At 36.2% G+C, this 72,089-nt stretch overlaps 2 protein-coding genes and 2 long non-coding RNA genes across 4 annotated transcripts; all 4 read left to right on the forward strand.

The window, feature by feature from the left end:
* The first annotated feature begins 11,004 nt into the window (after nucleotides 1-11,004).
* Nucleotides 11,005-12,603, forward strand: LOC139120602 (uncharacterized). Its single transcript, XR_011549122.1, has 3 exons — nucleotides 11,005-11,104; nucleotides 11,665-11,849; nucleotides 12,454-12,603. It is a non-coding gene; the product is annotated as an uncharacterized lncRNA (long non-coding RNA).
* A 4,309-nt stretch (nucleotides 12,604-16,912) lies between these two features.
* Nucleotides 16,913-53,505, forward strand: LOC139148493 (uncharacterized protein PF3D7_1120000-like). Its single transcript, XM_070719972.1, has 7 exons — nucleotides 16,913-17,082; nucleotides 32,470-32,629; nucleotides 47,358-47,502; nucleotides 49,398-49,556; nucleotides 50,832-50,978; nucleotides 51,542-51,712; nucleotides 52,702-53,505. The coding sequence occupies exons 2-7, from the start codon at nucleotides 32,492-32,494 to the stop codon at nucleotides 52,965-52,967; spliced, it is 1,026 nt and encodes a 341-aa protein (XP_070576073.1). The 5' UTR covers nucleotides 16,913-17,082; nucleotides 32,470-32,491; the 3' UTR covers nucleotides 52,968-53,505.
* Nucleotides 53,506-62,529: 9,024 nt separating this feature from the next.
* On the forward strand, nucleotides 62,530-64,710 carry LOC139148500 (uncharacterized). The gene is made up of 3 exons (XR_011555948.1): nucleotides 62,530-62,709; nucleotides 63,141-63,303; nucleotides 64,659-64,710. It is a non-coding gene; the product is annotated as an uncharacterized lncRNA (long non-coding RNA).
* A 1,276-nt stretch (nucleotides 64,711-65,986) lies between these two features.
* On the forward strand, nucleotides 65,987-70,180 carry LOC139150284 (M protein, serotype 6-like). The gene is made up of 5 exons (XM_070722558.1): nucleotides 65,987-66,020; nucleotides 67,186-67,470; nucleotides 68,469-68,600; nucleotides 69,285-69,460; nucleotides 69,983-70,180. The coding sequence occupies exons 1-5, from the start codon at nucleotides 65,987-65,989 to the stop codon at nucleotides 70,178-70,180; spliced, it is 825 nt and encodes a 274-aa protein (XP_070578659.1).
* Nucleotides 70,181-72,089: the final 1,909 nt, after the last annotated feature.

Below are 72,089 nucleotides of genomic sequence, written 5' to 3' on the forward strand. Positions count from 1 at the left end.
ACTTACCGTGGCAAAAACCCTGTTGCGAGTCAATAATAAGATTATGTTTTTCCAAGTGCGTAACTATCCGATCCCTGATGATGGACTCCAAGATCTTTCCGCATACCGGAAGGCTGGTTAGGCTGATTGGTCGATAGTTTCCTGGCTCACATTTTAGACCTTTTTTGAAGATAGGAGTAACGTTTGCTATCCTCCAATCGTCCGGGACATTACCTGAGTTCAGAGATTCGTTGAAAAGCAAAGTCAAAGGTAAAGCAAGCTGCGCAGCACAATTTTTCAGAACACATGATAGAATACTGTCAGGCCCAGGTGCTTTGAAGGAACAAAGACTGCTAAGTTTCTTGACCACATCTTCTCTATTTATTTGTATGCTGTGTAACTCCTCTTCTTTGGATAGACTGCTTGTCATGACCAAATGTGGTAAGTTCCGCATATCTTTTTTCGTGAAAACAGACACAAAGAAGTGGTTTAGAATGTCAGCCATGTCAGCGTTATCACCAATAAGTGCTCCATTTCTGTCGGTCAGAGGTCCTATCGAGTCTTTTGTTTTCTGTTTAGAACGAGCATATGCAAAAAATGCCTTAGGATTATCCTTTATGTGTTTTGGTAGGTTAGTTTCATACATTTTCTTGGCCTTCCTAATCTCTGAGATGACGTAGCTCTGTTGCAGTTTATATCGCTGATAGTCTTGTAGACTTCTGCTCTGGGTATAAATACGCCAAAGCTTCCTTTTCTTCCTCACCTGATGCAGCACATGACTCGTCATCGACTTAGGTTTGGATCTGGGTGTGCGCCGCTTCATTGGGATACACTGAGAAGAAACAGCATTTACAGTGTTTCTGAAAAATTTCCACATGTCGTTTGCTGTTTTTCCGTCAAGATTATTATGCCAGTCAATATCAGCTAAACTTGAAGACAATTTGGGAAAATCAGCTTTGCGTAGATCTGTGCAAACAATTATCGTAAGTTACTGATGAAGTCGGTTTTTCATTAACATCATGACCTTTTTAGGTTGTTAGACATCCGCACCCATTTTTTCTTGTAACAAAAACAATTGGAAAGATTTTTAAAATGTTCAGATGAATAATAGTTTTACGACGTCGACATTTTTGTATGAACAATTTTGTAATTTTCTTCATAGCAGTTTGTCAGACATTATTTCCTGTATAGTCTTATATTGGGTCTCTCAGTCAGTTGAAGGAGCGTTGACTCATTTTGTATCTATACTTTATGTGAAGCATGTACAAACGCTAATCACCTTTGTCAAGCAGACCTTTGACACTGCAACGTGCGTCGACACAACTGACACCAGTCGTAGTCAATTGTTTACCAGCCACACCACAGTGGAATATATGGTAAGTTACTGTTTGATATCAAACGACCGTGTAATTGCTTGAAACATGACCTTTTGTTTGCCTGACTGATGTTGATTACAAACACAGAAGATTTGTAATTCTCCAAAAGGTAAGTGTTGAAAGAGATTTCCAATATTTTCGCGTGTTTATGTCGTGTGAAGAATGTCGAGCGGAATGTCTCTTGTGGAGAGAAAGTTAGGCGTTGTACAAGTCTACAGTTACCTATAACATGTTGAAGGGATCTGTCATTATCTACCGCCTGGGGGCGGAAGAATTGCAGCATAAACTCCGAAGTTTTTAGTACCCCCTCCCCTGCCAACCATGATGGATTTGAGTACCCTTTCTCCTCTAACACAGAAATAAGTACTAACTCTACTCCACTTAGAAAAGTTAAAAATCAATACAACTATTTGTAAAATTTAAAAAAATACAGCAATACTAAAGACCTGTCGAACCTGGTGTCGGCATACCCTGCTTGATTATCATCCATGACGGTTGAAAAAAGTGAAACCAACGAAATGATATTCAAATCAAAACAAATACAGATTGAAAAGTTCACTCTATAACCAGTATCAAACTAATGTACGGTATTGTTTAATTTGGATAGGTATCATGACAGGGTTTTTATAGGAACTACTAGAGCAGTAGTGCTATGAGTGTAATATGAGAGGTGTCTTCAATTTGTTCCCTTACTGGTAAAACTACTACAACACCCAAAGGGGGAGAGCACGAGGCGGGGTGTCCCCCTCTCGCATCGAAATTTTGAGAAATTGATGTGTTCAATGGCACAATCTGAAAGGTGTTTCAATTTATTTCGCACTTAAATTTTGCGTACCCCCTTTTTTCCCTGCACATTTTGAACACCCCCTTCTAGCTTTCAATGTTCTGAGTGACTCCCACTCCAATTCTTTCGACCCGCAGGCTGTAATGTCACCCTATTCCTTGTAAAAACGCCCCTTGACATATTCTGCAATAATTCACTTGTGAAATGTTTTGCCAAAATTGGAGCCTAAAATCCAATAAGATGAAAGGCACTTCTTTGTTATGACATACTAAGGCTGCTTAATCTTATACAGTAATTGCAATCATTCGTTTCACAACTATTTTATATTCTAAGTGATTGAATACAACGGAATGATAAGAGCGCTATTCTTGTTCAGCTAGTTGAACTTTAATTATGCGAGTCAAAGTTAAAATGAAAACCAATCATTTTTGCAGCCTTGTCCTTCAAATCCGGTAAAATAAATACCGAATTCGATGGCGTTCTGGTACAGTTGCGCCATACATACGGACAAAATGACATGATTAACAGGATGGCATAGTTTTTCATTGGATTTTCACAGTGTTCAAATAAAAGCTTTTGCAAACATCAGTAGGCAATGCAAGTGTTTACCTTTTATGTACTGCCATATAACAAAAGGGTGACCCAGGTTTACAATACCAGTTAGGCAAATCAATGGAAACCCTGTTTTTTTTCAATGTGATTGATTGCCGTATCCCTGTAGTGAGTTTTGAACCCCTGTGACATATAGCATTTAAACTTTTGCTTAAAACGTTGAGACGAAAGCGTCTTCTGGCTTAATGCCAGTGTCTTTGTCACTTGAAGACGGAACTGAAGTAACTATAAATAGAGACCTGATTTTTCCGATTGAAATGTTGTTTTAACAAGAACATCGATAGAGAAAAAACAGCCCCCAAAACCCAAGTACACACACCATATCAAGAATTATGTTTTTATGTATACCCCTTTTATTAAGTAAAAGCCATCGTACACGCTTTTACGTTTCCCGTCTGTACAATGAGGTCATCGGGTCGTTATCACGGTTGATTGTGCTTGCCTGCTTGAAGACAAACATAGTACAGCATCAACACGTCAGTCTTCTCGGCGTATCAAGGATGTTTAAGAGAGAAATGAATACTCCTAGAAACTATACAGTCATCAGGAAACAATCTAAAATATTGAAAGTGTTCGTTGAAATGCTGACAAGTGCTTCTCTTTGTTTTAAACCTTCCGTACAAAACTCGTGATCAGCGTGTTGAACATGTCCGATGTTTTGAAACCGTCTAGTACGTTTGCGACAGGGATACTTAAACCACCACATTATCCAGTTGTTGAATCTGGCAACCTCTGCAGATTATTTAAAATATCCCATGAATTTCTCACAAAAAGTTAAAATACATGGGAAACGCAACATCTTTGGTTCCTCAAAATACCTCTTGGGTAAAACTTATTATTTTTGTGACTTAAGTTGCGCACAAAATATTACCTGACTTTAGGACTTTTACGACTGCATGCGCCTGTCATCGAGAAGTGCTTACCAACTTTGTTCTGAAAAAGCCATTTTCTCAAAACATTTTTGTAATATGCAAGTGTGGATAATGCTTTAATCATGAGTAAACCAGGCACTTATCGTGTCGGATATGATTTCTCTGAAGGCACGTGGCATGAAATCGAAGATGATGTTGGATCTACCTTCCTTTTATTTCACACATTTGCCAAAATACTAGTCCTTATTTTTTAATTGAGAGCGTCACTGAATTTGGTTGGCTCTTTGTTTCAGCACAGGGAGCAGCGTCGGGAGTTGGGCTGTCGGCATACTATCTTATTTATTGTGTGTCAATAAATTTGAGAGTGGTATTCCTAATAAACAATTATAATATCAACTTTTGGTGTCTTGGTGTTACCACTTGTTTTTTAAACATTTCTTCTTTCAAGGTCAACTAATCCACTTATTTCGTTGCTGGAGCGTTCCTTGTTGCCTTAGCCAAAATCCCGTAATAATGTAGTGACAGCGTCCACAGACCAGTCACTTACACTTCCTTGCTGACGCCTGAGATAATCAAACTCATCAGATTATTGAAGCAGTATAGTGATAAAACTTCGCTCACCATTATAACAGGACGAATATTGATACGATGAGGAAGAAAAAGAATAAATCTTTACAAAAGAAGTGCTAAGACAAAGGCTGCTAAGGCTGGTAGTAAAAATCTTTATTAGGAATATCAAAATTATAATTATTAAAATAAAATACACAGTAAAGAAATCCGTGCTTACACCCCATCCCCTGGGGATCTGTTCGCTGTTCCCTGTGGTTTCAGCGCTCATATCAGAACACAGCCAATGTGAACGACCGTTTACTCTTGACAAATTCTAGATCTACTTTGCTCCGCAGCAGTTGTTTTAGAATTACGCATACTCATGATTCGGTCGCGATGATTAGTGTTCTTAGTGACTGATTTGTTGTTTAATGAATTTTACCTGACAACAATCACGACGAACTAACAAAAGCACTTACATCTGAAAAGTTGTCACTTTTGGCAAAGTGAGTATACGTTTTGTTGTAAATCTTCACCATATTTTATGTCATTACGTATGTATGATGTCTATGATGTAAATTTCGTTAAAGAAACAAGACAAAAGACTGCCAACATAATTTTCCTATAGTGTCTTTTTAATAATTAAGCCTAGACGTCATCCGTACAGCCGTACCAAATGTGTGCTTTTCATTAGCGCAAAGTTATTAACGAAGTTTTTTAAATACCATGATGATTTTGATGGTTTGGCGTCAGAAACCCTTTTTATAGTACAGTGATAATGACATGGCTAAATGATAATGACTATGATAATGAATACAGATAATGACAATGGTTTTATAATAAATTACTCGGTTTGATTACAAATTAAACATCAAATAGTTTTGTAAGGTTTTCAGATAATTATGTTGAGTAATATTGCCTAAAACACGATTGGAACTAATTTGGGATAATTGGAGTTTTATATCTTTTAAATGTCTTAAAAGTATTTGGTGCAAGCTAGTTGAATGTTGGAATAATACAAATTACTCACAAAACAACTGTGTAATGTAAAAAGAAAAGCAGGTGAGATTACATTTGTAGATTTATTCGGCTTTACTTCATCATCAAATTATCCAAAATTTGTTTCAATCGTGTTCTAATCAAATTTATGCATACCATCAATACAAAGGTTTTAGGATAATGTAATATTTTCGTTTTGAGACACAAAAGCCGTTTTATCTGATTCTAGTCATACATGAAAGTTTTTTTCTGAAAATTTTCTCTACTGAATTAAAATCATGACAACATCAACGGTTTCGTCGGATTTTAGAAAAGGTAAGTTTTCAAGGTGTTTTGGTTCAAGCTGTTTGTAAGACATTTTACTGACCTGCCAGTACCTTGAAGTAGCATGGACTCGTTTGATTTCTACTTTCTATGTGAAGCTCGTTTGATTTCTACTTTCTATGTGAAGCACGTACAAGTGTCTGACGACCTAGGGCAGCAGACCTTTGACACGACAACGTGCGTACGCATGCAAACAACAGCGACGCGGTAAATCATTTGCCGAACTTCGCTGTAGGGTATGGGAGTGTGGTATCTGACTCTTTGATTGCCAATCTATAGCAGCGTAATTGTTAAGACATAATTTATTTACCAGACACATTTTGATTTTGATTTTGGTTCTGTAATTCTCGACAAACTAATCGTTGAAACAATTTCTTTTTATCTTATCGCGTCAAAAAAAGTCGGGCGTCTTATAGCCAAAAGTTTATATTCAGTTCGCTATACGATTTGGATAAAATTCACTATTGAAATATTCGGCTAAATTTCAGCATCAGAAGGGTTTTACAAATATCCGTCCTTCTAGGATGAAATTCCAGTAGATGCGACAGTTGTGACAGCTATCCTGGCGATGAAATATTTTGTTTTGCTTCCAAAAGACTATATTTTATACGATAATGAGACAGTTGTTCGTGATCGGGTAGTTTAATCTTAACAACATCTGTAAAACTCAAATGACAAAATAGCAATGATCGTAAGCCTGACCAATTCAATTTTGTTACGGAGCAAAAAGGCTGAAAGAAAGAATCCCATGTAATGATGTAAGGCCTAAAGTCTTCGTAACGACTTTGAGCTTTTTACTTGGGCAAATGAATACGTTTTCAAATAAATAATAAACAAGTCGGCAGCTGCATTCTTCAAGCTCTGGAAGTAGTTTAATGTGCTACATAACAAAAGGATAGGACTAGGTCTTTAAATGCAAACTGAACAGATGAAAGAGCCATAAGAAGAAAACCCTACAATCTCGATATGATTGATAATGGCGTTTGTTTGCTAAGGTTGCCCTTTGTGCCTTGGCGACATTTGAGGTTTATTTCAATACCTGGAGAATATAGGTCCCACTTGGCTCAATGCCGATCTCTCTGTTATAAACAGTTGGGATTGTGATGAAAGCTCTAGTGTCGTATATTTAAAGTCTGCTTTCTCAACGAAGAAAGACAATTTAACAAACAAACAAACAAGACCAGTTAGCATACGAAAACTAATTCAATACTACGTGTGTACCCTTATTACTGATAGATATTTATAATTTACGTTCCCGGGACGTGATCTTCATTCAGTGTCAGTTCGTATGGTTGAGATTGTTGCTGGTTATGACTAGTAATTGTCCTTCTTCTTTCCACAACCCAGAAAACAGCAACACCGTCACAAAAGAGTCTATACAAGACATGGATTTCGGACAGAAGAAATACTTACAGAAAACTTACAGTATTTTACAAATAATTTAAAAGCAAGAGAAATAATCAAATACACAAGAAAAATATATCCTAATATCATATCAGAAGGCGATGTGATTGGCTTTAATGTAAGTATCGTTGAATTTTGTAATAGGCCCCAGACTTGTTAATTGTTATATCTTTTAGTCTGTCTTATCCTAGGTGACCTTATGAAACTTTTAAATATAACCTAATCCAATTGGCCTTCAAGCTGAATCATGACGGTAATATTACCATGATGTCAAACTTTCAGACTAGCGACGGTACTGACTGATTTTATAAATAACATTTACGTTGAATCGAACAAAAATGTTTCAATTAAGGTCATGATCGCAGGTTGATAAGAGAATATTACATAGTTATAGCGAATACCTGCTCTAATTAAAGACTCAGATAGGCAGACTCGGCTTTAGAAAGACTCAATCAGAGATAATTTTAAAGTTACTCGTTTCTTCGTTGTTTTGTTTCTATTTGTTTGGTGTTGTTGTTTCATTTCAGCTATGAAATAATTATGAGCGCAATGTAAATTCAAGTTACCAAGATTACGTTCTATCTTAATGTGTGTAAGAAACCTGAGTTTCGGTTAACAGCTCCGTATTCGCGCTCCAATCAACTTTATGCATGAAATGTTTTATACATTGATAACCATCAACTGCCTTTAAATTTACAGATGCGAAAAATAGATGCCCGGGTAGCCTATTTGCTAAACTTATTTCAGGGCGCCGAGAACGGGTTTAACATACTCTATGAGGCACTTGAGGCGACGAATCATTCCAATACAGTGTTGAGAACGTTGGATCCGAATAGACCGGTTAGAGGAGAGAATGTCAAAGGTGAGAGATTAGTTTATTTTATCGTATAATGATGCCGAAATATATTACAGTGCATAGGAGGGTAGAATCCATTAACATGAAACCTGAAGTACTACCAATTCTGAATATAACAACACACAAACATGTCTGGCAGTCATTGTCTATCGAATATTAAAGAAAACGTTAATCGTACACACGCATGAATCTACATGTTATTCTAATAAAGAGTCTATGTTGCTTATTTTGTACATATTTGTAGGCGCAGAAGGACAGATTTTGAGTCAACCAGGATCAGGGGAAGTTACTGGTCAGTCTACTTAACTAATATTAGTACACATACTCAGCGGGCGTAGATTGTCAGTAATGTGTCCTAATATTCCTTTCTACAAGCTCTAATTTCTTATTGGGAGAGATGACATCCTTGTACTTACCTTGCTACCTTTTCAAGGGAATACTCTTCCCCAATCAGCTGACAAATAATGACCACATAAACTAAGCACGAGTAAAATCCAAACACAAAGTGCATTCTTCAAATGTTCTAGTATGTATATACTTATTCTATCTTTTCGATAATTGTTCCTATGTTTAGAAACACACATCAAATATGTCTGGCAGTCACTGTCTAATCGAATAAGAAAACTTTAATCGTACACACGCATGAATCTACATGTTATTCTAATAAAGAAACTATGTTGCTTATTTTTTACATATTTTGTAGGCGCAGAAAGACAGAGTTTGAGTCAACCAGGATCAGGGGAGTTACCGGTCAGTCTACTTAACTAATGTTACTATACATACTAAGCGGGCGTAGCTTGTCAGTAATGTGTCCTAATATTCCTTTCTACAAGCTCTAATTTCTTTATTGGGAGAGATGACATCCTTGTACTGACCTTGCTACCTTTTCAAGGTAATAAACTTCCGCAATCATCTGACAAAATAATGACCACATAAACATTGCACGATCTAAATCCAAACACGAAGTGCATTCTTCAAAATGTTCTTTATCTATGTATACAACTTATTCTATCTTTTCGCTTGTTCCTATATTGAGTAACTCCATGTTTTTTTTTAATTTCGATATATGCATATGTTTTGACTTTCATTGTTATTGTACTGGATTGGTCGCCGACGTTTTTATCACGTACTCCTGGTTTATAAAGAAGCTGTAATAAGTTATCAATTTTATGGCATTATACAGATTTGATAAATTGTTCCAAAATTGTTAGAAAGTATAGGGAGCACCGGTGAGGCAGTGATTAGGGTACATGCATGGATCTACATGTTTCTCTAATAAAGAAATTATGTTGCTTATTTTTTACATATTTTGTAGGTGCAGAAGGACAGAGTTTGAGTCAACCAGGATCAGGGGAAGTTACCGGTCAGTCTACTTAACTAATATTACTATACATACTAAGCGGGCGTAGATTGTCAGTAATGTGTCCTAATATTCCTTTCTACAGGCTCTAATTTCTTTAGTGGGAGAGATGACATCCTTGTACTGACATTGCTACCTTTTCAAGTTAAGGGAATAACCTTCCCCAATCAGCTGGCAAAATAATGACCACATAAACATTGCACGATCTAAATGCAAACACGAAGTGTATTCTTCACATGTTCTTTATCTTTGTTGAGTAACTAGTTAACTCCATGCTTTTTTAATTTCGATATATGCACATGTTTTGACTTTCATTATTATTGTACTGGATTGGTCCCCAACGTTTTTATCACTCACTTCTCGTTTATATAGAAGCTGTAATAAGTTATTATTGAACCACTCTATTCTATGGCAGTATACAGATTCGATTAATTGTTCCAAAATTATTAGAAAGTATAGGGGGCAGTGATTAGGGTACCGGTGGCACTAGCAGAGGACGTTAGTTCGAGACCCATTAAGTCCAGATTAAGTGATTGATCACAGTCAGAGGACGGTGAGTTCGAGACTCCAGCACGGTGTTGTGCCCTTGAACAAGGCACTTTACTCCTCATTGCTCCATTGGTTGGGTCATGGGTACATCATATACCTCAATCCATCTATCAATGCAAAATGGAGCACACCGGAGCACACCGAGTGTCACAAAAGACGAATTGCCAAATCACGTAAGCGATTTATGCTGTTTTGTTTTCTGTTATGTCAACATTGCGTTTTACAGCCATTGTAGCAGCCATCGGAAGTCAGATGAACAACCTCATGCTGGCCCAGGAACAAAGACTAGCGGCAAAAATCGATGACGTCAAGTTTGGTATGGAGGAAGCCATGCAAACTATGAGAAGCGATCTCAGAGACCTGGGCAGTAAAATCAACAAACTAGATGATCTGGAAAAATCTCTGCGAAAGTAGAGGAAGGTACAAATGTCTAGATTATATCTCTCAAGATAGTGGGGTATAGCTTATGCAATTTTCTCTTCAAGAGTCAAACTGAATTCATAAAATATTTGAATCGGATTTGGACGAATTTAGGTCATTTTGAGTCAACATTAGTCGAATCATGGAGGGATAATAGACGAATAATGATGACTAATGTCAGGCATGTCTGAGAACACATATCGTATACTTTGGTGCGTAGATGTTGGAAAAATAGTTATTTACCGACTCAAAGGTATATGAAAATATCATTATTAGGTTTCGCGTTTGAATTTGTAGCTGCTTGCCATTGTTTGATGAAAACAGTTTGTCACAGTAAACATTTTAAACTCTTCATTTGTTTTCATTTACGTCGTAATTATCTCTAACATATATGTTTATTACCCTGCCTCTTAATTGGCGTTGTACAAATTTCAGATGTCCCGTCCATGTCAACGCGCGTACGTTCTTAAAGTACCTGCATAAAATGTTTGACTTTATGACTTACATAATGCTCGTGCATATATCCACCTCGAGTAAGAATAAGCAGAAATAAAGTGTGTTTCATAGAATCGTCGATCCTACTTATGAATTTGCCTATTCCGATGAATTAGAAATCAAAAACGGTGCTGAATCTGCCGCAAAAGTTTTCATAATACAGTTTACGTAATATCGTTGGCTGCGTTCTTGTTGTTTATTAAAAGTCAAGCTATAGTTTTTTTCTATCCTGTGATATACATCAGGAACAACTGGGTCTCATGGTAGGAGCTTTTAACGGTTAGAAATACACTATTTTCTGAAGAGTGAACATAATAAAGTCTTTTAATTTCTGCGTATGTTGTCTTTGCCATGAAAAGTAGAAGCGTATTGCTTCGTCTGCCTCACTTGATATATTTCTCCATTTTCTCTAAGGTCTGACCTCGGAGACAAAGTCCAAAGAACAATTGCAGAAGATTGTGTTACAACTCGTCTCACAGATCACTGAACTGAAAAATAAAATTACGGATATTGAAAAGCGAGATGGTAAGGCAATTGATTTACTTCAAAAATGCAAATTTGACCAAATAATTAATGACATCTTCCAATATGTCCACAAATGAACAATGAATCAATAAAGTAACCCAGGCTAATTTAATCGATGTCTACAAATTTGTATACATATATTTACAATGATGATGATAGATGCAAGACTAATGTTGAATACGGGTCTTGGCTAGATCCACGTGGTTGCTTGCGTACAGAAGAGTGAAATGTGTGCCTAAATATTAAAAAGGCAAAAAGAGCGCATAACCATATAAACACAAAACTTAAACGCTTTTGAAATCCAACCCGTACAATAATAAGACGACAAATCAAACATACAAATCGTTAGAAGAGATAATGAAAAAAAATATGAAAGCTTTCTTAGAATGACCTGATCATCTGGCGATTAACGTATGATGAGTGTGAAATTCCTGAGCTAAAAGTTTATCCAGCTGAAATCATTGTCTGTATTCTCAAGTCTTACCAGTGGGAATCGTCCATAATTGTGAACGTAAACATTTAGAGGTACACGTCTACTATTTTAATCATGTTTGTCCCAGATACTTTAGACACACGGGTCGTTGACAAAGTAGTAGAAAAACTGAATAGGATGGAAAAGAGCTTGGGATAAGTGAAATCGACGAAATACGAAAGGAGTTACGAGAAGTAAGGGACTGGACAAATCAACAATGTGGTGATATCAGAGAACGAATGAACCAGTTTGAGAGACGATCGAGTGAAACAGGTAGGACAAAAATGTATGATGCTCGATAAAAAGAGTTTGGTAAATGAGATAAGAGATCTTGAAGCCAATATAACGCACTGTGATTATTTAGCATTCATTAAGATTTCGAAGTTAAGAACACTAACAGTGGTTTTATTTTTTTATTGTCGAAGAATCAAATTTCGATAGATACGAAACAATTTCAGCTTTACATTTATCTTGCAGAGAATAAAATAAGTACACTGACATAAGTATATGTGGGCTTGTCGACTTGAGTCAGCATGAATTAAGCAATTTCGAGTACTACAAATTCAAGTACCTTCTTAGGGTTGGGAATTCTGGCTAAAATTAAGGATCAGTTCAAGTGCAGTAAATATGCACTGACAGTACAGACTCGAAGAAAATTGCACTTGTTTATGCTAATAATCACAACTAAGTCAGATAAAATAGGTCTTTGGTGAAAGGTTTGACTTATTGATGAAACTTTTTATCAAGACTCATTTTTATGACCAAACGACCACAACTTGATAAAGTTACCGACCAAAACGCTTTAATTAATTACGCAGAAGTTATTGCAACTGTTTTCGGTCATTTAACGGCTAACTCGTTTTCTATCACGCGCTAGGAGTAAGTCAAGGTAGTGTGGCTATAGCGGAAAGCGATGCAAAGAAATAGCCTTGAAGATCAAAACAACCTGGGAAGTCATCGCCCGAGATGTTGGCATAGAAGGGGAGAAAATCAAACATTCCAGAGGAAGCCACGAGTTGACAGGAGAAGCCGCGGCTGAAGCTTCATCACGCAGTGGATACAAATGAGTGCTGACGAGAGCAAAACGCCCTCAAGGCCACCAACATGGGACTCATTGTACAATATCGCTAGGAGACACAATGAAGCAGTGGCCAAAGAAATACAGGATCTGAGAAAAATATCAAAGTAGTTTATCATTGATCAATCAGAGATATATACTTGAATATGAACTTCCAAATCTGTCAAGTCTGCCAAAATAGTTCAATTCTACACCTTAGAAATGATCTTCACGTTGAACTCGTTTGATGTAGAAAAATCGCATGCCTACAATTTCAGTTCTCCATTTTGATTAAGTGTCTTCTCATAGACTCATATTTTAAAATAATAATTAATAATATTTTTAAAAAATTGCGAAATTTACAGATGATTTGCAGGGTCAAACCGAATCGCTAATGATCGACAACAGAAATCCATGAATAAAGTTGTACATACAAAGTTACCTGAAAGTATAAAAAATACAAGGGTACTCGTAGCTGTTTTGAGTAGAATTGTTTTATCTTTGAATGTTTTCACTGGATCTGATCCGCCAATATGAGATTACGCCAACTGGCATACTTACTTTATTTTGCTTAAAAGGAAAACTAATAAAATTGACGAAAAGCATCAAGAAATGTTTTATATCCCGTAAACGTTCTCTAGGTGTAGAAAAAATATGTTTATTTTTATGTCTCTTTCTGCATTTCGACAAAGGCAGCCCGCTTCAGTGCCAGGCAACGAGAGAAATGAAAAAATTAAACGAATCGTTAGGTCAATGGCCAACAATTGGCATGGTAGTGAGTATGCGTTCTGACATTACAGAGAAGGCGACTGGGTATATTTGCACGAGTGTTTAACTGTAAAGACAAAGATCCGGATGTGTTGTATAGTAATGTGAAGTTTTTCAAAATTTATCTGAAAGACAGCACAAAATTCACATCACACCGCGTTTGATAAATTTAGAGGCTTTGCAACATATATTTTCATACTATCACATTAAGTGGTATGCTTTTGAAGCACGAGCAATTTTATTTTCAAAACCGCCAACACATCTACATCACGATCAACGCTGTCGTCGTTCATGTGGTAATCCGTTGTCTTCAACACCACTTCCACAGACAATGCGAATAATATTGTCATTGGAGAAATGGAGGTTATTAATATTGACGTGCAAAACCATAGACAGTAGAGCGGAAGACTCCGCTGTCTTTTGCAGAAGCAAGCATTTTTAGTGTGACATTAGACACAGTAATAAGGAATTCGTCCGTAAAGCAAAATTACATTTCACAAAGATAGCATACGTTTCTCAATTCGTGTGCGGATCTTCCCCAGACAGCCAGGTATTCAAAGGGCATTAAGACATAATAAAGGAACAATAAGGGTAAGTTGACAAACAAGACATTGGTTCTTTGTTGTCATATATGAACACATTACTGTCTTTAGAACACAATCTGAAAGGAATGTGCCTGTTTGCAATAGGGTTATCTAAGGCTTTTGTGACGAACAAAGCGACGTTCTGTTTATTAGTAGCACTGTTGACGTCGTGTTTTATACGCGTATACACAATAACAGCTAAGCGTTTTATAGTACAGTCATGTTTACGGGCCCCGGTATCTTTTCACAAAAGAATGTCGTATAAAGAGGAACCAATCCAGCTTGTTTTTCTTTACGAAAACAATTTCGTATTAGACTTGGTTCAAGACGATGAATTTTCTAAAAAAACTTTTGTAAAAGTGTTTTTCTTGTGTCTCTCCTATTTCACACAAACCCATTTGGAATTTAGCAGCCCAGGCCTCGGGCCAGTTTTTCCTTGCGATTAATTGAACGCGTTACCTTTGAGTCGGCGCAGTAGTGAGTTAGTTCCGCCGGATTGCGATTCACCCCACTCACGCGTTTCACATGAAACAGAACACAAATCATCGCGTTCACCCCACTCAACATTCACAAATCACAGACTTGAACCAACGATATTTTCGTATGTGTAATACACAATTTGTAGACAACGACGTCTGCACGTGTCGAAAGATTTCAAATCTCTCTCTCTCTCTCTCTCTCTCTCTCTCTCTCTCTCTCTCTCTCTCTCTCTCTCTCTCTCTCTCTCTCTCTCTCTCTCTCTCTCTCTCCTTTTTACCTTACTATGGAAAATTGACAAAGGCAACAGCAGAAGATTATTACTCAAACTCTCACAAGTTTCTGTTTCAAAGCAGGTTGCACAATCGGTTAAGAGCATTATGGGAAAATATCTCAATGCTTTTGACTAAAAGAATATTTCAAGAAAATAAACGTTATTATACCGAACGTTCTCGTTAGATTCTGACCGGCTCTATACACATCAATTTTGTAGTGAAGCAACATTAGCATGTCATAATGCAGACCTATTACCACCTTGATCTTAGTCTTCTCTAAGCAACTGTATAGTATTGTTCTTCTCGGTAGAAATTGACCGCTTTTAGAAAGTCTACGCAGCAGCACGGTCCATCTGTCACAGTGAGACCGTGGCTGCAGCACGGTTGTGACTGGAGTTAACATAAGTTAACATAACGATGCCAGGTATTTGTTGTATAGCGACAGGAGACAAGACGATTGGTCGGAGAAGACACTAATCAAACTCTTAATTGGTGTGCATAATAGCATGCTAATGAACGCTAACTTCATAATCTTAAGTCTTAGCCTTATGACATGACTCTTGGCATAATTTTACCTCCACGTAAATTGAGGTTGTACACTTCTACAGATGAAATAGAAAGAGGCTTGCATACTTTACATTTCAATAAGGTTTTTTTTCACATTACAATTATTTTTAATAACTCGTTGACTTTTTTAATCATTAGAATACGCAAAACTGTTCTGTGAATGTCTTGAGGCCAGACCTGATTCTTTTTGTGCAGCATATTTAAAATTAAACGACGAGGAATTGTCGGATGTCTACGGTAGCGACAGTAACCCCCCTCCACACAATGCATTCAAATATCTGCGTTCAATTCCAAATAAGCATTTGCTCTGTCCTTTGTATTATGATCAAGCAAGTTGATATATGTCTTTGATTGCATTTGACACTTTTATAAACTGTCGCTTGTTCTTTTTATGCCTTACAACGAAATAAAATTCGTCAATGTCCTTCGCCTTAACATGTTTTGTTTGAAGAGATGAGAATTAATTGTAATATTTGTCACAATTCTAGAAAATTGTCTAAATTAAGGATTTTGCAAATTTTAAGGATAAATTAAGACTGATTAATGTACCGTTAGTGACAATTCCGCTTTTTTTATTGACCGTCATGATGAAAGTGGCGAAAAGCCAAAAAATATGAGGACCACCTCTGATTCCAAACTTATTTCTGGTGTGCGGTTTATTATTTATTGTATCTTTAGTTGCGTCAAAATTGCCTTCGGCACGTTTGATGACTATATCCTATTGTAAGTTAGAAGTGTTAACTACATTCTTGTTGTGAGCTGCTAGATGTATAAATGTTTTGCTAAATATCCTAGTCTGCTCAAAGTAGAACCATGAGTAATGATCACATCTGTACAACAATCAGGTAGTCACCTTGTCGATGTGTTAAGGCATGTGGCAATGAACAATGTGAGTAACCCTGCCTCCCACATACCAAATGCATTGGCATTTTCTAATGTGGTCTCGGGTCAAAGGTGCAAACGCACTTACAAAGTGGTTCTTGCTGTTTTTGATGCAAGGCCCATATGAGGATCCCCGATGAACTTAGTGGGAGTGCATGGCAAATTCATCAAGTACCACAGACAAGAGCTGTCTCTTCTGAAAAAAAAGTAATGATTTCAGGATAATATATCGGCACCTCATATGAATATAGTTTCTCAGTATGATGCAAGGGTACATTGTGTAAAATTTTCATGGAACAAATGTGCCTGGAGTAATTTCGAGAACTACGTAGACATTTCAATAAAATTTGAACTTTAAACTCGAATCTGCGAAAATAAATATCACTAACTTACTAATGAAGTCGGTTTTTCATGAACATCAATACATTTTTGGTGGTTAAACTTCATAACCCATTTTAATTGTAACAAAATTTAAAACAATTTGAATGAAAATGTTTTGATAATGCATGGATGAATTAAGAGTTATACGATACAGATTTTTTTGTAAGAACAATTTTGTTATTTTGCTTCAAGCAGTTTGTATGACAGTGCTCCCTGTATTGCCTTACACCAGGTCTCTTAGTCAGTCGAAGGAGCTTTGACTCGTTTTGTTTCTACTTTATATGTGAAGCACGTACAAGTGCTGATCATCTGTGACCAGCAGACCTTTGACACTGCAACATGCGTGGGCACAACTAACACCGGTCGTTGTAATTGTTTACCAGCAGTGAAAGTGCGAAATACGTGGTACATTACACTGTTTGATATCGAACGTCCGTGTAATTGCTGGTGACACTACCTTTGTTTACCCTATTCATGTTGATTACAAATACGGAAGATTTGTAACTCTCAATAAGGTAAGTGTTTCAACAGATTTCAAATATCTTCGCCTGCTTGGTACTTGAAGAATGACGTCTTGTGAAGAGAAAGTTGGGCGTTTTACAAGTCTATAGTTACCTTAACATGTTTAGTGCTTGTAAAGCGTTTCTAGGTATGTTCTTCAATAATTTACTCGCGAGATACTTTGCCGAAAGCATAGAGCCAACAAAGATGAAAGGCATTTCTTTGTCATTACATGCCCAGGCTGCATAACTTAACTCGATTCACATTTATTTATCTTCTAAGTGATTGAATACTACAAGATGACAAGAGCCCAATTCTTGTTGGGGTTGTCAAGCTTTAACCATACGTGTCGAAGTAATGAAAACTCGGTCATTTTTGCAGCCTTATCTCTGAAATGCGATGGAATAATTTTCGAATTCGAAGACATTTCTGTACAAATTGCCATTTGAGACATTGCGAAAGCTTTTCATTTGTTTTTACTTTAAAAGTAAATCCTTACGCCAACATCAGTACACAGTAAAAGTGTTTAGCTTTTATGTGCGCTGTCACAAAAGAGTGACATTTGGTCCACAATACCAGTCAGGTCAAATCAATGGAAACCCTGGATTCTCAATGTGATTGATTGCAGTATCTGTGTAGTGAGTTTTGGCCTCCGTGACCTATAGCATTTGAATTCTTGCTGAAAAACGTTGAGACTAAAGCTTCTGCTTGGCTTAATGCCAGTGTCTCTGTCACTTGAAGAAGGAACTATGGTAACAGTAAATAGAGACCTTGTGACGCAGAACATCTGAGGTAGTTCCTTCTGCATTGATTACAAAAACGTATCATTTGTAATCCTTTAGAGGTTATGTAGTTAAATATTTTAGTGTTGATTCCTGAGTGCTACATACCTTATAGACAACTTTCAGATTTTTATTTTTCTCACTTGAAGAAGTTTTCACCTAATAAAGTATATTTCTGAAAGCCCTGATATAGAGAAATCCCACCGTGCGCTGTACACTGTCTTTTTTTTATAAGAGTCACGTGACAAGCGTTTTGCTGAACCTTCAGAAAATCGGGTTTTCCTCACTTCAGCGAATGTGCTGTAAGATTTCCGGTTGAAATTTGTCCATTGACCAGCCTTGACAATATCCTTCAAATGCGTGTCTACGACTTTTTCTCGGTGTCTCCATTTAAATTATATGATGTGACATTACAATTCCTTGAAAAGCACCTTAGTCTATCACCTTCAAGAGCGCTTAACAAAACAACAAAGGCATATAAAGGAAAATCCAGACACGCATTTTGAGTCAATTATGTTTCCAATGGAAAGCGTGAATTTCAAGCAGCTGGTGTGTGTGAGCACAAATTGACGAGGTGCCAAAGAAGGCTACCTCATTCACACATAGAATTCGAGAAAAATGCAAAAAAAAACTGTTTTTTTTTCTTCGAAACTACGGCATTTGATAGTTAAACATGCATTATCCTAAACATGAACATACTTTTGTTACCTAGTGATAATGTCGACCGGGAATGACAGTTGTTCAAACAAAACATCGGCAGAAAATAAATAAATCGCGGAGAACTACCAATTTTTTGAGCCTTCGTCGGCAAGTTGCTGCAGCGAATGCCTTCACCTGGCAAAAACAATGACGTCAGCAGTCATTTCTGATAGGGGTGTGTCCTAAATTCATATGTATATAAGCTTGCCTGCGTTCCCTAGATAACACTGTAAAGCGACGTTCACAAGTTGTGAGAACATAATCTAATAAAAAGACGTCAAGCATCGCAAAGCGGCGAATGCCGTCCCGACCAACCATAACTATAAGAGTGATAAAACGTTGATATTTTGACCAAAGTTGTGATGATGGAAATACAGAAAGTCGGGAAATATTATACTTCCACTCGTAACCTGTTGGTATTTCGGTGATATACAATAATTAGAGGTCATTATACGAAGTTTGGTGAGTAGCGACTGGTGTTTCCGTATTTTGATGAGTATGGCAGCAACTTTATCGTTCCTAACATGTATATTTAAATTATGTAGCGATAACTATTCCAGCTACACTGTGGTTACACTAAGCATGTGTCGACCTAACTTTTTAGCCATGTAATTTCCAGGCTGTAGACTGGCCACAAATTTGTCGCACTAGAGGTCATGCATGTAATCTACGCACCTTCGCATCAAAGGAAAGCTTGTGACCTACTTTGTTGAAGGGTCACATCTCTGTACCACTTTGTAGCGAACAGTCTGAACTTCACGGTCCCGTAAAAACGAGTTAGTAATTACCCTTCGATTTTTCTGGCTGTGTAAGTGTGTTCGCCGTAAATTTCGAGCCAGACAAGGATCACTGACCGTGGCCTTGTCTGGAAGGCAGGAAAGCCATCTTGTTGTGTGGCTCTCGTAAATTATTTTATCTTTCTGTTTTTAGCTCGTAAAATGTATTCGCCGACAATTCACATTCGGTCAAACAACAATTTGATCGCGGGTCTCGGGGAGTTACGAAGGCAGCGTGTTCTGAAGGGTGATTGCAAATCCGTGACCACGTTGATAACAGAATGCGTGTTTCTTAAAACCTACAACGTTAGTTCTTGTATAAGTAATGACATACGGGTCGTGAACTTCGGTTTAACACTAAAATATCGTCTTCCTTGACATGTTGAAACCAGAACTGACTTCGGTCGTTCGTGACTGCTGCCCCTTGCGTTGAGGTACTGTATAATGAGAGCAGTGGACAGGCCAGCAGCACTTCTCAGCGTAGTGAGCTCATCTACGCGATAAACAAGTTGTCGATTCGAAATGGCAAGTTCGACTATGATGTAATTTTTCAAGTGAACGGGATTATTTATGTATTTTTGCTGTGGTTTATGTTCCTACAAAAGTCTTTCCAAAGTTCAAAATTGCGTCAAACACAAATTTGAAATATTTAAAAAAGATCATATGGACACGAATTTGGACTGTAAATTATTGCATACTTTACAATCGATATGACCTTTGACCCACCATCTGTTCAGTGCTGTGCATGCATATGCCGCCAATGAACGAAGAACAATAAATCATCAATGTCTGCTCAAAGAGGGACCGTGGTCTGTTTTTGAATTGCTCTGAGCTCCGGTCAGTGGGTGGAGATTCCACACTAAGGCAAGGTCATTCAAATGTAATGTAGAAAAAGTCGACGTGTGTTACCCGAGACACGTTTCCCGATTGAGTCACAGGAGAGGTCGGCGTATTTTTTCGCACAGAATTTTGGGGGAATAAAAGTTCGTTGGGGGGAATGTCGCCCGATCGACAGCTAAAATTGTATGACATCGTAACCATTTTCAAAATTAACGACACTGAAACCCTTGGTAAGTACTGGGACGAAATCTTTATGTACCGAGGGCGGTGCATAATACCACACAGACTTTACTGAGTTCAACCGAAGTGAAAACACCATCACTGCATCAGAAGAAGAAGTTTCGGTTTTTTAGGCCCCAATTAGTTCGGAGCAGGAATAATTTTGAATGTCGGACGTTATCAGGTATGCAAAATATAATCAGAAACTTACTTGATGCTCTTTTGCATTTTGCAGTAAGTTTGATGTTTCCTAGCTAAAATATTTTCACGGTTACACCTCTTGGAGAATATCCGTCCAGTATAAAACTTAAAAGTGGAGTACTTGAAAGTCATGACAAGCCAAAAGTTTGAAGGAGCCCTGGTGGAGAACTAACTAGGATTATCAAGAAATCGAAATAATGAACCGTAAATTAATAGAATGTATTTTTATTTTTAAGAGATTTAAAAGTACACGATAGTAACAAGAAAACCGAAAATAGCACATATTATTAGTTTTTGCTGTTGATACCGAAGCTAGGCAAGGACACCTTTCGAGAGTAGGTTAATGAGTGAGAAATTTTACTAAAAGTGTAAACATTGGGCTTGGGGAAACAGGTATGGACAAATCATTAAATTTAACAAGACCTTCGAGAAAGTGTGGTATAACAGATATCGATTTTTCTTTCATAATATGTCCCATAAACTCATATTTGAGAACATACGATATCTTTTGATGAAATTTCAATATCATATCTATTGCACACCCAAGCACTTTTTCAAAAAGATTCAAACATGAATGTAAAAAAATAGAGGGATTAACTCCTTTGAGCTTTTGTTCGAGGGATAGTTGCCGCTGGTTTGTAATTTCTTCATGCCTTGACAAAATTAGCGTGTTATTTTGTTCATAGCGTGCCTTAGGTTAAAGGCACTGTTCGCGATCCCTGGGATCGCCTTTGTTCTAGTCTGTAAGAGGATTATGGAGGTGTGATAGCCTTTTGTTTTCCATTGAAATTGTAATCTTGTGGGTAAATTTTTCGATTAGACAATCTGGTGCCAACACAGGGCTCGAGTCTTTCCGTGCATTGCCATTCGTGATCAGTAATGTTATTGTCATCAATGCTATTTTTCTCTCTTAACGATGATATGCGGCTCATCGAGGAGGAAACGATCGTTTAAACTAGCGGCTTGCCAATTTTCTGTCTCACATGAACACAGTAACACAAGAACTGCGCATGTGTAGTAACCCTTTCTTTTGAATAATGACCTCTCGCAGGGGATTTTACCTCAACTTGGATCGAACTTCAGCGAAAATCGCCAGGGAATTTTCGGCCAGGCACTCAGATCGCCAAATATGACCGGAAAGGAAAGGCTAAATATACGACTATGTTTTGTGCGTAACAGTTCTGTCAGCGGTGTCTCTGAATGTCTGAAAACTTGACTTCAACGGGTTGAACCATGGCATGAACGACAAACGCATTTGTATGCAATCCTATAAGGACAAACTACCGACGTACAGCAAATATAGCCCAACTTTAGAACACGATAAATTATATTACCATGCCCTGTCCATCGCATTTTAATTGGTCGAGCTGAACTACGTGGACTGCCCACAAATACACAGTAATGGTTTGTTTACATGCCCGTTAATATGAAGAATATTGTCAACATAGTAACTTTACGGCTAAAACGAAAATTGTGATTTTTACAAAGATCATAATCAATAACAAATAAAATGAAGTAATTGTGGGCCTAGTTTAGACACGTTTTTTTCAAAAATCTCTGCATTTGCAAAATTTTTGCATCGCGCGCTACTTACTGACAAGTTCTGAGGCCCAGTTGTCGTTCGCACGGGAAATTTTCGTAAATTTTGACGATTTTGGGGGGTTTGTTGATAAGATAAGGGAAATAACAGACTCCGCGCTGACAATTAACGTTTATTTATGGGCGCATGCTCGAGAAAAGCGGAATTAACGGGCGAGGCTTAATTTTTGGCTTTCCTCTCGCCCTTGCCCACAAATAAACGTTAATGGTCAGCGCGTCGCCCGTTATTTCTATACTAAACGGCCAGGCGAACAAGCATTTAGGACAAATATATTTTTAAGAGTTCACACCTTAAACTTCTAATAAAGAAACAATCAGACTCCGAGGTCTGTTACTTTGCAAGTGAGAGTCATTTTACAACGGGGGACTTGATCCGGTCACCCCAACAGTCATAAATTGGTCAAATATGCGTCGATTTTCTCAGTCTTTGCTTCAACATAAGCAATTTCAAACGTTTGAAGGTTTTTTTTATGAATTTTGTGACAATATTTCGATGTTCACAATATTATGAATGCAGTGGGTGTGTCTGAGCCGTCTATACCGCGGCAACCATGCCATAGCTTGAAAGGCCAACGTAGACAAAGAGATAATAATAGCCTGGTGTAAATGGGATTATCGGGCCTTCCTGAATTATTCAATTGTTGAACATGTACAGATACGCTATGTAAGCAATTTTTTTTACAGTTTGTTACATACACAATCATGTACAGTTGAATGATACTTTAGGGTGACATTTAAAAAGTCCGATTTTTTACTCCAATGCCCTTCTAATTATCATATTCTAGTGAAGTTCCTACATATCAAAAGTCAAAGAAGTACCAAGGCACACATTATAGCCAGTTTTGTATTGGAAGAAAAAATATTGTTAATAGGTACGTCATAATCAATAATGTCGAGTCAAAGACACTTTACGCTGAAATTCAAAATAAATTTTTCTCTTGCGCATATGCCGTTCTTATTACAACATTCTAGTGGAGTAATTACATATTAATTGTCCAACATGTATAAAAGTGCATATATACCAATTTTCTAAAAGAACCACGTCGCATTTTTACAATATACAAACATGTATATTGAAAAGACACTGTCGGTTCTAATTTCAATATCAACTTTCGAGTACACAATTGTTGTACTTACAATTGTAATAAATAACATGAATGCACAGAGGTTGAAAAATTTCAAGTAGCATACTATCAGAGCTTGGAACAGAGCTAGCAAAATTAATTTCCAGTGTTTTTTAAACATAGATGGCCTAAAGATGGATGATTTTTAGTTGGTAAGTATAATTTCAAGAATTTGCTTAAATTAGACAAAAGAAGTTGTATATAGCAGTGGAGGCATACTAGTATAATAATAATCAGAATAATCCAGGGACCCTTTGAGGTCATGGGATACTTTTTGAGTGAAAGATATAGTAATTCAATACTTCATGATGGACATAGCTAAGTAAGTAAGTGTAAAATAATGCTATTAGTAATGACACTTCAAAGATCACCTGGCACATTTTTAGGTCAAAACCATCCCTGTAATGCATAAAAGTATTGAATATAGCAGTGGGAGAATATAACCACCATTATTTTCATGGAACTTTTGAGGTCATGGGACACTTGAAATTGAAACTGTTAGTAATTTATACATTACATGTCACTTGGATATTTTTAGATCAAACAAATCCCTTCAATTGCTTAAAAGTAATGGGATATAGTAATGTGACCATAAACCATCGACATTAACTAGGGAGACTTTAGCGGCTGAGGAACACTTTTAGAGTCAATTCTTTTCTATTCAATACTAAACGTAGGGCAGGCAGACTTATTGTTTAAATTCAATACCAGTAGTTAAGATATCAATGGCAGCATATATCAATCAGATAATCATGTTATATTGTTGGACTTATTAGGTATCAAAATGCAATTATTATATTACGAGAGCTACTCAACGGGCCACAGCAAGACTGGTGTGGGATGAGTCTTCTCAGTGGCCTCGAAAAAGTCAAAAATTAGACTAAAGTTGACACCATGTGCAAAAAGGAATGAATATGAAATATTGTATGGTAGAGTAAATAACGAAAATATAAAGGTATTTATACAAACTTGTTAATTCTATATACACTTACTGCATATTATCATGCTTCTGATATTTTCGGGAAATAGAAGTCATCCATTAATGTTGTACTTCTTCAAATTAAGGTGGAACTGCATGTTACCAACACAGTTTTTACAAAGCAATATTTCTCATCAAAGATGACAAGGAAATCCCCCTCAAACTATATATTTTCAAAAAGTTGAGTTTAGTAGTAGTACTTTACTCGAAGTAATAAGGGGGTATATATTTTAGGTAGAAAATCTCACTTTTGGTATTAAAGATAAAAACTAATGTAGGTAAAAAATCGATACTATTTTCTATTAATTTAATATTTCACTTGAAACAAGAGTGTATATAAAATCCGACTATTTTGGTTTGCATTATCTATCCTCATTCTAAAATGGCAAGAGTTAAAACACTGGCAATCTAAAAAGTGATTCAAATTTTAATAAGCAACTTAAAATGCCTGTTATACAAAATGTAAGAATTTCCTTGCCAAACAAAATAATATTTTGTTAAATGTTACAGCAAGAACATAATATGAAAATTTTAGAAAATGTCACTCAGCCAGAGTCAATTCTTTAGAAATCAAATATTTAGAAATCTTAAAATTTGAAGAAAAGAAAATACAGGAAATCGAATGATTTACATACACTTGCATACATTTACACTTCTTTACCTACCAACTTATGACTGCTTGACAAACATAAAGGTGAATCCAACCGATATTATAATCTTAGGTCAACAAAGCACTTAAATTGAATGAATTTTTGCAAATAAACTGATTCGAGCAAAATACGCGTGAAATGCGCAGTGCCCAGCTTTGATATTTGGGCTACGTACAGTGGCTTATTTACAAACACGCAATGAATCCATATTATATGTTACACTCATCAAACTTAAGGCATGACGAAATGTAAGTATAATATAGATATGTCATGCTCATCAAATATTCCGCGGAAGTAAACGTTTGTATGTCGAATGTACTTTTGAAGTCTGATCAAATCCACTGATGTCATTCCAATCAACTTCCAATACATGACGTAATATTTGTATAACTTTGTATCGTAGAAGTCTGATCAAAGTCACTCGATCGATAGCTTTGACATATAGCCGAATTACACATATTCATTTGATATGTAAATGTGGTTACTATGAAATATCAGACTAACCAAGCTTTGACCACAACAGAACATTGATTAGGACTGATGTGTGAATAGTAGAGGTCAAAAACGAAATCAGTATATTCAATATTGGTGTACAGCCTCGGTGGAGAAATTTGGTAAATGCGCAAATAGTCAGTAATACGAATAGCACGCTATAAAATGTTTATCATAAATAATAATCCTTATCCAATAATAAGAAGAGGTATGTCACAATATGTGCGCTCCATACTCATATATCCTAAATCCAGAAATGATATAATTATTCAAATAAGCTTGTAATTAGTATCACTTGCTGATTCAAATCAACCGAAGAAGACCTACGTGTAATCAATATAGGTCAGAGGTCGAGTCAAAAACGATGGTCTCAGTATAGTTCATGACATATCTACGTTCAAAAAGCTATTAAATATGTACTTGAGCTAGTAATTAAAACGACTAACTCATAAAAATTTTATTCCTTCATAGAGAGATCTACGAATCTACGAAGTGTCTTGCCAAATCTGTGAAATCGGTGTTGAGACACCGGGTTAACAAGGTCCCGACCAGCTACACGGGACACAGTAGTTCAAAAACCGTGTGTCCCTCGGATTATCCTTCGGGATGTTACTAAGACATCATATGTGCATTCAGAGGGCAATTTTTATCACAGAAATGGAGAAAGCTACCAGACAATTAAACCATGCAAATTGCTACTGACGGACTGTTTAAAGTCATCTCCTGCTTGTCATTATACAGGTTCTATTACAAAGTGTGGCATTAAAAACTGCAAAACTTGTAGTATGCTCATCACTACAGAACAGTTCAGTAGTAGTTTGACAGGGAAGACCTATTATACCAAATGTCTGGAACCTCTGAATTGCACTAGCAAAAACGTAATCTATGAATTGAGTGTTCATTGTGTGGGCTCATTTATGTTGGTGAAACAGGAAACAGCTTACGATCTAGAATTAACGGACATCGCAGTGGAGTGAATCGATCTTTGGGTGTGCAACTTTATAAGCATTTTAACCAGGACGATCACTCCACTTTATCTATGCGTGTCCGTATTCTTGAAAAAATATACCATCCAACCAACAGCCCCACACTTAGTTCACCATTCCGTAGACAGAGAGAATACCACTGGATTAGACAGTTAGGTACCGCAATGCCTTATGGTTGTAATCACAACATCAAAGATATAGGCAATCTCTCAAGCCCTGGTTGTTCAGAAGTGAATGTGATGGCCTATTTGAGTCTTCTGTCCGTAGAAGACGTAGTCATGGACATAGGCGTTACCATCGGCCTAAATTGGATACATCTACCTCAAACTGCCATGACACATTTCATGAACTGCTTCTTTTATTGCAGAGGTCTTTAGGTCTCCATCACATTCGTACTTCATTATTTGCTCTTTCCATCAAGACTTGAGAAGGTTGCATGCCTATGCATTGGGGTTGTCTTTGACAGATCCGAACAAACAACCGTACAGACTGGTCAGTATTATTGCTGATATTGCACTATACAGACTATACAAGCCTGTTCGTGCTGAACCTATGACTGATGATCATCGTCATTTCATACATCTTCCATTTAATAACAAAGGAATTGATGCCATTGATATCAGCAATATACTTCACAACAAAAAGGTTACATCAACTATACCTGTATACTTTAAGAACCAGTCTGTACCTATTCTGTCATATCAATGCACCAAGACGATCTCCAATAAAATATTCAATTACAATAAGGCATTGCGGCACTTAAAAATTGATGAATTCCTTCAAACACCAGCATCCTGTGACTGCTCTACATCTCCCTTCAAATACACTCCAGTTGGCCATGTCATCATCACTGGTGATCTGAACTTGGTTAACATCATCACCTTCGTAAGATATTATCTTGTGGACCCAAGTTCAGAGAACCTCGCAGGATCAACTGGAACCATAATTTTAAGATCGTTATGGACTCTGTTGAAGAATATGCCAGGAAATGGGCTAAAAGGGAGGATGTAGAGTTGGACACACTATCAGAATGGGTCAAATCTGTGAGGAAAATAGTTCGTGGCCGTATTGGTCGACTAAGATCACATGTTTGCAGAAGACCCTATTCTGTATTTAAAGATCCTGATGCTGTTAAGTGTTTGAATGATATCCATGACAAATATGTTGTCGTTCCTGCTGATAAAGCTGCCAATAACATTGTATTTGTCTGTAAGAAGTATTAATAGACGAACTTGGTGTAACTAAGACCTCCACCAACTCCACTTACAGACAATCAATGTTCAGCAAATCTGAAATTTTGGCAAACCATAAGTCATTATGGATATTATGGAAATTTTAATATTACAACAAAGGATGACCATAATAAGTTGCCTAGCTTATACTGGATACCAAAGCTCCACAAAACACCTCAAAAAGCTAGGTTTATCGCAGGATCTTCAAAATGTTCAACAACAGAGTTATCGAAAATACTTACTTCTGTTCTTTGTACTGTTAAACGGGGACTTCAAGCATACTGTGATGTTGTCTTTTCTCGGAGTGGTATAAATCAAATGTGGATATTAAAAAATTCGAAGGAACTCTTGGAAAATTTGAAATCAAGATCTGTTTCAAAAATAACATCTATTAAACTTTCGATTTTTCCACATTGTATACCACAATACCACATAATAAATTGAAAGAACGCTTGAAAAACATCATCAACCAAGCATTTTTCTACAAAAACGGTTCACGCCGTTACAAATATGTAGTATTAGGGTATAATTCTACATATTTTGTTAAAAATACTACTAATGCTAAAGTGTTTTATACCGAGAAAGACATTATCAGTATGCTTGATTTCCTCATCGACAACATATTTATAGAATTTGGAGGACACATTTTCCAACAGTGTATAGGAATTCCTATGGGCACTAACTGTGCTCCCTTGCTTGCAGACTTATTTCTGTTCTCATATGAGGCAGAATTTATCCAGAACTTAATTAAACAGAAAAAGGTCTCTGTAGCTCGAACTTTCAATCTAACATATAGATACATAGACGATGTTATTTCTATGAATAACTCTGAATTCAGTAAATATCTCGCTATGATTTATCCTCCAGAATTGGAGATTAAAGAAACTACAGAAACGGCCTTTTCTGCTTCATATCTGGACATTTTACTTAAATTTGACTCTAATGGTCACCTTTCTACTAGGCTATATGACAAGAGAGATGATTTCAACTTTAGTATCATCAATTTTCCACACCTCATAAGTAATATTCCACTCTCACCAGCTTATGGGGTATACATTTCCCAGTTTATTCGATATGCTAGAGCATGCAGTTCATATGGTGATTTTGTAGAGAGACATGGCCATCTCTCTTACAAACTATTAAATCAAGGTTACACCAGAGCAAGACTTGTCTCTACATTCAAACGCTTTTTTGGCAGGTATCGCAAGCTGGTAGATAAATACAATATCTCTCTTCGACAAATGATCACTGATGGCATCGGTGACATTGGGCCTTAGTTAGTGACCACTACCTATGTGACTTATAGATTGATATATGGCGGGTGCCACATGTGGGGCAGGATGCGCTTACTATTTTCGAAACACCTGACATCACTTCTTGGTCTTCTGGCCAGAGGTCCATATATCTTTCTTTCATGAATATGACTTTGTTTGTGTACCGTCTATTTACTGTCTGTTCTGTGCTGTTTTGTGTCTATGTTTACAACTATTGTCTTCCGAATTCCGACCTACTGTCATTGGATTATGGATTGGTATGATTGCGATTATTTTACAGAAATTTATAAATATGCAAATATTATAATCAAAGGACACACCTATGAAATTTAGCATGGTACGACCACATGACTGTTTTAGCACCTGAACAGTCAGTTATTTCAAATTTATTCAAATTTATAGTCAGATTGCGATACAGCTTAATACACAAATTAATTAATTATGAAAATTACTGTTGATTATGCTGACCACATTCCAGCAAAAATCTAATCAAATCTAGATCTTCCTACGATACGAGGTACATGACTTCTGGTTTTTACGGTTTGACGTAAACAAAGTATTTTTGTGGATGGATGGACAGACAGACGGATGGACACACACGGAGAGATATTGTGGCAATTTTAGACAATTTTTCGGTCTCAGGCCCACGTTGTCTAAAATAGTAGCCAATTGAACGAGTCAGAGTTTCTTTGTCATTTCTTTGACCGAAAGTCCTAATAATGAAAGCTATAATTTGCCTCCTTACGTATACCCCTGAGCTTGGTTGAGCCAGATATTTCTCGAGTTTACTATTTTCGATATATTCGTAAGTCCGTAGAGACTGTGTTTAATCCTCTTTCTTTAAAATCGAAAAGACTGTAAAGCAAATCAATCTGAGTTATTCTTGCATATAATGGAGCTCAGCAACTTTACGACACCAATAACATCAAATCTTAAAGAAAAGTGTATCTTCTGACATATTAACAAAAGCAAGACTATCGTGATGCAATTTATCATAATGCCGTTATTAACTAGATTTATTTTAAGGATGTGTCTATTTGTCCAAGAACTGCACTACTGTCGTTCATTTTGGGAGCTAAAAATCAGTATCATTTTTCAGAATCTTTGAAATATTCTCTGCACCAAATATCCCTCCGTGGTATATACAAAGCAGTCTAAACGTTTCTAAATCAAAATTCCTCCTATAACAAGTCTGCAAACTTATAAATAAATGAGTTTCCCTTTCTTTGTACTGTTGGAGTATGTATACAATAATATGAATCTGATGGAAGACTTCATTGTTAGTTTGGAATCAATCGGTGGTTTTCGTTGGCGCGTTAGTGTCAGACCGTCTGTGCCTAGAAGAATTTCTTGTAATTGTTACGTAGAAAGCAAAAATGAAAAATGTCGCGAAATTTTTACAATAACATGATCATGAGAATATCGAGATCTGGTTATGAGTAGCCTGCATAATTAATCATGGCAGTTTGCTTCATCGGCTATAACTTTAAGGGAGAGGGTCGTCCCATCTGCTTCTGCGCGAATCCTGAATTTGCCCGACATTCATCGCGAATTTCTATGGAAAGGCAATATTTATCGACATGAAAGTCGCAAAGCGGCAGATGTAATGACCACTTCCTTTAAAATTGCTGAATCATATTCGTGTTACTGTGCCGGCACTTAAACTTTTCTGTTGTCTTACGATGCGATATATTTGCCGGGTAGGGTTTTGAGATAATACCTAATATTTTATGGCAGCAATGTCATCATACAGTTATCAAATTAAGAGCGCTGAATTTTATCAAACCTTTGACATAAAGTGATCATTCTGAGCTATACATAAAATTAATGTAGGATGACATGATTTGGTCATATTTCCTTATTTTCATGTTAAAAGAATTTCTATAAGGAAGCCATCTATCAATACTTGATTCACTGATTTGATGCAGATCGCTGAGATCCATTTATCCTTCTTATGTTTATTTATACTGGAAGATTGACCAACAGTGAGTGAATTTCTATTATCGGAATAATTTAATCTATTAAATCATAACCAATGTGCCTGCTGCTTTGCATTTTAAGCGATTTGATTGATAAATCAATACTGAATGTTGTAATTGTAACACTGGACCTGTGCTACTGATTGAAAAAAAAAATTTTGCATAAGAATGCTGAAAGTTTAATGAGCACAACATTATTTTTAGTCCATTTGCGTATTTCATGAAAACCTTTTTAAGTGTATGAAATAATCAGCGCACCAATTTGGACTGTACCTCTGCCATTCGTTTAACATATTTAGGATTACGATCGATCTAATTCTCCTAACGTTTACACTGACTTGAGCCTTCGCTGAGTATCGAACTACAGGGTAAGTGGCAACAACTGTTATATAGTGATCCAAATACACTTTTGAGGGCTATTGATGACTCAATTGGTTATCAGCACTTTTCGTGACTTTTACCTAACATTGCAGAATACAACTAGCATCTGGATGATTTCAGTCAATTTCAGGTGTAAAATAAATGGTCATATCTTGCGCAATAATTTGCAACATTTTCAATCCCCGGTAGATAATTTAAGATTTAGCCGAGAGGTTTAGTTACACGTAATTACGCATATGTCTGACGACGTACAGTGGTGTACGTGTATTATTGTTTAAGATGTGCGTTCCCGATGATTTGCTGCATTTTTCTTAGAATCATGCGAAATGCGTGTATTTTTAAGGAATTATTTACGCGATGACTGTTATTCGTCCGTTAGTTATATCAGTCGATTTTGATCATTAGAGTTTTTTACTTATGAGGTTGAAAGAAATGTCCAGGCGTCCGATAAAAGTTGGACTGAGACTTCATCCTTTCTCGTACTTTTGCAAAATATTCTGATATCGAAGATGCTTGCAGACTTTCGATGCTCGTCTTAATTCACGAAAAAGTAAATGTGTTGCATTCCGTTCCAAACATCTGTGCTATACTTATGCAACGTCTGGATATTACGTGACAAAAACCACTGCGCTACGCGTACTGATGCATGGTAGAACGCACTAAACCTTTAATTTTGTGTACGATTTCACAGCCCCTGCTCGCCGAATCTGGGAACTGCAAAACAAACACGGCGGACGATAGCTGGTACAACATAACGATTATCAAAACTCGATGTATACACATTTTATAGTGTTTATTATATTTGCCACGATGTGATGAAATGAAATCTTTATCCCGTTATCGGAAAGTGTTATGAAATTACGTTCGCGTACCTAGACCTAAGGTCAACCATGGGCCAGAGACTTCGTGCAGAGACTTCTTCGCGAAACTATCGAAGTACCCTTTAGAGAAGCAAAGTTACTTCTTACATTCAAATCTACAGTAGCTTAAATAATATGGTAACAGTAAATGTGCATAATCTTTGAATTCTTTAATTTGAAGTTGCTTTTTAGTTGTGGTGACGTTCAATTTTTTATACCTATATATACTGTATTTTTTATTCTCTCTCTCTCTCTCTCTCTCTCTCTCTCTCTCTCTCTCTCTCTCTCTCTCTCTCTCTCTCTCTCTCTCTCTCTCTCTCCGTTCCAGGACGATTACCTTTGCATTGAAAATGGATGAAAGACAACAGAAAATATTAAATCGAAATCTCAAGTTTCTGTTACAAAAAGTAGATCCTACGAAGTTGGTATTGAGCACGAGACAACTATACCCTGAAGTTCTACAAAGAGAACATTTACGGGCAATAGAGGTGATTTTTATCTTTTTACTCATTGGCATCTTTCTTAAAGTTTATGTAATTAGTAAAACATTTACCCTTGTTTGGGGATTGTTGTTGTTGTTGTTTTTGCTTAAGGTTTCTTTTCTTGAATGGAAGTATATTCTTCTTCTTTCCTATATCGTTTTGAAATGTAACAGCAACATTTGATCCTGCCAATCGACACTATTCGACAAATTGAATATTGGAAATTCGGATTGATTTCTTGAGTAAAAATATGATGTTTCTATGAACATCACAAGCATAATTGACATTACCAACAATTTCTAGTTGATGGAGGTTGGATACAATACATTTTTTTAAATTGTGGTGTTACTTCATGAATATGCCATAGATAAAATATTTTAATTTCTAATGGTGACAATGAAGATGGTAACCGATTATTGGAAAGAGACTCTTGTTATATTTAAAAGTGATGATGATGATGATGTTGGTGATGATGATAAAACAAACATGATCAGATCATCGAAAATACTTTAAATTTTCGATCGAGTTTGAACTCACAACATACGGCACCCAGTCACCTAGCGGAGAAACCTTAGATAAACCACTCCGCCAACTCCCAATTCCCATATAAAGTGGTTCAATAATCGTTCCAAGTTGTTAAAATTTTTCTGACAGCAACCCTCCCACAAGTTGAAATTTTCGTGAAGCACCCACACTCGTACGCTCACTATCACCCATTGCACACAAACATTATTGAATCAATGAATACATTGCTAAAACTGGACGAAAGACTGCCTTGGAGACAATTCTGTCTACCATGAGAGCTCTCATACTAGGGTGAAAATGCGGAAAACTTTCGATGGGGTTCGAACTAACAACATACAGCACCCAGTCACCTAGTGGAGAAGCCACTTTAGAACTTTACAATGTCGTAAGTGACGGATGTTATTTATGGAAGGGGGCTCCATACATCAGTATTAATTTCAATGTTTGCGTTTTGTACACTAACATATTTATATTCTATTCTGTTGTTTGGGTGAGGACGTGAAAATGCAAGACGTAGTCGAGTGTGTGTATGCCAATATTTGATTAATGGCAATGGTTATCCAATGAAATGTTAAACTTATCTTAGTACTGTCATTTAACCAAATAGTCGACTTTGTTGTGGCGAAACATTTGTGAATGCCCGTCACAAGGGTAAATCCAAAATGAAAATCACATGTTATGATGAAAAATATTTTCATGATGCTATCAGCATTACACTTAAGCAGTCAATCAGATTGCATGTGATTGAATTGCCATATCAAAGTTACATCTCGTTTTTAACTTCAAAATCACTACTCCATCCCAATATATCTTCAAAACAAACACAGTAAAAGTTAACTGTGGATCTCAAGAAACAATTTGGTGAATGTTTTAATGATGCATGCTTCAAGATTGATTAAATGAAATTTTAACGGTAAATGTTTCTAAGCAAGTAACTTTTGGCCTCATATTCCTCCGGTTTATGAGACAACGTCCTTATCGTTTAACTATACAATCACAAACTGTAACACATATATAATGCTGTTCAAATTACTCTACCAACACAATGGTCAGTTTGACTCCTTTCACCAATAAGGCCTGGTCATATTGGCAGTAGAGAAGCACAATAATGTCATGCAATAGTATACCAATCTATAAGATTGTAGTCCACTCTGACAGGATATCGTTTTGCCGTTCCCTCTGGTGACGTTGCTTCTCCCGTATCTGGTCATACAAACTTACCTCATTGCTTGCAACGAGGCTCTGTGCTGCACTTGGCTTTCCACCAATATAGACGTTTGAACATGGATGAGTCTGGATGAAGTTTGGTTCTTTTGACTTGATAACTACACTTTGGTCAGAATGTGATATTTCCTGCTGAGTGTCATAATTGTAGTAAAGGGTCCATTTCCCTCTTCATTGTGGTGTTCTCAAAAAGCAATCTTGTACTTCTGGCTTTTCCTTCATTTCTGATGTGCTGGATCTACTAAGTTATCCTGATTCACTTTAAAGTACCATGACCTGCATCAAACTGCAATTGATTGTCTGGTTTCGTCTCAACAGCTAATATTAATCTTAATCTTAATCTTATTTCTTATATAGCGCATTACATTAAAAATAATCTCAATGCACTTCATTCTTTCAATCAACAAATAGAAGGATGAAGCATAAAATTGTTTGAAACGCACAATAAAAAAGCCAAAGGTAAAACCAACATGTTACAAAAACTCATCATAAACACTACGAAAATAACGAATAAAAAGACGTTAAAAGGTGAGTTTTCAGTTTACTTTTAAAACATATAATGATTGAACCCTCGAATATGTCATGGCGAGAATTCCTTGAGCGAGGTGCACAAATTGAGAAAGCCCTATCACTGTAATATACTGTGTTTCCTCCAATTTGCTGATATAAATTTACAATATTGGAATGAGAGCGAAATGAGTGTCACGAACTGTGAGCAATTCACCTAAATACTTTGGAGCATGACCATTGAGTATCTTAAAAGTAATGCTAAGAATTTGAATTCTATCCTTTGCTTAACTGGAAGTCAACGTAATCTATAAAGACTATAAAGTGTGATATGAACGTTTTTCTTGTTCTAGTAACTAAACGAATTGCAGAATTCGGAGCTGTTTGAAGCTTTTGAATTTCATAAGCCAGCAGGCCAGAAAGCAAACTGTTACAATAATCTAAACAAGACGTGATGATAGCGTGAACATGTTTCTCTGAGTGCTCTGATCCAAGATGTTACGAATTTTCCCTAAATTCCACAACGCATGGGAGGCTGAACTACAAATATTAATAACATTGGCCGACATACTACAGACTGATGCTACTGATGCATGGTGGTACAATTTTAGTATATGTGGTCTCGCCATGATATCCTCCCATAGTGTCTACTTGTGAACTAATGTACGATTATTTATCTATTGGCTGCATGTCATTCAATGGTATTTGGATACGTAAGTGTGTCCGCATCATTCCGTCATGATCAGAAAGACAGTCTCATCTTCCTCTTCAGCGTTGCTCAACCAACCCCAATCTATGTCTTTCCTGCATGTCAATCTTTTCCTCCAACTGATGTGAAGTTGGTGTCAAGAACGTTCAAGGCTCGAAGTTCTCTATTACTACTCCTCTTAGTTGGCTTTATGAGATGGGTCAAGGGCTCTCAACATGTCAATAAGAGTCTTGTTAAATTTGTCAGTCATGCCATTAACCTGCGGTATCTTGTAGTGCGACTTTTAGTGGTACCTGCAAGTCTGCACAACTTCTTAATGATTTGACTTTGGAAATTTTTTCCCTTGTTTGCGTGGATCCCAGCAGGAATTCATAAAAATGAAACTATTTCAATATAACTTTAGCAACAGCAGTTATCCTTGAGCTCGATGTTTATATTGGGTATGCTCGTGCGTACCTCATAAATGGCCCTTCACAACAATACTTGTGAGTGGATCATAGTGTTGCTGTGGCAGATTTTTTTTCTAAATTCCTTGTCTCGCATTTCAGCTACCTTCTTATTTTCATGTGCCATATACCCTTATTCTTCTTTCATTTCTTTGCAATGTACACTGTGAGGCTGGATTGGAGCAAGGCGTTAGTAAACTGCGCTCTATTGCAATCTTCTCATGAATTGACGAGTTAGTATATAGTCCCTGTCCAGGAAAGGTCTTCCACCGTTTTGTTGTTATTCAGTTGTGCAAAGAATGTACTTAAGGGCAATAGCATATGGATGGGCTGGTTAATTCTGTCTCTGATAGCACTCATAGAATGAAACCATTTGAAACAAAAGAAAACCGCCATTCTTGGCTCTCAACTCTTCGAATGCCCTGTCTGGTAACTGCTCATGAACTGCTGAGAGTTGTTTGGTCAGGGATATAACCCAAGCATTGGTGATCGGCAGACATATATTAATGAAGAGGATTAGGGAGGGCAATAACATATATGGACTGTTTCTCTGAAATACTATACAGAAAAAGCGGGGTAAAGTTATAGGCACACGCTCGACGCAGATAAGGCTTGTATAAACCGAATAATGCTTGCAATAGAATATGGCTATACACTGGTCGTCGCAAAACACACTTCCACTCCTATCACATATACACACTCATGCACCCAGGCAAGAGAGACTTCTTTCAGTGTGCTCAACTGCCAAAGTGGCCATGGTGTCTTTATTTCCCTATGTGAAACAAAGATCAAGTTCATGTGATTTGCCTTGCCAAAGCTCAAAAAAGATTTGATCATCAAAATAGCTACTAAATGCTAATAAATCTCCACAACAAACAGAGTAAAAGTTAATGTAGATCTCTTAAAACTTTTATGCATGATTACATGACGGATGCCTAGGTTATGAGCTAATAAATAAATGTTTACAAAGCGAGTGCTTCCCAATATAAAACATAGGTCAAGTCTATGTGAGTTGCCGTGTCAATGGTCAAGCTTCGGGATTTACACTACACGTCTGGCACTATAGGGCATTGATGGCAGATCCCATAGAGTGTAATGTATATGGTTTTCATATCACTGAAACAATTAAAGTGTACGCTTAAAGAATGAATAAATGAAATTTTAAAAGTAAATTTATCTGTTGCTAGTAACATTGACAAAATATTAAATGTTATGAGCCCATGAGTCCTGTTGATCGATATAGTCCATGAGCCAGACCCCCAAAATTGGTCGATTGGTACCATTTGGGTGGGCAAATTCCCCCATACATTTTCTGAAAGCCCGAAATCTGAACTTTCTGAAAATCTTTGGTGGACATGTCTCAGAAGTAGCTTTCTGTCTCAAAAGTTGTTGTTATGGCAACCATACTAAAAATCTTAAAAGTTAAGAATACTATACAAAACTGACTATTTAGTGAACAGCAAAAGATATTTACATGATTTCATGACACATACTGGTACCTCACATTATGGCCTTTCAGTTGACCCCATGACCTTGAACATTCTGGGTCAAGGTCAAGAGGTCATGCCCATAACATCTCAGAATTTTTGTAAAATCAAGCATTTTTCACAAATACTTTTCTGCTACGTTTACATAACATATAATAGAAACTCAAAAACTTGCTCAACAATAGCCACAGATGTGTGCTCTTTGAAATTAGTATGTTTTGTATCAGGGATGATGTCGTTAGTGAGTAATTACCAAGGCAACCATATGTGTGTTTTCAGTTATGCATGTAGCCTATGAGCCAGACCCCAAATTTTGTCAATTTGCTTCCATTTGACTCAAGTGGGGAACAAAGCCGCCTTTTAAACCTGAAAATCTGAATTTTGAGAAAATCTCCATTGGACAGTTTGCTGAATACGCTTTCAGTGTAAATATTGTTGTAGTGGAATGAGCATTCAAAAGCATTAAAATTAAGCATACTATGTAAAATAGATTATCAAATACACGACAAAAGATATTTGATTGATTTAAGGATGCATATCAATAGTTCGCATTGCTTCTTAATTGACCCCATGACCTTTAGATTTGTAGGTAAAGGTCAATAGGCATTGCCTTCAGCAACTTAGAAATTGTTTGTGGGATTTTTTTGCAAATAGCTTTGCAACATTTTTACCAAACCAAAAGTACAAACATGAAAACCTAGTTAGCTATAAGAGCTAATGCGATCTCTTTCAAATACTATGTTTTTATCATATACCTTGTTGACAGGGCGGCAATCACCATAGCAACCATCAATGCATTTTCAGATACAGTAATAGAGCGACATTGGACATACCTTTGCATGTATATTAATGGTTATAAAATCATAACTTTTGTGTGCTAAGTACACAGCAATGTCAACTAAAGTCATATCGACAGTAAAAGAGGTCAAAAGGCAAATATACGTAAGTGAGTTTGATTGTTTAAAAACAAAATTTGGCAAAGTTTTATGTTTTGTTTTCATGATTGAAGTAACATGTTCACTTATCAAAAATGAGTATCTGTGTCGGACCAACGTAGTTAGTGGGAGATGATTATAAGCTTGTCAACGAGTGGACAAGTAGTCTGATCTCAAGAGATACCGATATACTATAACTTTTTCCGAATTTCATGTTGAGCTACCCTGTATCTCCAGATAAATGCTTTTGGTTGTTATTTTCCATTGGGGCGGAGCTTAAGTCACATGGGAAAATTAAAGCTTTAACAAGAGGTCTAGCAGCCGATAGACTTCTGCTGTTATGTATTGCTTAAAAATAAAAAAGGTCAGGTTTTGTTTGTAAATAAACTTTGTAATACTGATACATCTGCTTATGTCGATTTTAGGAACACTGAACAAGGACATTCTTGCAAATGCATGTATTACTATTATATAATAATGGGCTCTTGTTTTTCATCTCTACCATAAATATGCAAGTATCAGCAAAATTTGAAGAAACTGAAGTAATACCTAGGAACCTTTAAAGATAATTGTGAGAAAATTGTGTTTTTCGAACAAAAACGAAAAAAAGGCCCAAAAATTTCAAGTACGAAACTTTTCTTCTCAACCTCACTCAGGTTGTCCCTAGGAACCCACATAACACATTTCAAAGTTGATAAAAAGGAAGAAATGCCCCAAAATACAAATATGTAAATTTCACCATAATTTGAACAAATCTAACTGAACTCAGCCAAATGAGTTGCATACCAGTATTGAAAGCAATTAGACCAGCAGTTTCAGAGAATAAAACAATTGTTGATAGATGACGGATGACGACGGACAATCCACCTATCTGATATGCTCCACGTCACTGACAGCGGAGGTAAAAACTGCGTAACCACCTTAATTCCTGAAAAATGATCGCTGTGTCGTGAATATCTTGGTCCAGTTAGTTGCGCTGATTTAATGACTGTCGGTTTCAATGTTCCACATGTTGCTACAGCAAGTAGAATTGCAACTTCAGTTCGCCTTTTTTGAATCTATCTTTTCGCCTTTTGTTGAAAGTTTTGAATTTTGTCTAGGCATGTACAATACACATATCATGCGCATATAATATCCGAGTAATTAAGTAACAAAGAAACCATCAACATATAAAATAATTCAGCTTCATGCGATATTTCTCATAAAACTGGAAAAGTGAGTTGTGTAAGTAATAAAATCAAACATCTTGAAATTAAACTTCACTAGTACTCCAAGGGAGTACTATTCATTTGTTGTACATCCTATTGGTTTTGTGGTCATATACTCACTTATTTTTTTCAGACATGGAAATTCACTTAACCTTTGGTGATTAAAATACAATTAGTCACCTCCTAAATAATCTTTAATTTAATATATATTTCAATAAAGTCAAAAAGATGATAGTGGCATTTCTTTTTTCACGCAATATCATTGTCTCGATTGAGTTTGTGAAAAATTTTGTTAAATCTAACGTAATGGATGTTTCAGAGGATGTTAATCAAAACAAGCGGGCGAAAAATGTGCAAATATTACGTCCACGTATCATTTAAGGTGCTATGACTCACATCTTAATAAGCTCGGGGAACTCAATTTTTGGAAAGGTTTGTTCAAAGCAACCAAAATTTGCAAATTTGAAACTGTATTACATATTGTATAATCTAGACCGCGGAGAAAAAGTGTTCCCACAAGAAAACACTTAGTAGACTTGAATGTGAAAATTCAGTTCAATCTACTATTAACTGCAATCTGAGTCTAGGGTGTCACAAAGGGATGCTACAAATGTAAATACTGGAGTCTATCAGAAAAAGATGTATAATTTATGAAAGAACAAAATATGTTATAAAGGGGCTAAACAAGAGAACCCCTACATCAAGCAGTAGACTTGAGGCCAAACATAAGTCTTTGGGAAAATGCTGTAGAAAGGATGATGGCTATAACGTCTAGGGGTATTGTAGCAGCAGAAGCACACTGCCACCGCAGCTGCTATACAGTACTCGACAGAACTAACGCAACAAAAGGCGGCAAGCCTCGAGCAGGCCACAGGCTTGCCCCAGGCCAGCTCAGGCTCACATAGGCTTGCCTGGGTCTGCTACAAAAACCCTTGATTTTACTGAATGCACAGTCTGAGCTTGTGTTTGATAGCTGGCATACCTTTACCAACATTACCTTGTCGTGATTGGCGACAGCAGCTGGAAAATTTGTCGTAGCTTATGCTTCGTTGTTATAATATTCGACAAATATTCGATATAATGGCTAATATGAACACATCTTGTAAGACTGAAGGACAGCAAGGGGCGTAAACAAGTGACAAGATGGAGTTCAGTTCAGATACAGCGCTGTGATGGAGATACTTGTAGAGTTCAGTAATTTTTCCCCACATAAATGAAAATTGGTCAAGGAAAGCATATTGGTCAAGGAAAGAGCCGATACCGTGCAACAAAATATTTGGAAAATGGAATTCGATTGTATGGTCGTAAATGTCCAGAGTCGTTCATTGCCGTCCACACGACGTTAGGTCGTTATCATCCAGCTGCCAGTGAATCTGATTCCGTGGAGCCATTCACGTCATTTCCAAACCCGTCGGGGATATGTTCCGACGAAGATTCGCCCAAGAAGAAAATATTTCCTTCCTTCGCTATATATGTCGTTTTACGTTTCTGCCAAGTTTTCTTTTAAAAAGTACGCCGAAGTTTTCTTTTTTTGTTCTTTAAATCGTATGGACAGGCATTATTTCTCATCTCAAAATAGTATATGTCCCAGGACAATAGTTAAAAAAACCCACCCTAGCTGTCTTTATTTTTGGGCACATTACTAACGCTAGGATTTTTTCCAGAATCTGAATAACAGAACTATTATTGTTCAGAGTTTTCCACTGACTTTTGACAGCAGGGCGTGACATCTGGCCACATTTTAGGTAACAGAAAAATTTGTGTAGCCTGTCCATTTACCACTCAGGCTTCCGTTAGGAGATGAAGCCATGCAAGTGGTTCTGAAAGTTTATTTTTAATTTACTAAACAACAGACATCAAAACAGGTCCAATAATCATTATCATTCAAGGTAACTAAGAAATTTACCAGGTCCAAGGGATATATCAAAAAATGACAAAAGCAATGGGGTAATCTTGAACCACGAAATACTTTTGGTACCACTTGTCCGGAATGGGTACGCGTGCCCTGCCAGCTAGCTGCCCCCATCAAAATAGACCCAAAGCGACAAATCTAATACAACGTTACCAGAAATTTGATAAATATCTGATAAACATTACGTCGATGCGCAGTTAGTTTGTTCAAGCGTTTGGTTGACAGTTGATGTCTTGATATCGATGATATAATGCGTTGATATGCAGTCAGCAACAGGCTGCCCTGGTTACATTGTCCGCTGGTTCCGTAAAATTAGATATTAAATGTCTAAACCTTCGCCAATTTCAAAATTAAGACTTTCTACAGCTGAGTAGCATACACACGCAGATCTAGATCGCTTAAATTTGATAATTTTCTCTTGATACATTTTCTTCAGCATTCCCTTGTCTTACTTGTTCGGCGTCGATTTTCATGATGAGCGTCCATTTTTAGTAATCCGCGTTAATAACCCGAGGAGCCCTATACATGTAATTATAGGAAATACGTCGATCCGAAAACCACTGGCGCAACTGGGGCAGCAACGGGTTGTCTGATGAATCTGATCTAAATCAGATGTAGGGTACGTCGACGCCTATACGGTATTCTGCTGCTGTTACCTCACAGCACCAGAATACCGTTTAGACGTCTGATGACCTCTTTAAGGTGGTGTGGCATGAAAAAATGTGATTTTGGGCTATTTTCACCTTTTTTACATAAATCAGTACGTCATATACTACCACCTTGTGAGGATTGCCTTTACATGCATGCTTTGCGTGCAAACTATCAGACTGTTGTCTGGAAAGGAAGCCTTGCTTGTCATCCATATATACTAAATTTTCATGAAGGGCATGGTTGGGTTATTGAAGACCGTCGTTTGTCAATCAAATCGATAAGGGGCATACCAGGGTTGTTGGAGTTTGAGACATGTAAATGTTCAAAATAGTGCAAATTTCCGCCATGTCAATGTCTGGTAAACGGAATAAGGTATACTCCGGTATATATAATCTCCTGACACATGGAAATATTGTTGAGTTTGAAGATCAGCTAGGTTACTGATGATGATGATGATGATGATGATGATGATGATGATGATGATGATGATGATGATGATGATGATGATGATGATGATGATGATGATGATGATGGAGAAGAAAATAATAATGAGGATCAATGTAAAGATTGTTACCTAGATATTACTACTTTCTTATGAAATGCTTTATAGTGTGTTAGTGGTGGTTGACTAATGTACGTTAGAATTACTGGTACTGTATTTTGATAAAACCCATGCAAGGGAAAACGTAGAGGATCATAGAAAGTCAACATAACATTGGTCGTTGGTCATTTGTAATTAGTAAATTAACGATGAACGTTAATATGTTTGTTTTATTTAGTGCTATTTACTTTTGATCAAGCGGTTCAAAACAGTAGTTTTATTATTAGCTCTATCAGACACATTTCATTTTGTTATCTTTCGTTGATATATTTACGGCTGATGTCCAGCAGCATTAAAAACTTATTTCTGACTGGTCTATTTCTTTGTTAGATCAGGTGCGGGCCACGCATATAAAGGCATAAGTACTGAGGCTCAGTACGTTGTTCAAATTGTCACGTTAAAGTTCAGATGTCATGTCACTAATGATTTTGCTTTTACGTGAACGTTCGAAAAAACATTAAAATGACACATGTTTGTTTACAGTAGTATGAAAATTCTGAAGCTAATTCTATTGTATAGCTAATAGCTGTAGGCTGTTAGCTTAATATAAGCTTGTTGATATTGCTTATCATTGATAATTATGATGTTTAATACAAACTGGTACCATAAAATACTCTTTCCGTGTAAAAACATACATGTAACACCATAGAAATCACCATTTTATTCTATGTTTAACCTTGTTCTTTCATTGACCTTGACCTTGGTTTGGAAAGAGCATCAGACAAAGTGGTCAAATTTAATACCGGTAGAAGCACATGTATCGTTTGTAAAAGACAAGAGTGCATCTTTGCTGACAAGAGTGCACCTTGCTTGAAAATGTCAAAAAGTGCACAACAAAAGAGACACTATTTCTGTGCATAGCCACCTGTAATGTAAACTTTCCATGTTTTGAACTTTGACCTCATTTGGTCATGTACGCTTGACCTTGACTTTAAGGTCACATCTTGAGTGAAAGTTAGAATGTGTAACATATCCTATTTATGTTATCAATTTTGGTATGAACATTTTCATAAAGCAGGATATTCACTTTTGTATACAATTGTACTTTCTAAATAATTCAGATGTTTGTTTCTATGGCAACGGTTTTCACCCATTACTAAGCTACCAAAACTTTTCAGAAAATTCAGAGTTTCAACTTTCAGAAATATATAAAGTGTGAGATTGCCCTCTGCTTGCCCCAAATAGTACCAATTGACCATAATTGGGGCCTGGCTCATAGAGTACATGTATAACTGAAAACACACAGATGGTTGCCTTGGTAATTACTCACTACCAACAACATCCCTGATACATAACATACTAATTTTCAAAGAGCACATATCTGTGGCTATGTCTGAACAAGTTTTTGAGTTTCTATCATATTTTATGTTAATGTAGCAGAAAAGTATTTATGAAAAATGCTCTATTTTATCGAAATTCTGAGATGTTATGGGCATGACCTATTGACCTTGACCCAGAATGTTCAAGGTCATGGGGTCATTTGAAAGGCCATGATGTGAGGTACCAGTGTCTGTCTTGAAATCAAGTAAATATCTTTTACCGTTCCCTAGAAAATCAGTTTTATCTAAAATCTTAGCTTTTAAGATTGTAAGTATTGTTGCCATGACAACGACTTTGAGACAGAAAGCTACTTCTGCGACCTGTCCACCAAAGATTTTCAGAAAGTTCAGATTTTGGGCTTTCAGAAAATGTATGGTGGAATTTGCCCACCCAAATGGTACCAATAACCTATCTGGCTCATGGACTAATATACAATGGTTAGTCTTACCATTGTCTTGAAAAGGAAGAATGTCATAAATATACACAGTTCTCAGTTCTTTAATAACTTGGTGATATCTTGTCCGATCAATTCAAGATCCCTCGTTCTAACATTGACAGATTAAACTAATATTTCTGTCTACTAAATGGTTGCCATGAGAACAACTTTGATGAGTATATAGATCACTTACTCTAATATTAAATGTTTTGTTGCATTCCAAGTATTTGATGGCATTTGGCAAAAAGGAATATATTTTGAGCGCCCAAAAAGTTGCTATCAAAACAAGCGGTACAGTAGTGGACAATGCATTTGTGCTTTTCAACCGTAAATGCTCTCATTGTTACATTTTGGATCAATCAAAGCTCTTCTAGTGGGATATAAAAAAACTATATTTCTTGCCACCAAACAGTTGTGATGCAAGCATACTGCCTGAGTATGAAGATCACTTTTGTTTAAAACAACCATTAAAAAATCTGTTTAAAAGTTTTAGTTGTATTTTAAGCCATTTTAATAGGATTTTTAAAAAAATATATTTGAACCCCAAATGTTTGCCATATCAACGAGAGTATCAGAATGGACAAAAAATTTGTTCGTTTCAACCAATAATAACCCTTAGCTTAATTTTTTTGCGAAAATGTACCGATGAATATTTGAATTATGGTCATTTTATCATCTTTTTTCATTAGCATTATTATTAGTGGTAGTAGTATTAGTATTAGTATTAGTATTAGTACTACTATCATTATCGTTACTATCCTCTTACTACTACTATACTACTACTACTACTACTACTACTACTACTACTACTACTACTACTACTACTACTACTACAACTACTACTACTACTACTACTACTACTACTACAACTATTAATATTATTATCATTATTATTATTATTATTATTATTATTATTATTATTATTATTATTATTATTATTATTATTATTATTACAAGTTTAGGGGCTATAAGTATTATATAGAAATCTAAAACAGTTCATTAAAACTGTGGGACTTCTGAAAAAAAGGTGTTATTACTCCTGAATGGTTGCCATGGAAACATCTCACATTGAAATGAGTGTGAATTTTTTTGGTTTGCGAACTAGAAAACCCCTTATTATCAATTTTTTACATCAATTAATAGTTCTTAATAGGAATTAGGGAAAAAGTAACATATTCAATCCCAAAATAGTTACTATGGCAACTCGAAGCTTTAAAATAAGTCCGGCATTTGTGTTCTCTGACCCGAACTTCCCCACTTGATAATTTCATATCAATCAAAGTAATTTTTCATGGGATATTAGAAAAACTGAAATTTTCAACACATAAAATGGTTACCATGGAAACATAGGGCAGTGAAAGCGATATCATATTTGGTCTTTTCGACCCAAAATACCCTTATGTGGAAATTTTCACTGAATTGAACCTATTATTATTCGTGTTATTATTTCTATATAATACTTTATTATTAATTGCTGGAAGATTTTAGTGTATTGGTATAGGCATCTAAGCGTACAAATTAAGTGGGGTTCTAGTTTGAGTAAACCAGTTATTGTGGCTGTAGGTACCCGTCAAGGAGGATTATCGTCTCCTTTTCTTTTCAATTTGTTTTATCAAGATTTAGTGGATGAATTGTCGTCATGTGTTGGAGGTATCAGGATTAATAATTTGTCTTTAATGTTTTTGTTATGCTGACGACTTATTGTTAGCTAGCCTTTCTGTTACTGGTCTTCAAAATATGATCGAGATTGCAAACAAATATATTGCAAATCATGCCTTGTGTTTTCAATCCTAAAAAGACAAGCTGTGTTATTTTCGGTAAGTGTACACTTACACCACATCCATATTGGTTACTGAGTGGTGTAAGACTGGATGAATGCGAAAGTGTGAACTATTTAGGTGTTACACTTTCATCGTCTAATCCTAATGACACATCAGAAATAGAATAATGCATGTAGGAAAGCTTTTTATGGATTCAAGGCGCTGGATTCAGTAATGGCCATATTGACTGTAATGTACTCGCTTATGTATGGAATGCTGCCATAAGACCAGTTTTATTGTATGGTATTAACTGTGTACACATGTCTAAATCATCAATTAGTGAGGCCGAAAAAATCCAGTCAAAATTATTAAAAGCTGGGTTTGGCATTCATAAATATTGTAGAAGTACTTCTTTCCTGAAGGCAATTAATGTTAGGAAAATTGATACGTCTCTTGAAATCAGTTCTCTTGATTTGATAAAATCCATCTTCAGTAATAAATCTCGTGCACGTTGTTTTTACCTGCATCTTTTGAATATGCATTTATGTGGTAGATTGCATGGTCACACTGATTTAGTATCACGTGTTAATAGAATTTGTGTCAGAAATGGTATTTCACTTTTGCGGTATATTTTTGACAAGCGATATTCTCAATCGATCCTTCAAAATATGAAAACATGTTCAAGGCCAGATGGGCTGACTGACAGCATTCGCCAGTTGCTACTTGCAAAAGATTTACATAGTCGTCATCTTCTTAATATGTTATTAAGACCATTTTAAACTTGGGATTTTTTTTTTGTCTTGTACCGAGTGTTTTCATTTAATACCTGATTTTTAAATTGTCATTGTATTATGTTTTGTATTTCTCTTCTTTTGAAGGCTTTATAATAAAATAATAATAATAATAATAATAATAATAATAATAATTAATTATTATTATTATTATTTTCAAGTAAATAACAAGTATTATATTTTTGTTTTGTTATCATCGCTATTGGTTTTTAAAAATTCCAGAAGAAATCTGGTGAACCTCGCATAGCCTATATATTGGAGAGGTTCAAGGAAAATCAAAATGGTTATGGACAACTCTTTGATGTCCTTGAGACATCTGGACATAGCGAAATGGTATTGAGGACTTTGAGACCAGGCCTGAAAGTTGGTAGGTAGATAACTGATATGGAGAAAGGACATGTCGCAATCCATCCATGGTGATATAAGCCAGGGTCATGTAATAATATGCTATTTAATATTCACTGCACATTTGTCTGTTACCTAGTAGTCTTAGAATGACTGGGGAACACATATGTAGATTACGAATAGTTCAAAGTCTCTGTCAAGTTCAGAATTTGTATCATGGCTAAAAAGTAAATGTAATTCATTAACAACGAAAGTCAGGTAGGTAGGTAGACAAATACATTGATATGGAGAGGACGATTTTTATAACATGCACACCGTACCCTTTTCAAAGCATAAAGTAAAGTGACAAAGGTGGTTTACTATGAAAGAGAGGTTTGTGTTTGAACTTTTAATCAGTCAATGTGTTCATAACCAGACAAAGTGGTTGCAAATTATCATCTTTGTAGACTATAAACTCTTCACAGTAAGAAAGCAAAACATCGAATAATTCATTGCCATCGTTCGTACCGAGGTTTTAAAACATGAACGCGTCATACTGTTTAATCGTCATTCATTTCCTTGCTCACAAATTTCGGGTATCATATTTTTAAAAAATTCTGTTAAATCGAAAACATTCATAAGAAATTTCCGTTTCTTTAAACATAGGTGCATCATCCAGTCAGACAAAAGGTGGACCTGATCATGAAGGTAATTTCAGGCAGTGTAAAGGTAGTTCTCCAAGAACTTGAAAGTTTTAAAATCCACCTGACTCTTTTCTGGGAAACTCTGGAAATGGTTTACACCCTTTAGGCGCGTTAAATAAAATTCTTTGTTTACCGTCCGCGTGCTGATAGGTTTTCAGAAAAATTAAGAAAAAAAACACAATGTTAACACTATTGCAAATAAATTATTATTTTTGTAAAAGAAACCAAATTAAAACTAAGCTTATGTCAATACACTTGTGCTCTTCGTCTGTATTGATTTTTTCCCTGGCTGGCCGGTAGATATTTCAAAAATCCATGGACGGCAAACAAATAATTCTCTTTAAGTGGCCGTAGCAAGATTTTTTTATCTCTGTGCCTTCACGTTGCTGACAACGATGCCTAAATGATGAAGCGCTATTTTGGAAAAATTATCGCCATCTTACTCGAAAAATGTCTTAATATACGTCTTATATATCTTCGAATAATTATAGCTGTAGTGTCTAGTCTGCCATATACACGGATATTCAGCAGTAGGCACAAAAGGAACAATATATATAATCTATTAGTAGCATCAAACGAATCACTGAAAGTGTGTTGTTTCAAAAGTGTGTATTATGACAGGATTAGCTTTGATCTCGTGTTGCGTTTGGTAAAAGACATATAACATCAAACATTTTAAATGTTTCATGAGACTGACGTGTCATGACAGATTACAACGACACCGTTTACAGCTTATTTTAAATGATCGATGGATAATATCATTCGGATGACAAAAATAACATAGGACGCAATTACCGCTCCTCTACCGCATGTTACTAGTGTAAGAGCTAAAATGAATCAGTCTCAAGCATTTACAGGTGTAATATGTTAAAAACAAAATATGACTTTATATTTTTCCTTGAAAAAAAAAGTTTTGAATCATCTTGCAAAACTGACATGTTTCACTTTCACAGCATGCATTACTTGGACATGTGTTTGATTGGCCATTTTAATGACCCAATGTTCAGTGCCGCAATCATGGGTTTATCAATTTAATGAAATTACGAGTTTACGATTACGAAGTATATTCAAATGCCTCTACATCTAATTTCCACTTACTTTCGAGCAACTAAAATATTTGTCTAGAAACACAAATGCATGACTGAATCATGATGTAGGAGTCATAAACATGACCTATTTTGGAAACGAAGATGTTTTGTAGCTTATTTACTCTCACTTACGTTCTCAATTTTAGAGCTCCTTCGAGGTGTTCATGAAATGTTCAGTACACTGATGGAAGGTCAGAGAAGGACATCAGCTGAAATGTCAGATCTAAAAGACGAAGTTAAAAAGATAAATCTTCAATTGGAGAAAATTAACAGAATAGAGCAGGCATTACAGGAGATCCAAAAAGGTAATTTTTTGAAAGGGGTGTATTTGTACAAATACAATTGATACGGAAATGTTGTCCTGAAAGTTCATTTCAAAATTGCGAAGGGAAAAAAATTGAAAAAAGTACAGACTCTTTTCACTTACAAAGAATATAAATGGCGCATTTCACTGAAGGCCTAAATCAAGGTATGGAAGTTATCATTTATAAGTTACAATATATAATTACATTGTTACGAAGGATAATTATAAAATTATTTATACTCATAAATCACTGCTAGTGTTTAAATTGTGAAGATGAGGTAATGTTTTAGGCAATCGGCTTATTTTTGCTATTAATAAGCCCAAAATCGCGATGGAGTTTGATGTCCTTTATCACCCGCATCAAGTAAAAGGGTTTTTCTCTTGAACAAGAATGAGTCCAATAAACAATAAAGAGCAATTATTCATAGTTTCTATATTTCAAAATGAGTGATTCATTAAATTCTGACTCCAAACTAATTGGCCTTAAGCTTTCCATTTTATCATCAGCATACGTGCTAAATGGTGCATATGAAACCACATCAAAATTTAAATTCGAACCATGAGATTTACGTCACAGTAGGTGATGACACGCTACAAAACGTCGGCAAATATAAAATGGCCGTTGAAACTAGATTAGTTCTGAAAACATTGCAAGTTCTTATTTTCAATGAAATTAATTTGAATACAAAAATGTAAATCAAATTTTACAGGTGCTTATTGAAATAAGTACTTACTTGTTTGTGACCTTTCACATAGCCATCAACTGAACTGACTGTGACTGTAAAACATTAAAGATATAATAAAGATGCCTGTTGACCTTCGGGATTAAAGTGTAGAACAGGAAACTTAGTGGTCCAAGAAACCGAGCCATTTTCAATCCAGGGGATAGTGCATTTTTTCTGAACGTGTTCTCAATTATATTGTAAAGTCAACCATAACAACAACAAATTTTGTTCTTCCAGATGAGAAATATGACCTGTGCAATATTAGATAATTGACAAGTTTCAAAAACAAGAATACGTCATTCCAGGGTATATTGAAAATAATGCATGTTTTCCCTCAAAAACTGCTATAAACTCAGTTGACAACCGGTTTAATGCTGCCCCTTCAATCTAGTTCTCGCATTTCTTTTTGTTGATATATAGTGACATATTACATGTTGTTGGTTATTCTTTAAGCTTACTATTGAAAATGTTATCTACTTATTTTGAGATTAATATTAAAAAATCTATCTATGCTCTTTCGGAGTCTAAAATGAGTTCAAACTTTACCTTAGACATGGCTGACGCTTTGTCATCTGAAAAGGAAGACCACAAAGATCTGGAACAAGGTATCAAAGACCTGCAAGAGTACATAAAGGAATTCAAATCAGAATATACTCGATTTGTTGAAAAGTATCAGAAGTCACATGACATAACTGTAGGTAAGTATTCTGCTTTCTTAATCCCTTGGCATACCTGCGTACATATACTGTACACGGCACCCGTTTATTATTAAGTTAAAACGCGTAGGAACGCGTAGGCATGGTCCAAATCAGTGAGCATTAGTACTTCTATACACGTTATTCAGTTAGCAAATTAAACGAACCAACTAAGGTTTAAATAAAATCATGAAAATAATGTATAAAATTCACAGCTATTTTGACTTTAAGTTCTAAGGAGGACAACCGTTCCGTAAAGAAAGTAAATGGTATACTGAAGAAAATTTATTAGTTTGCCTTGTAATGACTGAGTAAATAGCTACTTAGTGGTCGACCGGTTAGGTGAATTCATTCAAGTATGATACTGATATGGCTCTAGAACATAATAATGTATGCAAACGTTGATTGCTTAAATCATACCATTGTCAACAGAATCAGAGAATTGTGGGTTGTTAACTGCCATCTCCACCATACTAAATATGTAGAGCTTGACATTTTGTTTACCATACACACAGTATACCACCTTCACTGCGATAATATTTATATGACCATCTCGTTTGACACAGAACCGGGGAAATACAACCTCATAGAGACAATGATGGAGAAATTAGCATCTTCGGGTGTTAAAGACTACGACAGCATCTTGCAGGAAATCAAGAAACTCCAAGAGGAAATAAATAGGCTGAAGAAGTTAATGGAAACTGTATTTGAATCGATTCAGCTAAGTCCACGACAAGGTAATTGTGTAAAGCTAAAAGAAATCTGAGTGTTTTGCAAGTTATCATTCGCAAATTATCCTGATACATAGGTAAAGATAGTCCAATGCTTCATTAAAATCGTCTCATGTAAAATTGAAAACTTAATGTCGATGTTACTGGTTCACCTATCACGGCGGCGTTTAATATCCCATAGCAGAGGGCGTTGAATTTATCGGTTTATAGAAAATTCCAAGTTCCCGTGCGTGGAGAAGTAACTTTAACAAAATACTTTGGAGGCAAAGCAATTTGAAAATTGTTTAATAGACCGAGGTGAATATGCGAGATCCAAAAAAAAATAGAAAGATTTTCTTCTTTCTCTCAAAAGAATTCAAAGAAATGCTCATTCATTAAACTTTCTGAACGCCATTGATTAATGTATTATTATGAAACACTTGGGATTGATTGGCAAACTACTTGCCACTTAAGACATTTCGAAACCCAACACGTTTTAGAAATATTACTTTACCTGAACAATAGTAGAAGGGGTGACACTGTTATTTACTGAATCAGACAGGAGACGAAGGTCAAATAACACGTATGCAGATATACCACACGGATTAAATAATACTAGGGTGGTGGATAATTTACCCTCGTCTGACGTTTTTCGAAAAACTCCATACAATTAGCATTGTTACGTCGAAGTAAACTGACTTCCTTCTTGACAGTGATTCTTAAAACCAACTGTTCCTCAAAATTCCTCTAATTTCTGTGTCCATTATACTGTAGGAAAAGACCGGGAGCTTGTTAATCGCGTATACATTACAAACGTATCGACAGAACACACACAAAAATAAAGTTTAACGTGCATACCAAGACGTTTTGCATATAACAGATAATTTCACCACAAACTTCACAAATTATAATAATATGTGTATTAAATAGTGACAAACAGATTATATTTCCTTAATGCCTTAAAGATAAGCTTACTCTGAGATTAATATTGTTACATGCTTTGACCTCATCGACAGCTTGTTTGACAGAGTTTTACATACGTCCAATCGCACAAAAGAGTAAAAGCATCTGGCGCGCTCTGGGGGAAAAGGTTGGAGTTGATTTGACAAATATAGAAGATGCGATTTCCCAAATGGACGAGGGAAAGGCTGAGGAGGTCATTAAAAGATGGTTGGAGAAGAAAAACAATCGTCTGACGTGGACAGAAGTCATATCTGTATTATCTGAAATTGACGAGACTGTTGCAGGTGCCGTCAAAGACCTACGACCACATAATCTGTAATATTCCCTATCGTGTAATGTCCTGGACAATCGTCTCCGTCCATCAACATGAAAATAGTAATATTGTATTAGCTTGATAAAACATTCAGTTAGAAAAGCTCATTAAGACCATTACCGCACATATTTCCGGCTTACCCTGATCTAGCATAGGAACTTTGGATGTTGCGTCATGTGGGCGAGAATTTGGCATAAAATTTGAACGTTCCCTATGATAGACTTTCTTTTTAACTTTTTTCGTCAGCAGTGCAATGCACTGACTTGTCATGTAAATTATCCTACAAAAATACTAAATACGATGATTTTGACCATAAGAAAAATATGCTAAATACAATCTTCATTCTGTCGTGTTGTCGTTTTACTCTTTTCGATCATTTCATTAAAGCACACTACTTTAACATTTTGCAAACAATTCAAAGAGTTGTGTAAGAATATAATCACTGTCATTAATTTCTGTCATCAAAATATATATTTTTGTCTGTAATGTTAATATTTGACGTGGAAGCTTGCTTATGCGGCAATAAATCGAGCTACTTGAAAGTAAAATGAAACTTACTCAAGAAATATTATTTCTCCTTGACTAAGAGACAAAGCTTAGGTTAACATAATGAAGTAACTAGGATGATTGAATGGTTATTTATAAATTTGCATTTATTTATTTATTTATTTATTTAATATAATTATTTGTATATTTATTTATTTTTGAGACATGGATAAACGTAGGCTATAGCAGCCCTACATTCTTTTGAATCAGGCCATCACTACGAGAACAATAAAGACCAAACAGTTGCACGCCATCTTTATTGATACGCTGAAATTCACATGCCTAATAATACTTCCCGCATATTTTAAGATAAAAGATACGGTTTACGAAAAGTTACATGGACAAAATGCTATCTTTTCGTCAGGGTTATTCGTACGTATTTTTGTAAGGATAAATTAATATATAGTTTTTTATAGGCCGAGGCTGAATACGTATGCCCATTATCTAACTACACCATTCTTTATACTAAGAAGAGTTTATGAAAGTACTTTCATGAAAGTTTCACAAGAAACATGACATCAGATCAATGGATTTGTATTTACATGTATCGCAAATTTCACAATCTGCTCAAAAAACTATAAAGAATAATGAAAGTTTATTTCGTATTATATTTCAGTCTTTAACACTTAAAGCAAAGCCAACTTTAGGCACTACGCTACGGAGATACATAAAATATAGAGATAAACCATAGACCCTCCAAAACGGGTCTATGGATAAACATACTGCAAGTCCATATAAGTCCATATACAGTTGTCTAGCGAAGATCTACGCCCAGTATACACACTTGTATACTGTAAGTCTGCAAAGATATATACAGTAACTGTTGTAGACTGACATGTCGTGATGCTGCAAATTTAATATGAATATATATGCCACGTATATTGTTTGTACACTTTGAGAATACCAAGTTGTATGTTAGTGTGTGGCTCTGCAGAGCGTACATGCACGTGTCCAGATGCGATGATATACTGATCGTAAATTAATTGATTGATTGATTGGTTGTTGGTTGGTTGACTAAGTATTCATTTTTGATGATCTTCGTACAACGTTAATTAGCCGAATTGTAGTCGTGCATCCCAATTACCTATTGGGATAGATAGTTTATTAGGAAATGTTAGCATATTCGCCCGTTTGTGAAAGAAAAACCATGTTTGCGATTCAACATTGTCTCCTGCAGTCCGGACCTTTCTTAAGGTATTTTTTATCAAATTAGGCCATGATCTGTTTTAGCTCGTTATTGATCGTTGCTGAGTGATGTAGCTCAGTGTAGCTCTGACGAATCGTTTTTCCTGTTGATTTCTTTCAAAAAAATAACCACGTCAGTTTTATTCTTTTGTCTACAGTTCAGTGTTCTGAACTTTAATGCAACGTTGGTCTAATAGTTAATGATAAATGAAGTCACTTAACTGTGCACACGTCCTTCAGCAAGAACGGCAGTCAACAAATTACATGAAAAAGCCCTACTGTAGACTTTATCCGATCTTGGCTGCAGTTACCTTAAAATAGACATCATAATGTCAGGTATTTTTTGTGAAGTGAAGTTGCACAGCCCAGAGGACTTAGAGGGTGCTATTTATAGTTATTGTGGATGTCTGTGTGTACAAAAATATCAGTCATTAGTTATAAAGTTCTGCTTTTGGTATTGAGCAGTGTAATTTCCCACAAGGACATCAGTATGCAAGGGGCCAAATGTAAATAATTTTACTCATTAACGCCTATTATGTAAATATTAGAGATGGAGTATGTATACACGGATTAAGTTTCATGCATCTAGCACATCACCAGACTACTTTTTCCCATAGGATGTCTGCCTTTATAGGTTGGAACGTACCATTATTACTATAGTTCTAAGTGCTATTCAATTCGATATATGACATTTGTCTTGATGACGACACTTTGAAACCAACTCAGAACGTTTGTTCAACATCATAGATAGGTCAGCAATGATTATTTGTAGCTTCTCTAACAGACAAAGATTACATCGCTCATTTATCTTGGATTTCTTGATACACCAAAGTCCCGATCCTTGATTTTGAGAGACCAAATAAACTTTGATAGTCCAGTACTGTTCTCATACTTTTTGTTACGGAAAGATTGCATGTGATTAGCGAAGCGTGTCTTGAAGGTGTTATCAGTAAGGCCTATGTAAATCTTCTCTTTATTGACTCCTGTTGAGACTTTGGCCTTGTAAATGACACCCCTGGCTTGACAGTCACCTTTCAATGGACATGAAGACTTATCCCGGCAAGACAGCTGGTCAATCTTTACGTGGTTTCCGGCGATTACCCTATTACTATGTGATGTGGTTATACATGCCATATTCTCCATGCAATTGTAACTCACCCGATTTGTTTTTCTATTGAAGATCTTGTGTAGCTCAGACCCATTTGTTAACAAGTCACGTTTTTACTGAAAGGGTTGAGTCACATGATGTTACGTTTCGTGTTATTGTTCCTCGTTGTTTATTGGTTGGTCTTCAAAATAACATATTTGATTTTTCTGTAACCACTGGACTTCAACGCAGCTTCATCTTGTTTAATGACTCAAACTGTACTGGTACACTGACACGGTACACAGTTATGCCCCACCTTTTCGTTATCAGACTATCAGTATGGGCGCGGGAGTTTAAAACAGTCGGGCATTAATAAGGCAATACATAACACTCAAAACGTAGCAATACACCCTAATGCATTGCTATTCAATGAGTATGTGTACATTAGATCTGAATGATTGTTTTGTTTTGTTTTGTTTGAACTTCGATTTATTTTCTTGCTAGTTCCGTCTGCACGTGGTAGAGAAACCCGGGTTTAACACATTAGGAGTCTTGTCTTTTGCCTTATGAGCTGCTAACGACTTATTTGATCATTGTTATAAGCCTCCGCGTTGGTGATCAGCAAAGCAAATGAATGAAGAGGATTAGGAAGGCCTATTAACAATATATGGAATGTTCTCTTTGAAATACTATGTTGAGTTGGCAATGGTAAAGTTGCAGGCACAGACAGGACACGGGTAAGGATTGTACAGTAATACAAGTTTAATACATGGCATTTATTGATCATAACAAGGAGGCACCGTGAGGCAGTGTTTAGAGTACAAGTCTCTCTATAGAGGATGGTGAGTTCAAGATCCGGTAAGTCCAGAGTTACGAACTCACTGTAGGAGGATGGTAAGTTCGAGACTCTAACACAGTGCTGTGCCCTTGAGCAAGGCAGTTTACTCCGCATTGTTTCCTTGGGCAGTGGGTTGTAGGCACATCATTCTGTAATTGAGCGTTCGCCTGTCGGATGATGGATTGAATACAAAAACTCCTAGACGTGTACCCTGTGTTGAAACCGTGAATGTCTCCAATGGTTGCTCACTTGTGAGTTGACATGGTGATTGAGGTGGTGTAATCCCTTGGTGTTGATGATGGATCAACTGTATCTGTGAAACATACGTTGAGGTCACCAACCACAAGCATTAAACTCAATCTATTCATTGGTCATAGGTGAGCTTTGAGCAAAGCCTTGTGTGATGCCATTTGAGTTTTACTAAACGACCCTAGCCGCTGAAGATAATTCCCGTTCCACCATTCGTTTGTACTGTTTATAATCCACTAAAAGGTAAGTAGTGAAAATAATTCAGTGTGTTACTATTTGTGACTGAATACGTCTTCAACGTTGCACAATAGATCACATTGACTTCCAACACTCCTTTATTTAAACACAGTCCTTGTGTGTGGAAACACTGTGAACTGCAATCAATGTTGTAACATGTTAAATAAGCGTTATACCAAAACTAATATGTTATGTATAAACTAACAGTTGGGGTTTTAGCCTAAAATTCTATCGTCGCATCCGCCCGGGATCAACTTTAAAAGCGCAGTATTTGATGATTGTGACAAGTCAAAGTTGCCAAGTACACATGGCGAAGAGCATACAATGATAACCGATGTCCAAGATATAAACTATAAATTGACCAAATCACATGTTTCATTTCGCAAGATTAAAAATGCACAAATAATAATTTGTGTTTTATCCTTTGACACAGCTTAGGATTTTAACAACATGACTAGAACACAAATATTCTTTGCAATTTGAAAGACAATGTCCTTCTTTTGTTTGGACCTAAGTTGTCTCGTTGCTAGTTTCGTCTTTATGTGGCAAAGAGACTGGGGTTTAGGATATCAGGAGCCGCCGAAGTGTGAACGTATATGGATTCTAACTGTCTTTACTAATTTAAGAAAAATTTACTCTGATAACAGTAACAACTATGGCCGAGTGGGAAAATATGAAAACCTTCAATGTCATTCATCATAAAGCTGCATGAATTTTTGCCCGAACCCTCCAGACACGAAACTAAATAAACGACATATTTGCAAAAACGTTTGATGTTCGACTTTGAATTGTGCTGTGAACTACACAAGGAGGAAACAGCGTTATCATTATTGTTTGTGGTATTTGCGTTGTGGCCATTTCCTGAAAAGAATATTGATAAATTTACCGCTGCTGCTGTAGAGACCTCATAACCGTTTTATTTTTTTGGAGCAAGGCAGGGGGAATAGAATTACAGAGAAGCTCTCTTGTTAAAATCGTTGGAAATGTCATCGCTTACATTTTGTTAAAGACGTTGAACAGCGAAAAGCTGGGTTAACTTACCGAATTATAAACATATCTACAGATATAGCTTGTTAAAGGGTTTTAAGCACACATGTTCTCACTCGTGAGCGAACGTCGCGTCTATTTCTGTCTATGTGTCTGTGCGTCTGCCTGTTAGCGAGATATCTCGAGAATTGCTCATCAGATCACCATCCAATGTGGTACATTAATTCATTTTGCAGACAGCAAGAAGTGATAAGTTTTTGAGGGTGTAGCTTGCATATTTTATGCGTATTTGCATAATTGATGGTTGGAGAAAAACGGATACATATTACAACGCTGCCAAAAGTTTGATGAAAATTGCTAAAAATGTTGCTCACACCTGAGAAATATTAGCAGTGAAAGATTTTAAGGGATGCTATATAAGTTAATTGATAATTTGCATATTGAATAAACTTTCTTAAGGATATATATCTGAATTCTGTTGATCAAAGTTTACGAAACTTGCAATGTAGGTTGGAGATATTATGATACATTTTTGAAAGTTATTAAGCATTTTAACTACTGCTAATTTCACATTTGTACATATTAAGAAATTTCCTAATTAGTGATATATATCTGGATAAACTTCATCAAAGTTGATAATACTTGCTCTGTCCATTGAAGTTACTGTGATATAATATAACTGAAAGTCAATAAGTACTCTTACATCAGCAATTTAGAAATTCGCAAGTTAAACATAATTTCTTATCTAGATGTATATGTCTAAATTGACTGTCTCAAAGGTGATGAAACTTGCTATGTACATTATTTAACTAACTTTACGAAGTAAGGGCATAAGACTTGAAGGACACAAAAAAAATATGAAGCTTACTATGTATATTAAAGAGGGAGAATTATATTGTATAAGTAAAAGACAATTTGCGTTTTCTTGTCATTTAACTTATAATTTGCTCATCTAATGAGCTTTCACAGTTTGGCATATAAAGTTTGAAGGACTTGATCAAAAGCAACTACACTTTTAATACAATGACAGCAGTAAAAGACATTTGGTACTTTTATTTCATCTAATTGCATATGGCTTCGTGTACCGTATAGAAAAGAGCTCGTCCTGTCTGCGGCTGCGCTACTTTTTTGCTTGTGAACAATGATTCTTCCCTGAAATTGACTATGAATGTCGAGGAAATGTGAAGCAGATTCATCATTTGATGCATGTTAATAGTTCACCAGTTTTGCAGTTTTTAATTTCTAATCACAGCAAGAGTTTGCCGAACAAACTTTCATTACGTCCTTTGTCTATATAAAGCTGCTTTAGCCGCAGTACCCAATTTGTGGTACAGCCACCATTTGAACAATATGGATATTTACATGGAATTTGCAATATGTGTGCTTAGCAACAGACCTGTCGTATTGGTCCCCCACGCGCAAACTGACCATTAGGGATGGTGATTAAATATGCCTACAGCTCTAAATGAGGGTATTAGATAAAGCCTAAAGCTCCTTATAAGTTGCAGTTTGAACGTTATAAATTTAGAGTGACTATTGCATTTCTCAGGTAATATTTTTAGCCAATAGTACAATTCTTCTTGATGCTAAAATTTGTGCATATCCAAATGATCTTGGTTCATCAACACTTCCAATCGTAGTAGTACGTTGCCAGACTAGTTTCGACAGCTTTAGGGCAAAGGATACATGTCAGACAGTTTCTACTATTCTCAGTTAAGAGAACACAATCAGTAATGATTAAGGTCATCTATCGCCTCAGTAGTTACTATGGTTGTTGATAAAGTTTTACTTAGTAACAGTTTGTGTGATGTTACCTCGCATTTAGATAGATGGTGTGCGAGATGACAGCTGACCTGCCTAAATGTCTAAGTAGAAGAGTCAACAGTGATTTTAATATTAACAATAAAACATAAAGGTGTGTCCACTTGTACCCCTGTAGAATCCTGTAGTGTATTTCACATCGTAAAATGTATTTTTGATCCAATGTCATGGTCATCAAAGCTAAAATGACTTCCGACCAAAATCAATTTGCCCTGTACTTTCCTATGAGTAAACGGTAAACATGCACTGTTCCAGTTGATATCTTCTGTCGCCATGGCAACCATTTTGGCATTTTTAACGCGTAAATAGTCAACCGACTTAAAGTTGGCTGAACAGTAACTGCAGATAGAATTAAATATACTTCAGTAGATCTAGTGAACTTAACCCAGACTCTGATGTTTTCGCCACTCAGATTTTTAGTATTTATTTTACAAATTTTGCAACCTAAACTGTTTCATTTCCTGTCAACATAAATATGTGAAGCTTGACTGGCTTGTTACAGTAGTTGTATTTCTTTCCTGTGATCGTCTGCGTGTAACTGCTCCCACCCTTTCTTAAAGCTACATGTACTTCGATGATTTACAACACGACAAACACGGTTGACTGACCTCAGCAAATCAGTTGATATCTGCTTTTCAGAGTCGTTCGGAAAGAGTTTGCGTAAGGATATCTTGTCACAACCGTTGGATTTATAATTGATTAACATCGCCCTTTCCACACTGCCTGGCGTATTCTGACATTTTACTGATCAACATCAATATGTGCTGACTGCAGCGGGCCAAGATATAAACCGAACCGGCACTTACGCTTAAGCCCTCCCTCCCGGCCCTGTTTTTAACTTTGAAAATATCGCTTCATTCACTTGCATGTTACGTACTTCAAATAAATATCGTTTGCGACGAGTATTATACAAGCAATAATAAAATGAAATATTCATTGATGACAAATACAAAATTATAAAATGTATGGTGATCATTCCTAATGTAGCGAAGTACTCAATTAGTAACAGGCTATGACATTTGACATCAAAGAACAACCCAGCCAGACACTACATCACTTCAGCAGCAGAACATGGTATGGCGGTGTATACTTAGAATTTCATATTCACGTCTTTCGACATTATACAGAATCATTCTCGGATCAACAGAAAAATATCTAACGTCTGATCAAATACTACACATGGTAACAAACAAAATTAAAATTTTCATGACAGAATGCGCCTCGGGACAGATGTTTTCAATATTTTTCTGATTTAGCTTTTTAGGGGCTCAGTGGAAAGCCCTAGGAGTAAGAAGAACTTTCCCTGCCTCATTTTTTTTAAATTTGGAAATAGTATTTTTCCGATAGAGTTAACAAAGGGGTGCTGGCCATTTTGAATTTCAAATAATTATCGGCAAATGTTTGATAATTTTTTTCCATAGTACCAAGGTTTACAAGATGACGCCAGATTTTTTGGTTTTATTTTGCAAAGATAATAGTTGAAATTTTCATTGGAGAAAGTTTGACCAACATTTCAAGTCTTGCAATTTCGAGGCACATATTTCCTTAAAGACACAGCACGGTATGCGCGATCTGCAGTATATATTCAGCCACAGAGAAAAGAATACTCAAAAATGCTTTTACCGATGAGTTCCCCTTCATTCTGCAATAACAAATGTATGCATAACATGAGTAAAATAATGTTAAACACATAAAAGTGAAACATTCATTTTCTGATGCAACAGCCGATTTCCTCTCATTTTAGTTATTACTGTTCAGGTGCCGCCAACGAAGCTGTTCGTGCAAAAAGGTGTTCGTACGAGTTTTTTTCAGCGAACGGGCAAATTTAAAATTTTACCAGCGGGAGGGTGAAAAGTCATCATTTATAGTGGGCGGGGAGGAAATTTCAGTTTTACAGTGGGCGGGGAGAAACTTTCTGGCAGTAGGTACCGAACATTAGGTACAGGGAGGGGGATGTTATGGTAAATAGAACTTACGGGAAGATTTAGAAACTAATTCGGGGGGGTCAATATCCAAAAATTGAATGATAAGATTTTGCTTGCGCAGTTTTGCGTTGATCTTGGTATGTACATGTATATTGCATCCATGCTAGGGCTGAACGAAATCATACTGGGTGTTAGATAAATAATTGGGTAAATGAAATGTACATGTGGGAATATAAGTGAGCAATGAGGAATTTTAGTGATGGGGAAATGGCATTGGGAAGCGAGGAGCGGACAGGCATAGGTACTGGCGGGCAGTGAGCACCATGCATAATTCAGTGGGGGGGGGCCATATTTTTCCCCTTGTACCAGTTGCAGGGCAGTTACGAACAGCTTGCTTGTCACTCTAAATATTTGGGTCAAGGTCAAAATCAATAGGTTGGTTCATGAAGGTAAACAAAAACCAAACAATGGAAAACTACATGTACTGTAAATGAATTCAATAATAGCAACGCGGCTTCGTATATTGCTCTATTTGAGTTAAATTTATCTTAATCGCCTGTAGGGGCGTAATCGGCATACTGGTAAGTTTCTAGCGAATATGACGCCATTAGGTGGCCTGTCAGTATAAATGTTGTACGCCTTCTCATGCAGTGTTAGTTTTTATGAGTCATCGTTAACCCTTTTTAATATCTAACAGGCATTAACAACAATAACCTAAACGACGAACGACGAGCCATGGACCTTCGACAAAAAAGAATACTTTCGGAAAACCTGCAGTTTTTCACAAGTAAACTAAAAGTGAAAGAAGTAATCGAATACACAAGAGAGAAATATCCAACTATTATAACAGATGGTGATGTGATGTCGTTGAATGTAAGTAATATTGTTTCCGATGATCAAGTTAAGGTTGCTCGTAAACAAAAATATGAATAAACCCATAACTTATGAAAAAAGGTATGACTTACTCATTTGTACTATTATTACTGTACTTTTGAGAGAAAGGGAGGGAGGGGAGAAAGGCAAATATGACTTAGATGAATCATATTTACAGATTTTCTTGATTATATTTGTCATATATTGTTGTTTCAATTACTTGTTTGTGTTAGGCTATGGAATCGCTAGGGGAGGGAAGGAGGGGAGAGACAGACAGACAGACAGAGAGACAGAGACAAAGACAGAGAGTGTGTGTTCATCTATGGTATGCTATGGTCTGTACCAATCAATCAACTTTTTTTCCAATTGTAAATAATTGTACCGTTAGTTGTCAGTCAGAAAGCTTTCCTTTCCTTTAAAATTCATTGTAGATGCGAAAACAAGATGCGCGGGCATCCTATCTGCTAGACATATTCAGACGTACCCCAAACGGGTACAGCATACTCTATGAGATATTGGAGGAAACAAACCACTCACATACTGTGTTGAAAACGTTAGATTCGGAGAGACATGACGAAAGTAGAGCTCGTCGAGGTGAGTTAATGACTTAATTATATATAATTGTGACTGTTGGTGTTCAGTGGGACTCATGTCATCAGACTGCGAGTTTTTTCGGACTGTGTGTCCGCCATTAAAGGAAGATGTTTAGAATTTGACTTAGTTTGTTTAAAGTCAAGCTGTATGTATGTATGTATGTATGTATGTATGTATGTATGTATGTATGTGTGTATGTGTGTGTATGTATGTATGTATGTATGTATGTATGTATGTATGTATGTATGTATGTATGTATGTATGTATGTATGTATGTATGTATGTATGTATGTATGTATGTATGTATGTATGTATGTATGTATGTATGTATGTATGTATGTATGTATGTATGTATGTATGTATGTATGTATGTATGTATGTATGTATGTATGTATGTACATACGTACGTACGTACGTACGTATGTATGTATGTATGTGCATGCATGTATGTTTGTGTGTGTTGAGCTATTTACGAATTTTATAGGTTTAGAACTCCCTACATCAAAGTTGCAAGACGGGTCAATTATACTTAATCAGCTCATTTAATGGGCAGTGCAAAATCTGTCGACGAAAAAACGTGTTCGCTAGTATCTTCTGTGTGGGTGTTTGGCTTATTTTGTTCAAAAGTGAGGACACATGGCCGGGCAGGTACTTTAAAGCGATGACCCGGAAATAGGCCAGTGGGTTTGCATTGTGTACGATAGGGTTGTTTCCTTTAATATTCAACATTGAAGAGGGCAGTTATTAGCTCTGGTGGTGGGAAAAGGGTCAGAAGGGACTTTGCTTTGAGGGAGTTCGACTTGGGTAAAACTTTTGGGGGGGAATTTCAAACGTGGCGGTACGGCACTTGCAGACAGCTTCACCCGATCCCTAATTCACAATTTTCGAGATACCGTAGAAAATTATATCCTCGGTAATATATTGAAATCCGATACCGGTCAACCATATCTATGAATAAAACTATGACGGGATTATCAAATCAATAATCGTGATTAAGCCTCAGCTTGCATAATCTGAGGTCATCGATTCGATTGAAGTGGTCGAACACTTGCCAGCGATGTGTGAAATAAATAGGGATTAATTGATCGTGATTTTGATTCCCAGTCTTCGTGAGCGTGATAAGGCCCTTCAGTTGGCTTAGGTGAACCGTAAAACACCTTCTCTGAAGTAAAGATAAAGTTTAATACTGTGGGAACGTGTATTTTGTATCAGATGCACAGGTGCTGCCCTTGAAACTGCAATATGCTCGACGAAATAATCTGCTTGCCAGTACCTGTAAATATTATTGTACCATGTCAGGTCACTGTCATGTTTTTATTGAGTGCTTTTTCTATTTGGTATTTTTATTATTACAGGTGCAGCAGCTACAAATCCATACAAGGGAACGCCAGAAAAGGCTGGTCAGCTAAACACATATCATACTCTGCTTTTCAGCATTAGATAATATAATACGATAGTCATAACTCTGGCATATTTTGCTCGAAATGGTGATGTGGTTTTTATCGTTATACAAGTGCAACTTGCATATATACAGATTGTTGTATAACTTAGTTACGTGGTATATCAATAGTGTAGATTGCGGCATTTTCCGGTCAATTACACTCTATTCTACTAGCATTGATGAAGCAACATGGTTCATGCTTTCGGTAAAAATATGAGTTCAGATTGTTAGGCTGCATTCACTAACACCTTTGGAGGAGCGAGAGAATTGACGGGGATGTTGAAAATTTAAAGGGAATGTTTGGGGATACTTGAAATGATTTTGGGACTTAAAGGGATGGACTCAAAACAAAATTGTCTATTCTTAGTATAACATATGTGTGTTGGGTTTTCAATTTATAGCTGTAACGTTGGCTAATCTTTTGGTGGTTTTGTTTTGTGTATCTACTGCAATTTTTGTTCTACGCCCTGAAGCGTGATGAAAAATCTACCAAAGCTTTATGTATAAACGTAAACAGTAATATTCTATCTGGTCCAGCTTATAGTGTATACATTTCACAACTCCTGAGATACTGTAGAGTTTGTGATTCATATGAAGACTTTCAAGCGAGACGCACTTTCTGGCTTTATTGCTTGTGAAACACAGATTTTCAAAAAGTAGGTTGGCTAGATCATTTAAGAAGTTCTACGGTAAACATGGAGATTTTATATCAAAATATGAAAAACGTATTACTTAGATGATGAGAGACAGTATTCGAGACTTAGACTCACCACAGTAATTTGGCAACTAGCTGAATTATCGTACATCTACTTTGCTAGTAGGGTACGCTTGCCCAATTTGGACACCTGGTACTACCACTTAACTAGTGGTTAGAGATTAGACTATTGTTTTTGTCGGTGTGTTTTTTGTTGTTGTTGATTCGTTTGTTTGTTTCTTGGACCTGGTATTTTATATGCCATGAATGATAACTATTGCTGGAATAATTTGATGTCATATTACCCTCATTTGTAGTTTGGGCTTGTAATTGTACAGAGAGCAATATTATTGTTTATAGAGAAATTATACAGGCCTTAAAGTCAATATTTAACAATATATGTACAAATTACTAAGTCAAGTGATAAAGTACAAACTGTTAAAGTTTACATGCTACTTATCTCAGCTGGGAAGGCACAAACTCCCTGATTAGTCTCCCGAGTTGAGCCAGACAGGCACACTAAAGGGTGGGGCTTGCAGGCTTGATGGATGAGGCTTACAGAGTTCACAGAACAAGTCCAGCGTGAGTGTGAAGGTCCAAAATAGTCTTGAAGTCAACACTGAAGCGATCCCGAAAGTCTACCTGAAAATTTGTACCATCCCATATTTATAGTAAAATGATTCTATCTGGAAAATATCAGAAGGATCTAGAATTCCTAATGATATGCTAATTACTATTCTAAATATATCTTCACTTGTAGTAAACGTGACCTTCCAGAAATTTCTTAGCAAGACTAATTGAATTCAAGGTCGTGGAGAAGAATGACCTTAATACATTATCTTCAGAATTTTTGAGGCTAATTAAAGTCAGGTCCTGGGTTGGGAAGAATCACGTACATAGCAATATATACTTACATATTACAGATATTGCAACTTTTGTCAGGGAAATATTGAATTATTTACCTGTAGACTACCAAGTGAAATAATAACTTTGGGTAAACTTCCAATATAATCTTTGTTGTCCACATCTTAACTATCAAATATCCTTATTTGAATCAAGTACATTTTAGTTTAGTATTGCGAGAAAAATTATTTGTAGTTCCCCGCCAGACTCCAATGTATAGTGGATCGACATTTTCGGTAAAATTCCAAAATTAATTTTTTTTTTTTTGTAAAAATTTGCATTTGTAACAATCTATTCTAATCAAGTACAGTTATGTCAATTATATAACGTCTATATAGCAAGTTCTATATTGGAAACAATTATTCACTGCTTTGTCAAAGACTCCAATGTATAGTGAATCAACATTTTCGGTGAAATTCCCAAATTAATTTGTACACATTTGCACTTGTAACCATCCTATGCTAATCAAGAACATCTAATACAGTTTGCCAAATAGACTCCCATGCATTATTGATATTTTGGACGAAGCACTATATCGGCCACATTTGCCTTCCTTTGAGGTCGGGGGACTTCAAAATTCTAGCAAGTAAGGTGAACGCATTGTTAGTTTATTAGGGGCGTTTGAAAAACAACAGAGAATTTTTTTAATTCCCCTCTCAAGAGGTGTTTGTGAATGCAGCCTTATATCGCACTTTACAAACATAAAAGACCGGCAAAGCTTTAGCAGTAGACTATGTCATGTTCTCAATGCACCATGGCGAGCACTTTAAAGAGAGTAAAGTGATTTAATGTTATAACACATATAATGTAAAGACGAATTCGCTATTTTCGATATCCTCTACAGATTCGACGGCCGAAATTCTGAAGCAGCTTCAAAGCATATCGATGAAGATTACACAAAGTGATCAAGTCGTTCAAAGCATGTCGATGAACATGGCACAACGCGATCAAGTTGAAGAAGTGAAATCTAATATAGACAAACTTACAGCTAAAATAGACAAACTTGGGAACGACAATAAGGAAATGAAGACGAAAATGAATGAATTGTCATTAGAGTTTGCTGGCTTTAAGGAAGAAATGAGGCAGAAATTTGAAATGATGGAAAAGCGACTTGAATCATTTGGAGAGAGTATGTATTAGGCAATAAAGTGCAAGCGCGCAATACTCGGTTAAGCTTTTATGCACCAGGGCTTAAAGTGTATTCTGCTATCGCCGCGCTCGATGACAGCAGAATACACCGCAAGGCCGAGGGCAAATTCCCCAAGTACGCTGCGCTTGCACTCTCGCTATGGGGTACTATCATATTATTGCATATGTTGCATCACAAAACATCAACAAAATGATGCCCTGTACGACGCGTTTCGACGTCATCTGACGTATGAAGTTTGGCTGAATGATGTGTACCTATTACCTTTTTGTAATCGAGTGTCATTGAATTCTCATTGGCTACTTATGCCACACCGCCTGTTCTGATTCGGTAAAGTGTTGTTCACATGTTTACGGGTCAAAGGCTAGTTGACTTGCAGAACAGATCTTGCTCAAGCGCCCATTGCTGCAATGGCGGTTGGAAAGAACTGTGCACAAATTGTTTTCATTCGACTCATTTTCAGTTTACAGTGTGTTTGAAAAGCTAAATGCTTTACTGACAGGTAGAAATATACGCAAGAAAGAAAGACAGTTGAGTTATTATTTCGCGAATGAGCTGAAACCTCTTTGAGCTCCCGTAACAGCGAGGCGTTTGTCTTCCGAGGTAGAATAGCTTGCAGAAGACCGATTTTTGTGTTTTAAAAATGCTAGTCCTTTACAAACAAAAGAAGTCCTGGTTACGGGTGCTCATTCATATAAGGCTGATTTTGGTTTTGATTTGGTAGTGCAAATACCTATGGCACACTCATTCGGTACAGGTAAACTGTGGTATATATGAAATAATTGGCAATGGCTCTTATTAGTCACTTGTTCATTTGATAAGAGTTAAAATATCAGTTACAACGGCAGCTATTTTCGAAAAGCAAACGCAACTCGAAAATGTTAATGAAAATAATGTTTTAAGTCGTTTGTTCCGTTCTTTGTCTACTACACTTGTCAGTATCGGTTAAACACTGAAACATTCCAACTTCAATATTACAGTAGTGTCATCCGGTAAGAAGACAAGCGAAAATGTCAAAACAGCTCTCGAAACACTTGCGGAGGAGGTCAAGAAATTCAAAGAAGATTATGCGCAGTTTGTTGAGAGCTATCACCAGTCACAAAATATAAAGGGTAAGTTTTTTTTCTTTCACAATTGAAAACCAATCAATCATAAAATCACAATGGATCAAATTCAGGACCCTGAAGAAAACTTATTCAACGGTGTGATTGAAAATTGCAGAGATCACTATGTTATCAATATCGATGTAAACGCACTTAAGAATATGGATATTTACATACAGAGGAGAACTGTCGATGTGAAAACTTAATTTAGGTAATACAAAGTAGAATGCGCCTCGAACTCTAATATCTTTCGGGTCTACCGTAAGTGGAGTCTTGGAGTAAGAACAGTTTTTATCGTCGTATACGTAGTTTTAAAAATATCTGGTAATGTTTAGTAATTTGTTTCTCAATACCAAAAGTTGCTCGATGACTCCTGATTTTGTATTCTTGATTTGGTTAGAGAAGGGCAGAAAGTTTATTTGAGGAATTTATGAGTAAACATTTAATTCTTTCTCTTTCGAGGCGCGTACTACCTTAGCAATAACATATCCCGGCAATAAGGCTCAGATGTTCGTTATTTTCAAATCAAGCAAAATTTTATTATTTTCATTGGCCGCGTACTTTGACTCGTATGTTAACATTGTGAGTTTCCAAATCACTGTCATTTCCTTTGAATAAGTTTCTTATAACATTTATGTATCAAGGGGAGCGTAATCTCTTTCATATTATTTCAATTAAAACATTTTGATAAAGAATCCAACGAATACGAATTCTTCAAGACGGTTGTTGAAAAACTAACAGCTCTTGATGGCATAGACAAAGAGAAAATTTGGCGGGAAATCACAAAACTACGAGAAGATTTCAATGGTTTAAAGAAGTTAACAGAAAGTGTTTGGAAGATGATGCAGTCAAGTCTTTCACAAGGTAGTGTACATGATCATATACATACACAATGTAATCAGCAAAAGTTGTCATTTTCTAAACAGCAATCGTATTCAGATTTTTGAACTCAAATGACCAGCTTATCCGCTAAAGATTGCTGTAACCCTTATCACCATTGTCACACATCCAAGATAGGGTTTGAGTTGGGTATAAAATAATGTACAACTAAGTCATTGAAGATTAGCCTTGTACGCTAGACAAGATCCATTATGTAATGAATTAATATTGATGGATACTTAGAAGTGTGCAAATGTTTGCGCCTAGATAGCTCGTAAGGCTGGCATAAAGTGAAAATATGCAAAACTAATAGTCTTTTTCTCTTTATTAACTTATGAGCGGTCTGTTCGTGTCTAATAATTGTGATGTCCTTAGCTAGGTTATGTTTTTTCAGGACTGAAATATAAATACGTTATTTTGGCAATATTATCTCGTTGATAGAAATCGTACAAGACGATGACGTGCATGTACTTGCACAAAAGATCAAAACAATCTGGCGCCCTCTTGGACAGAAAGTTGGAGTCAATATAACCGACTTAGAAGGCGGGGAATGCAAAATGGACGTTGAGGGCAGAGCAGTGGCCGTCCTGACTCGTTGGTTGAGCAAGAGAGACAGTGGTCTTATGTGGGAAGACTTCATATCTGTAGTATCTGAAATTGACGAGAATGTTGCAGATACAATCGCAGAGCTACGTTCGTCTAACCCCTGATATTCCCCTTTGTGGTTTTCTTGGCTCGTTCTATTGAACACAACAATTTTAGATCGTATACTAGACCATTAAGAGTTTAAAATAGTTGTATCTAAACGTTTTTTGAGGAACTTATATTTGGGCATAGTAACGTTGCATTTGGCTTTCAAATAATAAGGATAGTTTGCTTAGTACATCATATTATGTTATTTAGAATTTGGAGTCACTTTACCTTTATTTTTCCTAATCTTTTAGAGGTGTTATTTTGATGCCAACTGCCATTATTTGCTTCAACAAGATTGCTCATAGGCTTCGAATTGATCAGATTGCTGTTTAAAGACAATTATTTCGATCGCTGGATAAATATTCCGTTTTGTTAAGAAGGTTGAACTTGAAAAGGGAGTTTGGATTAGCACAAGGCTTGACAAAAGTTGAGCGAGCAATTTTGCTAAAGTCTGTGTAGACTGGTACAAATTAGGCCTAAAACAAACACCGAAGCAATTCAGCTGAAAACAGGAAATGGTCAAAGTTTGGCTGTTGGCATCAAGTGTTAAATGTTTCAAAACGAGTTTGCCACTTAATATCTTCTAATGTTTCTTAAGATAACGCGACGAATAGGTTTTTTTTTAAATGCACTCTTAAAGAATGATGTAAATATGAATGTAACATGAGAAGTGAAGTGTAAAGGCAGCCGCAAGTTATTATTTGATTTCTTCCCTCAAAGTTATATCAAATTCGATTATGCCTCACATCGACGTATAATGTAGCAAAAGTATTTCAATTTTCAACTTTTGTATCTAATCTTTACAAGACCGATAGTCCCTTTTATAATAACCGAAATATCGTTTATTTAGTTATTATACTGTAAACCTTTCAAGATTTTACATTTTTAGAAAAGCTTAAAAAAATTAAATGTGTTGTTTCAAGCATTCATATAGTATTATTAGTTTTGTGTGGTTGTTGATATGAACATGTGTAGTTTGTATTTAGTCTCTTGGAAATGTACTTGTCAGCAGTGATATGAATATAAATAACAAATGAGGCCAATAGTTGTGAAGAAGAGCGTAGTTGCTTTGTTATTTCTCAAAAGAAGATAAATCAAACTTGATTAATGATTTAAAAAAGATCCAATTTTCTTCAAGTAACAATTTGGGTTATCGAGAGAAAAAAATTGTCAGGCAAAAACGCAACGTCGCGTCAAGTTTCTCCGAGCACATAAAAGAATTCAAAACTGTGTAATTAAGAGGTTAAAGAGCCATATTCCCCCACCACACCGAAATATCTATACGTAAAACTTCCATTTTTTTCAAGTGGCAACATTTATTTTTTATTATTATTGATTGATTGTCATTCATTCATTCAGTCATTCATTCATTTATTCATAAATGCTATAAATACTATAGTATTGAATTGGATAAATTCTGGTTTCGAGTTTCTAAAGTGCCCATTCAAGAAATATACCTACAGGACGTGGCTGATTCATATTTGTATGTTTGTATAAGCAAAATATGCGTGTTTTTCAACATTATCTCCTGCAGCCTGAACAATTACTTATTTTATCGAATGAGACAATGATCTGGGTAGTTTAGCTCGATGTCGATCGTTGCAGAGTGAGTGAATCTCGGTGTAAGTTAGCCCCGGCTAAATCTGTTTCCTGCTTATTTCGCTCACAATATTTCGCTCACAACACCGAGCCAGTCTTTTCATTATATCTACAGTTCAGTGCCCCTACTTTCTGAACCTATGCAATATAGGCCTTACCATTTATGATAAGTTAAATCACCTGAATTGCTGTAGGATCTGCATACTAATGCGTTGTCCAACAAGAGCAAATGTCAAAAACTGTCTCATTGCTAGATTTAAATGTAATTATTAGTAGCAAAAATATATATTCACTGCTGCTGCTGCTAAATTAACGGACTGTCCTTCT

This window comes from Ptychodera flava, chromosome 2, assembly GCF_041260155.1.
Source record: "Ptychodera flava strain L36383 chromosome 2, AS_Pfla_20210202, whole genome shotgun sequence".
Classification (NCBI taxonomy): Eukaryota; Metazoa; Hemichordata; class Enteropneusta; family Ptychoderidae; genus Ptychodera; species Ptychodera flava.

Bases quoted from the DNA above. Each gene is read 5' to 3' on its own strand.
- LOC139148493 (XM_070719972.1), top strand. From the start codon at position 32,492: ATGGATGAAAGACAACAGAAAATATTAAATCGAAATCTCAAGTTTCTG. The intron at 47,503-49,397 runs GTAGGTAGATAA...TCTCAATTTTAG, and splicing joins GAGACCAGGCCTGAAAGTTG to AGCTCCTTCGAGGTGTTCAT. The intron at 49,557-50,831 runs GTAATTTTTTGA...ACTTTACCTTAG, and splicing joins ATTACAGGAGATCCAAAAAG to ACATGGCTGACGCTTTGTCA.
- LOC139150284 (XM_070722558.1), top strand. From the start codon at position 65,987: ATGAGGCTTACAGAGTTCACAGAACAAGTCCAGC. The intron at 67,471-68,468 runs GTATGTATTAGG...TCAATATTACAG, and splicing joins ACTTGAATCATTTGGAGAGA to TAGTGTCATCCGGTAAGAAG. The intron at 69,461-69,982 runs GTACATGATCAT...CCTCTTGGACAG, and splicing joins CAAGTCTTTCACAAGGTAGT to AAAGTTGGAGTCAATATAAC.